The sequence below is a fragment of the Marmota flaviventris genome, chromosome 11 (genome assembly GCF_047511675.1).
Source record: "Marmota flaviventris isolate mMarFla1 chromosome 11, mMarFla1.hap1, whole genome shotgun sequence".
NCBI lineage: Eukaryota > Metazoa > Chordata > Mammalia > Rodentia > Sciuridae > Marmota > Marmota flaviventris.
Genome location: NC_092508.1, coordinates 1,541,196 through 1,610,873, shown reverse-complemented (window position 1 = coordinate 1,610,873; position 69,678 = coordinate 1,541,196). Strand labels below are relative to the sequence as shown.

Here is a 69,678-nt window from a genome sequence, read left to right as displayed (position 1 = left end):
TGCTGTGATTCCTGGATCTTGTTCTGCGACTGCGGAGCGTCTCGGTGACGCTGCGTGTCCACTGCGTAGGTTTTGACCTACTTATCAGAGGTGTAGTTACAGTGTCCTGGTCACTGCTGATCGATTCACTGAAACACCAGGGAGACAGCCAGAATCTGGCTTCTAAGACAAATCTGTTTTCCGTTTTGGTGTGTCACTGCTACGTAGGTGGTCACACGTAGCTCAAAGGCCGACGTACTGGGATTGTGAGTTTAAGGACAGCGTTTTACACATATGGCATGCACATGTGAATTGCTCGACTGTCACATCTGGTTCACAAACACTGTGAGCAGACCCACACCTCTCTGCCCCGTGCTCCAGGGTTGTCTCCCAGGGATCCAGAAACCCTGTTTCCCCTGCTGCCACCCGCCCCCGAGCCTCCCCGTCTGGTCTCGCTGCTGTGTGGAGGTCCAGCTGCTCCACCTAAGCTGGGCCTGCCCTAGAGACGGCGACGAGAGATGCCCAGTGGACAGTCCCCTCCGTGCCTGCTGTACGGGGTGGGGACAGCCAACCCCACGCCACCTGCCGCCTCCTGGGGCCGTTCTGAGTCGTGGTCTGCTAGTGAGGCCTGCAGCAGCACTCAGTGAGTTTGGGGGCTTGTCCGCAGCTGTGGACTGGGGGCTCGCGGTCCTCTGTGGCGCAGGAGGTGGGCTCCTGACGGGATGGCCCCGTGCCGCTCGCTGGAGTTGGGCTTAAAACACACACTCACTCCCATTGGCCCCGTCCCCAGGTCACCTTGGCCGCCAGAAGGAACTTGAACACGCAAAAGTGACCAAGCGACCGCTGCTCAGAGCCCTCCACGCCTCCACATCGCTCCCAGACTCAAGTCTGTCCTGTCTATGACCCTGAGGTTGTCCAGGCCCTGGGCACCCGCTGCCCACACCTCTGTCCAGCTGCGGGACTTCCCGTGTCCCATGGCCTCAACCTCCACCTTCAGGCTGTGCCACCCCTCACACTCGGAATGCGCAGCCACGTGGACACCATGGCCGCCTGGTGGCTGCTGCCTGGTCACTGCCTGCTCTGGCCGGGGGTGCACAGCCCTGCCCTGGCACCACCGCAGTTCCTGCAGGCCTGGCTCTGAGATGCAGGTCTGGACAGAGGCTTCCCTCCTTCTCCACCGACCACCTCTCCCCCGGCACATGGGGACACTCATCAAGGACCTGGGGGAGGGGGGCTCTGCAGGGCTCCGGGGTCTGTGCAGCCCTGGAAACCCACTTGGACCCAGGGCCTCCCTGAGGACCCCAGGTTGTCCCAATTCTGCTCCTTCCTGTGTCTGGGTGCTGAGCTCCCCCACTGTCCAGGGCAGGGGATGCTGAGTGTCCACGTCACTGGGTCATGAAGCAGCTGGAGAGCCCAAGGCTGTGGGAGGAGGGCGTGGTGTCACGGGGCCCAGTGGAGCTCTGGCCATCACACACCATGCTGGGCATGAGCTGCAGGGACCTCGGGGACAAAGGAGAAGACACTGGACCCCGGGCCCCAGGTTGCCCACCAGCGTGCACAGCCCCTCCCAGGTGTCCCTGGCACCTACAGGGCCCACTCACAACAGAGTCCCACCAAAACCCTGCTCCTTCTGCTTGGCTCCGTCTGATCTGCTGCAGCCACGGGCGGGGCGGGCGGTGCATTCAGACAGAGGCGGCCAGGTCCCCGCGCACCAGGACCGAGCAGAGGGGAGGGGCCAGGGACGAGTCCCTCCTCCGTTGCCCACTGTGGACCCTGGGACTTGTACCCTCCTCTGTCAGGTGGGTGGGGCTGCTGGCAGGCCAAATGGAAAGGGCTTCTGCACGGGCAGCCCCAGGGCCACCGTCACCTCTGTCACGCCTCCTGGGTGAATGACCTTGGACCTGGGCCTCTGTCCCAAGCCCACTCAGTTTTCAGTCTCTGAAAAAAAGGTTCCTCCTCTTTTGCCTGGGCTCTACGTGCTGATTGCTACGTCACACGCAGAGGGAAATGGTGACACTGTCACTCAGCAGGGTCCCAGCAGAGGTGTGGGCACGGCCGGGCTGCGTGTGCAGGTCTGAGGCTGGCACCCTTTCCACAGGCAGACCTGGCTCCCCGTGAGGTGCATGGGCAGGACAGCCAGGGACAAGGACACCTGGGCTCCCTGAGCTGACAGGGACTGCTGCCTGCTGTCCCCATGGGAGGTGACTTGCCGGGGGGTGGGGACTGAGGAGCTGAGCTGTGAGAGGGCAGCTGGGCATCGCTGGACGTGAGAGCCACCGGCCATCTCCACTCTCCTAAGAGCCAAGGTCCAGGCAGGCCCAGGCACCGGCCCAAGCCCCCCCCCCCTGCCAGGGAGGGGCTCCTGCTAGAGCCAGAGCTGATTCCACAGCCAAGGGACCCTTTCCTGCCTGGCTCCCGGCCACCGGTGGTGCGCTGGTCAATTTGGACTTACGACCTCTTAGGATCAAAAACTGAGATTCCAGGCACAGTGAGAGGGTTTCAAAACACTCAGCCTGGCATCAACTACCTTTTCCAAAATATGCATCAACTTTTCTCCTCCTGGTGAGATGGGATAACAGGAAGCAGGGTCCCTTCTGTCTGAATCCACAAAGAAATGGACCAAACAGAGGAAAGAGCCTCTGACGTGAGGAAGAAAGGCTCTGTGCTTGAGAAACAGGAAACAAACCCGGTGCAGTGGCCACGTCTATGATCCCAGGGACTCCGGAGGCTGAGGCAGGAGGATTGTGATCAAGGCCAGCCTCAGCAATTTAGCAAGACCCCATCTCAAAATTACAAAAATAGTGGTGGGAGGTGCTCCTGGGATGTGGCTTGGTGATAAAGGTCCCCAGTGTTAATTCCCCAGCACCAAAAACCAGAACAAAAACAAAAATAAAAAATAAACCCAGCCAAGAAACCCATGCTAGAGCTGTCCAGCATGGATGAAGCAAGGGCTGAGGAGGCGTCTCCAGTCTAGGACAGTGGCCGGGTGACAGAATCAGACTGGAGACAACCATAGCATGCCAACTCCAGGCTCCTGGGCACTCCCTTGTCCCCGGGAGCTCAGGACAAGACTGATCAGGGCACGTGTGAGGATCTCGTGGTTATGAGTAGCACCCAACAAAGTCTGCACCCACTGTACTGGGTCCACTTAGAATCTTCCAGGTGCTGAGAAGCAGGAAGTGCCACCCACATGATGAAAGATTCAGATGGAACTGACCACAGCACGATGTGGCCGTGAGGACTGCAGACCAGGAAGTGGCTATAACTCCCTCCGCCTGTCCAAGGAGCCACAGGAGAGACGGCCACGTCACTCAGGGCACTAACGATGCTACCAAGGCCCACAGCAGAATTGGAGGGGTGGCAACCCAAGCCTGATGCGGAGAGCAGCTGGGTGGGTGGGACTCAAGAAGGGCTGACGTCCCAGGCACAGTGACCCTGCAGCTGGACACAGCAGGAGAAGCCACCCAAACAGAGACGGAAGCAAGACTGAAAGGCAAACGCAGAACGGGTCGAGTGCCACCTGACCCCACCGAAGCCAGCAGCCAACACCAGTGGACAGCAGGACTGGAGGGGACGCGTCGTGAACGAGTCAGAACTTGCCAAATTGGAGTATTTTAAACGAGCCCTTCACGGCAGCCTAATGATAGCTCAGGAGAAGTGTTGCAGAGACACAGGACCATGTGCAGACAATGTGTGGCGGCTACTTAGCAAGTGACCGCGGGCGTCTCCAGAGAGATGTACGTCCCTTCTCACGTTGTCCTCCACTGTCTGGGTTTCCAAGTCCGAGAGCATGGCTTTGCATTGCTTTTTAAATACTGTCCCTGGCTGCACATGAACTGCACAGAATGAGCAGGTCAAGGCTCTCTCTATAGGTCAGAGTTCACCACCACTCAGGTGTCCAGGCCAAAGCCAAATGGCCTGGCTGCACTCCAGGGGGATGCTCTGGGGAGCCCTCTGTCCAGCTCACTTGGGTCCTCGGTGTCTGTGACTGACATCCCAGCTCTGGCTGCCTGCAGCTCCTGACCTGGCCCCTGTGTGTCCCTGCGCGGGCCAGCGGAGCACGTGCTGCTGACTTCCTCCGTCTCTGGCCTCTGAGCGTGTGACTTAGGTCAGGCCACTCGAATAATCTCCCTTTTGATTAACTCGAAGTTGGCTGATCAGTGGCCCGATCACATTTGCCGGAATCCTCTCGGCCAGGTCCTGTATTCCCAAATTCCACCTCCACTTCAAGGGAGTGGATCACTCAGGCCTGTGCGGCAGGGGTGGACATCTGGGGACATTTTAAAATTCTGCATACCATAAGTTTGTACAAATATTAAGTTTTCTGCAAGACAAAGAGAAGGTCACCTGGAGCTGCTTACTCATTCAGAGACTGAGGACTGACCGGCACCCGTGAGTCAGAGCCAGTGACGAGGAGCCTGGTGGCGGGCGGCCAGGGGCCTCCTGCCCAGGGGAGGCTGCTTCAGCCTCGCCAGCGCCTGGGCCTCCTAAGCAGAGGAGAGGGCCGTACACTTGCTATTGGTTTGATGAGCAGACAGTAGGTTCTGGAGGGGCCTGGGAGCCTCTGCCCAGTCCCAAAAAAGTCACTTAAAGGGCACCGCAGAGTGCCATTAACTTACCAGCCTGCCCTTAGGCTCCGGGACGGGACCTGCTTGGGGACCCAGAGAGCAGCACCTAGCCCACCTCCAGGGTCCTGGCCTCTCTCCCCTCCTGGGGGCCCTCTGGGACCCCGGGTCCTGGAGGTCAGAGACCCTCTTGACTCCTCTGTATGTGCAGGTCCTGCCTCTGCCTGACTCACCACATCCTCTGGGATCAATGACAAGGCATCGAGCCATTTTTAAAACTCAAGATGATTAAAACATCAACGAATCTAAAGGGCAACAGGACACGTGGCGGGGCCTCTCCTGTCCCCTGGTACCTGCGGTGCTGGCAATTGAGGGGTGGGCTCTGCCACCCCCGGGGCCGGGGGCCTGGGTTCTCTCCGGGGCCTGAGTCTGGGGACGCCTCTGTTCTGGGCCTCGGCAGGGCGGACTTGCTGTCTCTGGCCTCTGAGCGGGTGACTAGGTCCAGCGCCCATTTCTCCCAGGGTCTCAGCTTTCCCCCGAAACCTCCTGGTACCGACACCAGGCCTCGGGTTGGGGGCTGCATCTTCTTCTGCAGACTGAACATTTTCCTTCTTTGTCCAACACTTATCAGGTTCTGGGGACTGTGTCCCCCTCTCGGGGTCAGTGGCCCCGACACACCGTCTGCCTGGTGTAGGTGGCCGTGGAAGCGGGGTGGGGGCTGGAGTCTCTTGGAGGACCCGTCTCCACTAGTCACTAGTGGGTCCCTGGGGACAGCACAGCCAGCACAGCCCTGGCCCAGCCCAGCAGGAATAAGCGCTTCCACCCCGAGCCAGTTCCCAGGGCCGAGGCCAGCACCGGCCCTCCCTCGGCAGCCCCCAGAAGTGAAGGGGGATCCAGGGGCCAGTTTCCAGACCGGGAGGACACACAGGGCTCCCTCAGGGTGATTCCTGAGACCCATGATGGCCAGAGCAAGTGACAGGGACACTGCCCAGCTGAGGAGGTAGATGTCCAGCACCTGCCCTGGAGAGGTCGGTCCAGTGGTCGCCCTGAGAAGGGAGCAGGGTGCTCCACAGGAGTGAGACCAGGGGTGCTGGAGGTCGGAAGGCCCTCTCCTGCCTGGTCATCGGTGGAGGTGTCAGGTGACAGGTGGAGGTGGCCAGTGGTCCAGGGTCCAGTTCCCTTCCATCAGGCACAGAGAGGGAACCCCCTCCCCCTGCAGGCCTGGAGAGAAGCTGCAGCTGGGGGAGGAGGTGGAGGGGCCCTGATCACCACCCGATGTCTCAAACGGCCTTTGGGGGAGAGGGGAGGAGCCAGTGGGGAGGCAGCCTGGGACCCTGCCGTGGCCAATGGCCAGCTTGGTGGGGACAGGTGCCTCTAGCCATGGCTGGACCAGCAGGGAGCTTTGTGTGCTGACTCGTCACCCCGGGGCTAGTGGAGCCTGGGGGGCGTTGAACTGGTGGCTCTGGGGTCAGCAGGCTCCATCTGCACCGTGTGGGGCCTGGGAAGCGTCTTGTCTGCAGGAGCTGCGCTGCGTGTGTGAGAAGTGGGCGGTGAGCAGGACACCCCTGGGCAGAGCAGAGGGACCTAAAGGCCAACGTGACGCAGGTGTCCATGATGGGCGCCAGCAGGCCCAGCTGGGTCACCTGCCCACCCTGAGCCAGTCTGCAGAGACGGGGTAGGAGGGCTGGTGCCAGATGGCCACTGGTGTGGACATGAGTCACGTTCCTCACGACTCAAACACCCAGGGTCACTCCAGGGGATCTGGGCTGCACGGGAAAACCACACAAGAGACAGAGATAGATTTCTCTTTGGATCCTGTGACGGCTCCTCTGACCTGAGGGGTCCGTGGGGGGGCATGTGCTGACCCCTTTTATTGAGGAGAAGCCATTCAAATGAGGCAAGGGGTCAGGTTTCGGGGGACTGAGTCTACTTTCATGATGTCCTCCGTGAGCAGGTTGACTGACACCTGGGAAGGCCACACCCAAGGGCAGAGCAAGAGAAGGGGACCACAAAGGGCGTGTCCATGGAACATTCTGTCCCAAACAGAGCACAGGGGTAGGATTACAAAGGTACAGGTGAGCGTAGCTCCACCCACGGGTGACATGCCTACGTGTCCTCAACCTGTGGTACCCGGGCAGTGTCCAAGTCACTGCGAGATGTAGTGACGGTCAGAACCTCTCACTTCAGGACGGAAGGCGCGAATCACTCAGAGCGGCTGCCCACAGACATGGACATCAGGGTGCACCTTGGTCTGTCTGTGCCAAGGACCCAGGGTTCACGGACCACAGAGGCCTCCCTCCTCAGCTCTGGAGGCTGGACGTCCAGGTCAAGGCCCTGTAGGCTTGGAGTCTGACGAGGGCTGCTGTCTGCTTCCAAGAGGTGCCTCTGGCCGTGCCCCCAGAGGGAGGAGGCTGTGTCCTCCCAGGGGACGTGGGGGAGGGTGGCCTTGCCCTCCAGCTCCTGCACAAGGCTCTGACCCTCGATGAGGTCAGGGTCCTGTGCGCCACACCAGAGCCCTTCCTGCCTCTCCAGAGGAGAGCGCCACACGTGCCCCACCCTGGCTGGCTCTCCCTCGTCCCTCAGCGTCCGAGTCACCACCAGGGCCTGTCCCCGCCTCCTCTCTGTCACTGATGCCACCACCCCTACCCCCTCGCTCTCCTGTGCCTCCTGAGGGGCGGGCAGGCAGGGACTCAGGGTCCCTTCTCGCTCCTTCTGGGCCAAGTCTTCGCCCCTGGGGTGGGCCAGGGACGGCAGGTCAGAGGACCAAGAGGCGCCCGGGGTCCTTGGCTGCTGGTGCCTTCACCAGCCGTGTTCCCTCCCAGCGGGAAGCTGACCGCCCTTACAGGCCAGCGTGGCCCCATCCTCAGCACCCGCTGACCCCGACCAGAGGCAAGGTTCACCTCCTCCTGCCCTCAGGTTCCTGTCCCCTGCAGATCCACATGGCCCCGGGACGCTGCCTGTGGGCCCAGGAGGGAACAGCAGGGGCTGCAACTTGAGCCTCTCTGCTCCTGCTCCACGGGCTTTGAGGAGTCCCAAGGAAGAAGCCCCAGGTTCACGGGAAGAAGCACCAAGTTCACGGGAAAAAGCACCAGGTTCACGGGAAAAAGCACCAAGTTCACGGGGAAAAGCACCAAGTTCACGGGAAGAAGCACCAAGTTCACGGGGAAAAGCACCAGGTTCACGGGAAAAAGCACCAGGTTCACGGGAAAAAGCACCAAGTTCACGGGAAAAAGCTCCAGGTTCACGGGGAAAAGCACCAAGTTCACGGGAAAAAGCCCCAGGTTCACGGGAAGAAGCACCAAGTTCACGGGAAGAAGCACCAAGTTCACGGGAAAAAGCACCAAGTTCACGGGAAGAAGCACCAAGTTCACGGGAAAAAGCACCAAGTTCACGGGAAAAAGCTCCAGGTTCAAGGGAAAAAGCTCCAGGTTCACGGGAAAAAGCTCCAGGTTCACGGGAAAAAGCTCCAGGTTCACGGGAAAAAGCTCCAGGTTCACGGGGAAAAGCACCAAGTTCACGGGGAAAAAGCACCAAGTTCACGGGAAAAAGCTCCAGGTTCATGGTGGAGACGGTGAGTGGCCAAGCAGCACAGAGCCTCCAGAGACCCATGGGCTCACCCCCACGGGGCTCACCCCCACGAGGCTCACCCCCACGGGGCTCACCCCCACGCGGGTGCACACAGCTACACCCCTGAGCTCCTGCGTGAGGACCGGGGCTTAAGGTGGCACAGCTTGAGTTCTGGATGGGGCGGTGGGGGTGTGTGTGTGCACAGGTGCTGGACAGATGGGGCAGGGCCCACCTGTGGCCAGGACACAACACTGACCAGGTCCTCCGTGGAAGCCCCCAAGGGCTCGTGACCTGGCCCCATCTGCTCCCCAGACTGAGCCCTTCCTTCTGTGGGTTCCACACCAAGCTGACCACACGGGATCCCGGGCTCCTGCACGCCCCAGGCCTCTGTCCTGCTGCTCCTGCCCTCTGGCTTGAGGGAGCAGGACCTCCCTGGTCCAGGTGGCATGGACCCTGGAGGAGCCCTGTGACCCCCACCCAGGGACCCCCCATCCAGGCCCTGAAACCTCACATCTGTCCTTACCAAGATTCTCTCAAGTGTCCCCTAAGCCACCTGGCTGGAAGCAGGACAGGTGGACGTCACAAGGCCAAGCTGGCGGGTGGAAGCCCACAGCACCACTGTGTTCCTTCCTAAAAGCCGTGACCCTGAGAACAGCTGGGCCTCCGGTTCCCACGGGGCTGACTCACAGGTGGAGAAGCACTGAGGCAGCGCGGGCTCGGTGGGCAGAAAGCCAGTGGCCGGGGCAGAGGTGGGAGATGGACGCATCCACAGTGACACTGGACAGGTCTGGCACCCAGCTCAAACAACCAACCGTGAGCACGCTGCCCAGGATGGCCCCGGAGACACAACTGGACCTCACTGTGAGGCGGGAGGCGGCTTCCTGACCTGGGCAGTCCTCACAGCCGACAGGCTTGGGTGCCCTGGGTCTAGGCACAAGGCACTGGGGTCCGACACTGTGGGACAAAGGTCCTGGGGACGCCGAGAAGGAGACCTGCAAAGTGTTCACATTTTCATTTTATTTTACTCTTTTTCAGGGCTGACCTTTGAACCCCGGGGTTGCACATGTGCCAGGCAGGTCTTTACCTCTGAGCTGCGTCCACTGTGTCTTGAAGAGTGTCTGCCTTTGAGGCAGATGCTGCAAGATCCTGAGAACTGACCTTCCCAGCCAAGGGGGAAGCCAAGTCCACCTGCCTGCCTGGGCAGCCTCCAGGGCATCATCAGTGCCAGGTGGCACCAGGTGGCACCAGGTGGCTAGACCCACTGTCCGGGCAGGAGTGCAGACCTGTCTCACCAGGGGATGCTCGTCCTGTTGGCAACCATCACCTGGTCAGTCGGGGGAGGAATGTGGGCCACCTGCGGCACTCGGGCCGGCTCAGCCAACGGCCTGGGGTCTCAGGTCAGCCAGCTCACAGCCTGCACCTTGTCACTGTGGACCTTGACAGGGTGGACATCTACTTGAGAGGCAGGAGGGATTCCAAGGCTGCATGCGAGGCCCCTGGCCACTGGTCAGTCAAGTGCACGTGAGCTGTGGCCACCATGTCGTTATTGCAGGACACCTTGGGCTCTGGTCCATTTCCAGGCCAGAGAGGATGGCTGACACTGTCCTCCCAGTTTGTGCAGGAGGCCAGCGAGGCCATGTGGCTGACACCTGTGGTTCTGGAGTGGTCTAGAGGGAGCCCGGACGTCCGGGCCCACGTGCTCCTGCTGCCAGGCTCACGGCCCCCGGGGGGACGAGGGGAGAGGGAGGGGTGTGGCCTGGTGGTCTGGCCTCTGGATGGGGCTGTGGGGGGGTGTGTGTGCACAGGTGCTGGACAGATGGGGCAGGGCCCACCTGGGACACAGAGAGCACTCCCTGGGGTGGGTGCCCGAGCCCAGGGTGCGGACAGGAGCCAGCGCCGAGGATCACTGCTGCACTGGCCCCCGGGCCCCAGGCACGGCCGCCCCACACGTCCCTCACACGGGAGCAGGGCGTGGACCCTGGTCGGCAGGTTGTCACTCCCGGCAGCCTGGCGCCCCACGGGTGGCCACGTGAGTCCTTCGCATGGCTGGCAGCAGGTGTCCCTGTCAGCATGCGTCCCTCGGGGGCCACCCCGTCACCTCATTCTTCAGGGGTGAGTGCTCTGGTTCTAGGTGTGTGGCGTGGGCAGTCTGCTGGCCGGAGTGGTGGCCACACCTGGGCCTCCACTGCACCTGGCAGCAAGTCCGGGGGAGCAGCGTTCCTGTGGCCCCCGGCTGCCGGTCCCCACGCAGGCAGGACTGGACAGGGCCCTCGGGTGGCCTCTGTGAAGTGACTTCCCGCCCTGGCCCTGCTCCCGGGCCTCCTGTGGCCACTCCTGGGGACGGAGCCCCTCGCCCTCCCAGCAGCAGCCTTTGCCCCTTCTCTGCCCTGCACCGCCCTCCTGCTGAGGGGACCCTGCCCAGCCCACGTGACCCCCACCCACGTGGAACCCCCACCCATGTGACACCCCACCCATGTGACACCCCACCCATGTGACCCCCGGCCCACGTGACACCCCGCCCACGTGACACCCCCCACCCACGTGCCCCCACAGCTACCTCCCAGCTCCTCACTGGGGCCCTCCCTCCTCATGGACACCCCCGTGAGCCCTCGGCCTCCCGCCCACTGTGTGCCCCTGGTCCTCAGCGGCTCAGCACGACCCCGAGTGGCTCTGGCGGCAGCAGTGACCACACATCCCATCCCTCCTGCCCTGTGCTCGGCCAGGACCGCGGCCAGCTCTCTCACCAGCCATCTGCTATGTCCATTCTGCGGAGCTCCCTGTGCGTGTCCGAGGCCCTTCCCCTGTGCAGCCCCTGGACGTGGCCCAGCCATGGGCCTCTCTCCTCTCCTGCTGTCCGCAGCGCCCTGCTTCTCTGTGGCCTGTGGCAGGGCCTGGAGGCCGAGGGGCAGTGCCATGGGAGCACCTGGGCCTCTGTCCTCCCTCCTCCTCCTCCTGGCTGCCCAGGTGCTGCCCAGGTGCTGCCCAGGCGTCCACAGCTGCAGGAGAGCCAGGTGGCCCTGATAGGTGGCCCCAGCCGCCCACAGGTCCCCCCACGCAGGCAGGTCCTGAACACCTACCGCACCTCACTGGTCACTCTCTGGGGACTGAGGTGGGGCATGTCCCCACCTCCCGTGGCCTCCCCACACATTGGGGAGACCCCCTTCCATGCACATGGCTGTCCCCATAGGGACTCCGGGTGACTCTGGGAGCCCCAGTGGAGTGCGGGTCTCCAGGGTCCACAGGGGCCTGTGGCGCTCTGAGCTGTGGCCTCCGCGGCCCCTCTGAGCCCCCACTCCCCTGCCACAGGCTGCTGCTGTGGTCGGCCCTGCAGAAGGCAGAGTCCACGCAGCCCTGAGGCTCGGGCGCCACAGCCATGGCGGGGCGGCCAGCAGGCGTGGCCTCTCACAGGCCACCTCTCAAGGTGAGCCCCTGCCCTCCACAAGGGGCCACTGCCCAGAGGGCAGGCCCAGGCCTGTGGGCACCCATGGTGGTCACTCAGCTCCCGGGGGCCACAGGATGTGTCGCCAGTGTGTCCGCGTCCTCAGTGTGCGTAGGTGTCTCCACGGACACGGAGGGGAAGGGGCGCTGCCCGGAGCTCCCAGCAGCCCGTCCCCACGGTCAGCCTCCATCTGCTCCATCCAGCTGTCCACCTTAAATGGGGCTAGTGCTCCCTGCAAGCCAGGCAGCCCCTGCAGGACCGTCCACTGCGGCCTGTGAGCAGGCTGGCTGCCCCTGGAGAGGACAGAGATGCAGGCCTCCTCAGGCGCTGGCACCGTGGCCGGTTCAGACGGCCCGCGGTCAGGGACGGTGTCCCCTCCAGCCACTGCCAACTCTGGGACCAAGTCCCTGCCCCTCAGAAGCCCTACCCTCAGGCTCTGGGCTCCCTCTGTGAGGGACAACCTGGCCCTGGCTGGCTCTCCAGCCCTGCCCACAGAGGCCCTCGCGTCCTGGGCAGACCCTCCCTGCCCTCCGCGGGCACTCTGCCGTCTCGGCGTCCTCGCCTTCCTCTCAGGCCCCCGTGATCCTCCCCCAGCACCTTGGTCATGGCATCCGCGCCTCTGCCATGACCTCCACTCCAGAGCCCGACGCACCAGGAGAGGCTCACCAGGGCCTTCCCTCGGGCTCCGAAGGCCCCGCCAGTGTCTGGCGCAAAGAGGTACTCAATAAGTGCACACTGAGTGAGCGTGACTCGGTCACACGGGAAGGCCAACGTCACGACAGCCAGCCCCTCCATGACACGCCAAGAAGGGGCAACACTGTCCCAGCTCCCTCCCCGCCCAGCCACCGGCCCTGGGCTCCGGGGCCTCCCTGGTCTGCGTCTCTGCTCCTCCTACAGACAAGGCTTCTCCTTGGTGTCCGTCCAGCATCCCTGGGTGTTTGAGCTTCCTCCCTGGGCGAGGCCCTGGGCCTCTCCTTAACGCAGGGCTGCTGTGGCTCCAGCCCTTTCTCCTGCTCAGGGTGCTCAGGAGGGTGTAGGAACAGAGCCTAATGGAGGCAGATGGTCATTTGGTGTCACCAACCCCAAGTCTGTTTACTTGTGACTTGAAAAGGACCTAACAAGCCAAGAACACGCAGGGGGGTTAAGGAAAAAGGTTAATTCAGTAAGCTCCTGAGGACCATCTCCATCCAACACGGGCCTCCCCCACCTCCTCAGGCAAGTGGGGAAGGGGCTTCAGGTGAGGAGATGGCCATCCAAAGCTACAGCCGCTGACCTGTTGGCCTGACACACCCTGGAGTCATCGGCTTTGAAGGGGGGACAGAGACGGGGAAGTTTGGGTGAATCAACGTGGTTCCGCTGGATTCAGATAAAATTCCTTAAATGAGGGGCGGGGGCCAGCGCGCAGGGGGCGCGGGCTTTCCCAGCAGAGGACAGAAGTGGAGGACGTGCACCATGGAGACCGCGGCCAGGCTTCCTGCCCCACACACGACCGCAGCCACAGCCCCTCCGCACAGCTGCTGGACGACCACCAAGGCCCAGAGCCGGTCTCCCTGACCTGCCAGGTCAGGGCTGCAGCAGGCTGCACGTGCAGGTGGTCTGAGCGGAGAGAGGCGCCCTCCTGTGGCAGGGTGGGGTGCGTGCGCAGGTGGGGACGTGTGGGGACTGAGGGCAAAGACCGACATGGCAGGAGTGGGGCCACTGTTCCTCGGCTGGTGGCAGGTACCTGGAGGTTCCCTTGGTGGGGTGGGGACACGGGGGACGGTGGGGACGGGCACCGGGAACTGCACCTCCCATCAGGTGCCCTGAGCCTGAAACTTCTCTGCACGAGTAAAGCCTTCCACACACGGACAGGCTGCTGCCCTGTCCTCGAAGCCCCAGCGGCCCCCAGGCCCATCGTGAGCGAGGGAAGAGGGACCCCGCTCCAGCCCTGGTGGGAGTGGACTCAGGACCACACTGAGGCCCAGCAGGAGGGTCCTGGAGTGACCCACGCTCGGCTCAGCGGACGGCAAGGTGGTGTGTGTGGCCCCGAGCCCTTCGCACCCCCGTCCTGCCAGCCTTCTGGTCAGCAGTCTCTCCCGACCTCCATGGCAACCGCTGACCCAGCCCCTGTCTCCCTGGACCTGCCAAATGGACATTTCAGGTGGAATCCGACACCACGTGGCCTCTGTTCTGGCTCCTCACTGGGCACGGCCATCCCGGCCTGGGCACGTGGGGCCTGCGTTGGCTGTTTCTTTGCAGGGACCACCGAGCTCTGTCGTGTGGATGGTCAGGTGGGCTGTGCCCGGCCTGGGGACGCGCTGTGGCTGCTCCTCCTCCCGGGCTGCTCCGGGCACCTGTGGGCGAGCGCGATCCTCCTGAGTCAAGGAGTGGGATTCCTGGCTGCGGGCGCGGCACTCACAGGCCAGCAGGTTACGGTGAAGACCCCGGAGAGCACGTGGGGACTCGGCTGGCCTAGGGCAGCTGCTGCAGATGCGGAGTGGCCAGGCTGGTGCCCAGGACCTCTGAGGCCACTCTGTGCAGACGCTGGGGAAGCCTGGACGTCACCAAGGGGGCTGCTGGCCCGGACATCGAGATGTGTCCCCAGTCATGCCCTCTGCCTCGGCTGCCAGCTGACCCACAGGTCTGCACCAGTCAGAGGCTGTGAGGTCACCCACACTGGGGGCCACCTGCAGGCCAGCGTCCCTGCCCTGGGCAGCTGTTTCCCCACAGCTGCTTCCCTGCAGGCTGCCCTGGGCCAGCTGCCACCCGGGCCCAGGCCAAGGCCTGTGGGGCCACCCTGAGGAAGCAGGGCGCCGGGAGAGGGTGCGAGGCTGTCCCAGCAGCACAGAGAGGGGCGGCCCCCGCGTCCTGAGCGCAGACTCGGGGCTCTGCAGCCTCTGGACGCCCACACAGAGGGCCGCAGCGTCTCCACCGACCACTCCGCCCCGGTCCCGCCCTTCAGTTGAAGAGATGCTGCTCCGCGTGGACGCGGTGCCCCAGGTGACTGCCTTCAGAGCTCAGGGAGACGCGCGGGGGGACAGCACCTGGGGGCCTGTGGCCAGCTAGGCCCCAGCTGATGGCACTGCCCTCCCTGGGAGGATCGCGGTAAGTCCTGCTGGTGGGGGAGGTGCTGGCTTGGGGTCGAGGGTTCCAGCCCGAGGGCCCTGGGCCGCCCGGCCATCAGGTGTCTTCCCACAACTCGGCAGGGGGTGGTTCATTAGACCCGAGCCTGGCCGGCCACCACTGCGGCATCGGGGGGCGGGAGAAGGCCAGCAGGTCCCTGGAACATGGAGCTGCAATACCAACACGCCCAGGGAGCGCGTGCCAGCGGACAGTCCTGGGTGGCCGTGGCTCGCCCGCTGTCCCCAAGGCTGGGTCGGGCCTTTCTGTTCTCTGTGCTTACCGACTGCTTCTGTATTATTTAAAAAGTGACTTTTTTTGTTTTGTTTTAGCTAAAAGTGACACAAGCTTATCAAGAAGGATTTGGCCACACAGAGATTCAGGAAATGGGGGGAGACGTTCGCAACGCCTGAGTTCCAGGAGGTAAGGGGACTCTCTGCATCATCAGGAAAGGGCAGCTGTCCAGCCCAGAAGGGGCAAAGGATGTGGGCAGGCAACGGAAAGAAAATGGCCAGACGTGTCCAAGCACACTCGAATGGGGGCAGCAGGGGTCCGCTGCCCTTGACGTCAAACTGCAAAGCTCCCTGCAGCCATGGGCCACAGGCCTTCCAGGAGGCGCTGGACAGCGGCCCTGGGCCCAGCAGGCAGCACTGACCATCACCGCAGCCAAGCCTCACAGCCTCCCAGCTCAGGTGGTAGGAACGGGGTCAGCCTCTCACCAGCCGCTCTGCGCTCCGGCTGGGAAGGGGATGGCGCCCTCTGCCGCCCGGCCGCAACACAGCGCTTCCACAGGGCGTGGCTTCCACGCGGGTCCCCAGGGGGACACTCGGATCCAGGTAACTTCAGGAGGAAGTAAACTCGTGACTGTCTTTGAGAGAGAGGAAGAGACACACGCTGAATGTGAGGGGCAGACGGTGTGAGGACCGGCTCCCGGGGATCCAGGGCAGTCACTTTCTAGGTCAGGACCTTTCAATACGCTGACCTGAGGGCATGGCAGGCCTGGCTCTCCTGAGAAGGGTCAGCACTGCGTCAGCCCCCCGGAGTAGTCCCCAGAGGAGGACAGGCTGCAGCCCACTGACCCGACCAGTGTCGTCTGCACAAGAAGAAGGCCCCGGGGCATTGTGTTGGGGAAATAATGCAGGAAATGCGTCTGGAGCCCTCGGCCCTCACGCACGCTGCAGGCGAAGCCAGAACCACCCAGGGTCCGAGGGGCTGAGTGGGGCAGCACGGAGCCAGGACCCCAGCAAGCAGGGGCTCAGCACCAGAGCCCCCCACAGCAGCCACATTCCATGCAGGACGAAGGGGAAGTCCCAGGGCCTCTGCTCCCAGCCACGGCCACAGAGCAGCACCACCCGCACGTCCCCGAGCGGGTCTCCCTGTGGTGCCCCCTCACTTCAGGTGTACTTCAATGGCAGTGCCCGGCTTGCCTTCTAGACGGGAAGCCCTCTGCCCAGGGCAGCCTCCTGGACCTGATCATCCCCGGGAAGAGAGGCGGGTACTGGCTCTGCGGACCACCGGGCCAGACCGTGCGCACACGGGGACGGGTTCCACTCCAGTTGTCGGGTGGCAACTCTCCTGTGTCCATCCTGACAGGTCGAGGACAGCAAGTCCCTCACAAGAAGCCACCGGCTTTGTCCCCACCTCGCTATCATAGGCAGGTGACTCCCACATGCAGAGCCCCTGGCCCCGGGGCCATGCGGGTGGGCCCTGAGCAAGCCCCCCGCTGGCACCCAGAGTTTGACTGCAGCCTGCCCGTCTGGCTCTCGGGCGCTTGCCGCTTACTTACTGGCCTTTGGTGGACTCTGGGGTTGCGGTTGGCCCCTGGGGTGTCTACAAGCCCTTTCTGACATCACGCATGAAGTCCGTGCTCTTACGAACCTCTTCCTGGCAAAGTGTGGAGAGCGCCTCCGCTCTGCTGTCCCGTCCACGCCGTGGCCTCCCTTGCGTGTCTACTCCTGCAGTGGTCCGTGCACGTTGGCAGTGGCCCCCCACGCTGTCCCTCCCTGCCTTCCACGTCTCAGACTGCACAGCCTGACCAGTCCTCACCTCTTTCCACAAACCCGGCACCGGGCTGCTTGCTCCGTGGGGTGATGGAGGCAGGAGGAGGAGGGACAGGGCAGGACGGGCTCAGTGAAGCTAGAGACTGGCCCAGGGCCTGGCCTTGCCCTCGGCCTCCCCTGAGCTGCTCTGGACAGGGGCTGGCTGGACGGCACTGAGGGGAGGCCGGCATAGCTCCAGGTCCCGGCCACGCCCGAGTGGCTTCCCCCAGAGGGGGCTCGTGCTTCTGCAGAGCGGCTTCGTGGCCCAGCTCTGCGTCTGCAGCCCGAGCCAGAGTGCCCAGGCCCGGCCACTGGCCACGAGGCTGGGGTGGAGCAGTGGCTGGGGAGCCGGGCTGGTGGCCCCTCTGCTGCACTGCGGGATCTTCCGCTTGTTTTTCTGGGAATCTTTTTCAGCTTTTCCTTATTTCCCCCTCTGTTCTGTTAGGGGAGGGCAGGACGTCCGGTCACTCTGCTGTCTTTGATGTTGCTTTTGCAAGCCCAGCAGCAGGCTGGACCTTGGGCTCTGAAGAACACATCTGGCTGGGGACAGTCTGAATGTGCCGGGAAGGGGTGGTTAGACCTTCAGAGCCAGGTCGAAAAGGACAGCAGCACAAGCCCCAGCAGTGGGAGGGACGCTCCTCGAGCCGCATCCCTGGGCCTGAAGACAACGAGGCCGGCAGGGAGGGGACTTGGTCCCAAGAGTGGCAAGACCCCGCGACTCCCTTCCTCCGCAGCTAGCAGATGAGCCCTGCCCCCGCGAGTCCTTCAGATGAGGAGTGGGTGTGTGGTGGACAGCTCCCCTGCAGAGGCCCCAGGTCCTAGTGCTGAGCCAGTCACCCCTAGCCTGGCGGTCAGACTGAGGTCCATGGGGAGGCCAAGGCGGGGCATGCCGGCCGCCGATGTTTTTGTCTCACAGTCATAACTATGGGTCATTCAGAAACCAAAGAAGAGAGGTGACCCAGAATTGGGGACATTTGTTCTATGTCCACTGCCCAGCTGTGGGAGACTTCCTTGTTCCTGGGGCTGTAACTGTCCCCAGAGCATTCATAAATGTCCACAAAAGCAGAGTTTGCTGAGACCACTGGTCGGTGCAGGGTCGAGTGCCTGGCTGGACACCTCCCCGTGAGCATCAGCGTCTGGCAGTGGCCACACAGAAAGGCCTCTCAGGATAACCCCAAAGAAAAACAAACCACAGTCCAGCAGGAAGCCCAGGTCTCCAGGAAACAGGATCAACTCAGAGTGCCCAAGGGGAGCCTGCAGCAGGGACTCAGGGACTGCCCCCGAGTGGCCCTGGGGCACTGGGCCCTGCAGCCTCTGCCCCTGCCCCACGTAGAGGTGGCCCTGAAGCTTGGCCTCAGCAGTGGAAGGCCATGCTGACCTCATCCCCAGGGAGTTCCCGCCACCCCGTGAGGGAGGCACCTGTGGCCCCCTGTGCGCCCCCTTTCTGAGTGCTCCACGCAGAGCCAGGGCTGCGGCCTCAGGAGCTGGACCGCCAGAGGGCGTGGCTGGCCGTGCAGACACTGCCCGCCCCTCAGCCGATGCAGGCAGCACCTGTGGCTCTGCAAACCCCGGGCTGCGGGGTCCTGGCAGGAAGGCCAGAGTGGGGGTCACATCAGCCCCGCTGGCCGCTGGGGAGAAGGCGGGAGGAGTGCTGCCGGCTGTGGGGGGTGGCCTCCTTGCAGGGGCCGCTGTGCAGTCACCTGCAGCCTCACGTCAGATGCACAGGTGGGCCTTCCAGGGCCCCTCAGGGCCTCCGGGGCCAGGGGCGGCAAGGCCTTGGGAGGAGCTGCCCTGAGAGGACGCACCCGGGGGAGGCAGTGGAGGCCCCGTGTGGAAGGACCCATCGGGCCAAGCTCCTCGCAGCAGTCATGGCAGCCCACAGGGCCTGAGCCGGGCCGTGGCGCTGAGGCCCTGAAGGATGGACCACGGCCACACTGGCTCGCGCTGTGCATCTGCATGAAGCTCCTGCAGGCAGGGAGGGGACCAAGAGCACAAGCCACGGCTGGGCCACACAGCCCAGGATTGAATCCCAGACAGGGGCTCCCCCGCTGTGTGTCTGGGGTGTCCTGCACAGCTCCTCTGAACCTCAGGCTGTCGGGAGGGAGAGACAGCGAAGACCCCTGGATGGGGGGCTAGCTCCCCTCCCCATGGGGATGGGCTAGCAGGGTGTGGTGTGACTGTCGTGAGGCCCGGGGTGCAGAGGAAATGCCTGTGGAAGCGAGGCTCTGTGCGGGCACCTCCCTGGCTCCTCCTGGCTCCTCCGGGGCCTGGTGAGGGAGGCTGTCTGGGGCTGCCTGCCCACTCACGTCCCCCTGGGGCTGCGGCTGCAGGGACGGGCAGCCTGGAACCAGGCCCAACGTCCTCTGGCACTAGGCGGCAGAGACTGCGTCAGGAGGGTTGGCACCCAGGCCAGCCCTGCACCAGGGACCCTCAGCTCCCTGCCCAGCAAGCTGAGCCCACGCTGGCAATGGCTCTGCAGGCCCTGGGTGCCCAGCCCGCATGTCCTGCTGGGTCCCTGTAGCACCTCCGGGGGCCTGGCTGGAGGGCCTCCTGCAGGAGAGCTACCCGGGCAGCATGGGCTGCCCCCCAGGGCTCCCTGCCTGGTTCAGCAGACCCTCCCAGAGAGTGCTGGTAAGGTGGGAAGGACCACCTGCCTTCACCCCAGAGGAGCCAGGCGAGCTTCGAGGGGCCTGCAGGACGGTAGTAAGGGGACAGGACAGTTCACGTTGGCTGGGCTGCAGGTGCCCAGAGCTCGGCCAGGCACGCATGGGTGTCCAGCAAGGGAGTTGTGGATGGCCTCACCCAGCCTGCCAGGACCTGGAGAGCCCGGGGCGGGGAGGGGAACTGGTCAGCCTGCCTGGACAACTGGGCTGTCACCTGCCCTCACACGGGGACTTGCCTTAGGACTGTGGGGGTCAAGCCCCTCTGGGCCTCCCCGGCCACAGGAGCAGATTCCTTTAACAAATGCGTCTCCTCCGGGTGGTGTCTGGAGACCCTGCTGTAGCAGGACTGCAGGACTCCAGACCCGCTGGTCCAGCCCCTCGAACCTGCCTCGCCGTGTCCCCCAGGGGAGGAAGTCACAGCGTCACCCCCTCCTTGGCTTACCTGTGCCCCGCAGCGGCAAGCTCAGGGCGGGTCCTGACATCAGGGGACAGGGCTTTGGAAGGCTCTGCTTGTCCCCTGGCAGCACAGGGTGCCATTCCAGACACGGCTCCCTCCAGTCCAGCAAAGCAGCCGTCCAAGCAGAGAGCACCTGTCCTCTGCCACATCTCCCTGGGGGTCCGCTGCACAGGGCAGGGGTCCTGGCCAAGCCCCATGTCCCACCACACTGTGCCTCGGGGCATGGCCTGCAGCACTCTGCAGGCCCCCGGCCCCTCAGGGGGTAACCAAGTGCACACACTGGCTAAGCCAGGTGCTCTGCCGCCTCTGTCCTCCCACCCTGCCGCACGCCTGTCTGTCCACGTGTGTTGTCCCCTACTATGTGGGGGGATCCCCACTCCCAGGTCTTCCTCCAGTGGTTGTTTCAGCGTCTTCCTGCTGACCGGCTGGCCGGGGCCTCTGGCACCTTCTCCTCCGCCCATCTCTCCTCCAGGAGGTTACAGCCTCCCCCAAGCAGCCCTGCCGCCCCCAGGAAGGCCCTCTCCAAGCCTGGACTTCCAGGGGGACTCGGCCGCCCCTTCCTGAAAACCCTGACCCTGGAAGTCCCCAGGAAAAGGTCAGCTCTGAAAGGAAGAGCGACTGAGCAAAGGTGGCAGAGGTGCGTGAGGAGGCCAGGTGACCCTGCATGGGCGGCACCCTGCCCAGGGACTGCTGGTCAGGCCCCTTCCAAGGCCTCCCTGGGCCCCTCGGCACCCCGTGAGCTGTGCTGGGCCTTGGGGTGTCCATGTGGGAGATGAGCTGAGCAGGGCTGGGCGCGTGAGCCTGTCTGGAGGGACATCAGGACCCAGGAGATGGAGCCGCCGTGCCGTCTGCACTCTCCGTCCCTCGCCAGCCCCCTGAGTTATGGCAAGCAGGGTGCGTGGTCAGGAAGGGGCGTTCGGACCAGGGCACCAGCACCATGGGCCAGGTCCCACAGCGGGAACCACCTCGCCAGGGGAGAAAGAAAAGGCTGCTCTCCGTTAAGAGGCACGTCTGGGGTCTTTACAGCCACTTCAGACGACCTAGAAATGGACGTTCATATCTGTCCTCGCTGGGAAGAGCTGGCCTGGGCCAGTGCAAGGCTGGCCATGTCTTCACTATGCTGGCTGACCACCAATGTCAGGGACACATCCTGCAAAACAGTCCCATGAAGGACACTCAGCACCTGTCATGGGACCACCAGAGCCCAGTGACACCAGAGCCCAGGACCCTGTCCTCAGCCCGGCCTAGCTGCCAGGGTATCAGAGTGTCTGCAGGACCAGCTGGTCAGCTCCTTCGGGGGCAGAGCCCCACCTGTCTAAGGGGCTCGCGGGAACCAGGTCTCAGGGTGGGGCACACAGAGAAGTCTGAATCACCACCCAGGAGTGGCCACCGCATCTGACCGCGGCTCTGCACGGGCCTGGCTGTGAGGACTGCTGGGCCTTGGGACAAGGGTCCAGTGCAGAAGTCGGGGGCAGGGTGAGGGGAGCTGACAGACTCTGAGCTGGGACGTGGGGAGGGGACGGCCACAGTGGACAAGGCTCTGGGTCTGGACGTCCTGTCTGTGGATGCTGCTCCTGGCGAGGTGACCTGGGCTGAAACCTGAGCCAGCAGAGCACCCGGCGCTGCAGGAAGCACTGCAGCCGGGAGGGCAGAGGAGGGCAGGGCCAGCTGCCAGAAGAGGGACAGGCAGGCCGGCCACCAGAAGGGCCCCATGTACAGCTCGGGTGGGCACCCCTGGAACACGCCAGGCCAACGCAGGAGAGCCGGTCACCGGCTCCCACGGACACTGCCGAAGCCCACTGCCATCGTCACTCACGAGCAGCAGGAAGGCCAGCGGCCTCTGCCACACAGGTGAGGGCATCTACAACAGCACCTGCCGCGTGGCCACGTGTCCCTTGGCTGCCCACGGGCAGGTCCAGGGTACAGCCCCGCACCTGGAGATGTCCTCCTGGCCTCGCCTTCGCCTGCAACAGCAAGACTGAGATGGCTCAGTGTCCACGTCATGACCAAAGGCTGATGCTGAACACTGGTCTTCAGGGCACCGTGGACCCACTGGGGCCAGCGCACTCCTTACAGTCCTCAGAAGGGTGGACACTGGGCACCCATCACTTCCTCCCACTGCAGGACAGGGGTAGAAACGCCACCACCTTCCCCCTGCTTCCCACGAGGATGCGGCTCAGCAGCTAAGAGCAGGAGGAGGCGCCTGGTCTCGTGCACTCCCTGGGGGCCAGGGAAGCAGACCCCAGGCAGAGGACCCCGAGCTATCTGCATGCCGCCCGTGGTCCCCACCTTTCCTTAGTCCTACCCTCTGCAACCTCCTCAACGAGCTCTGAGCCCCTCCATCGACGAGACCTTACAGGTCACTTCCACGGTTAACTCTGGATTCTCCCTGACCACCCAGCAGCAGCTGCACCAGCACACCCACCTGTGTCCATGCTCCCAACCTGGCCATGGCCAGCTCCTCAGCCCTCCCCTGGGGCTCACCGGGCCTCTCCAGCACTCCCCTGGGCTGGTGGGCTCACCTGGCCTTCCCCAGCCGTCCCCTGGGCTGGTGCCCTGGGGCTCACTCAGCCCTCCCCAGCCATCCCCTGGACTGATGCCCCAGGGCTCGTCCGGCCCTCTCCAGCTGTCCCTGTGCTGGTGAGCTCACCTGGCCTTCTCCAGTTGTCCCCTGGGCTGGTGCCCTGGGGCTCACCCGCCCTCCCAGTCCTCCCTGGGTTGGTGCCCTGGAGCCCACCCCCCACCTGGTCCTCTCCAGCTGTCCCTGGGCTGGTACCCTGGGGCTCACCTGTCCCTCCCCAGCTGTCCCCTGGGCTGGTGCCCCGGGGCTCACTGCCCTCCCAGCCCTGACAGGCTGGCTCTGCTGGGTTCACCTGGTCCCATGGCTTTTAAGTCGTACAGGGTCCTGACCCAATGCTGGGCTGGCCTGGGCCTCTCCTAGAATGCAGCGGCTCCTCTTGAGGATGATGATATCTGTGTGCGGAGAGCAGTGCTGGGGATGCCTGAGCTCTGGGGACACACGTCACCGGGTGAGCGTGCCAGAGGAAACCATCTGGCAAGAACTGAAAGGCAGGGTGTGGAAGGGAACCCTCGCCCAGCCTCAGAGGGGACACGTCCACCGAGGACACTCCCCAGCGTGGCCAGCCCTGGATGCAGCCGGAGGTCAGGATTTCCACTTAGAAGACCCTCAGGTGTGAAACGGGAAGTGTTCTATCACAACAAAGTTTAGTTAAGATTTTCAAAACCATTAAGAAAACGGTGCACGCCAAGGAGCACTTTACCCAAGACGGGACGTGACTGTGCCTCCCGGGCCTCTTGGGTGGAGGTGGCCAGGGGTGGGGCAGGTTTGGAGCCGAGGCTCTCCAGCCTATAGGCTTCGGGTGGGACGCCCAGTGCCATGGTGAGGGTGTCACGGGGGAACTGCAGCACCTGGGGAGGGGGCGGGGCCTGCAAACATCATGACCCAGTGTCCTGCTTTCCGATGGGGAGGCCCACTGTCCCAGGCCACAGGTGTCCCTCTCTCAACGGGCTTTCCTTGGTGAAGTCCCACGTGGTGCGGGTGGTGTCTGCTGAGGCGCCTGCTGGCTTCTGGTCTGCATCTGCTGGGAGCGGGCCTTCAGTGCCCGGCTTCCTGTACACCCAGAGGGGACCCCTAAGCCACTCACCTGATTCTGACTGGCCAGGGCTGCTCCCACCGGCCTCCTTCAGCAGGCACAGATGCACAGGAGTGGCCGTGCTCTCCAGCCCTCCGCCAGGCTCCGCCCTGCAGACCTGCCCACGAGCCCGGGGTGTGCTTTCCTACAGCAGAGCAGCTGCCTGCCTGCGCCTCAGCTCCAATACGTCCAGCCAGCTAGAAGCTCAGGGATTCTGAGCCCATTAGCGGCCAGGAGCTTGTACAGAATGGACAGTGCAAGGGCGTCCCCTGTTTGGCTGCGGAGCCCCAAGCTCGGGTGGTGCACCTGGCACCCAAGTCTGCTCCCGCCACAGTGCCTGTCAGGTCCAGGCAGCCATCCCCACAGCTGGACGCTGAGTGGGCAGCACATGGTACCCCGCCCTGGGGCCAGGGCACTGGAGTCCTGCTCTTCGAGGTGGACAAAAGGAACCGTGTGTTACGTCCTCTAAGCAGCTCCATGTTCTTAACCATCTGGTTCCACAACGTAACAGAGACCAGGAAGGGACTCGGGGAGACACAGAGCCACCGTGCCCACACACGCAGCTCCATGCAGGCCGCGGCCCCCGCGCTGGGTGACGCCTGCCTCCTTCCTCGGCTTCAGAGCACGAGATCCCCCAGGGAAGGGAGGCCTGAAACGTGCCCGCCTCAGCCTGGGCTGTGTCTAAGGGCTGTAAGTGTTTTGTGAAAACAGCCCCTGTGCCCTGCCGAAGTGAGGGGTTGGGGCATCCGCGGCCACCTCTTCAGGGCTTCCCAGTGGAGAGGAGACTGGACCGTTTGACGGCCTTCCCCTGCCCGACATGCGCACCAAACTCCAGAAGACGGAGCAGATGGGCTTCCTCAGCACTGCGAGCTGCACACGCCTCGCTGCAGCAGGGGACGGCACAGGTCAACGCACATGCCTGTGCCTCCCGCACGCCAGGTCCACTCTGCTCCTGTGCAGGGCTGACCACACGCAGCCCTCCTGGCTCTGAGGCACTGCCACCCACCACCCAGGCCCAGCGCAAGCACTGGCAACACCAAGAAGGTACAGCCCGTCTCCCTTTCCCTCCTCACCTGAAGGGGCTCTCCAGGTGCTCAGAGCAAGACACTCCAGGCCTGGCCCAATGCCTGGCCACTCTCTCGTCTAATGATCAAAACAGTGGCCACTTAAATCTGGACCCCAGCACAAAAGCCACCAGCAAACTTTTCAACCTTAAGGAGTGCAAGAAGACAGGGGGAGGAGGGAGGAGGGAGGGGGAGGGAGGGGGAGGGAGGAGGGAGGAGGGGGGAGGGAGGGAGGGGGAGGGAGGAGGGGGGAGGGAGGGAGGGGGAGGGAGGAGGGGGGAGGGAGGGAGGGGGAGGGAGGAGGGAGGGAGGGAGGGGGAGGGAGGAGGGAGGAGGGAGGAAGGAGGGGGGAGGGAGGAGGGGGGAGGGAGGAGGGGGGAGGGAGGCAGGGAGGAGGGAGGGAGGGAGGACGGGGGAGGGCAGCATGCGTCCTCAGCGTGCTCTACAGCAGGGAGGCCAACAGGACTTCCTCCATCAGGAAGTGTCCTCTTCTGCCCAGTACTGAAGCACTGCAACTAAGGACTTGCACCTTAAATGGCATTTGACTTTAACCAACTTAAAGGCACAGCACACGGTGACGGCTACTGGCAGGACCCAGCGGAGCTCAGGAGCCAAGCAGCAGAGTCACGCAGGAGTCACCGCTGGACGCCTGACCAGCTAGGCTGGGCGCTTCCGAGTGCCAGCAGAGGGGAGCAACGAGGTGACTCTCACTGCTCTCGTCACGGCCACCGACGCGGGGCGACCCAGCACCCTGTTCTCCGCTCCGGCTAGGCTCAAATCCCCTGCAGGGGAGCTGGGAAGCCAGCAGGAGGGTCTCCTCCTCCCTTTCACTTGCCCTGGCGCAGACTTAAACAAGGAGAACAGACCCTCAGAGACGCTGTCCCACCCCGGGGGACGCGCATGTGCGACAGACAGGCGTGTGCAGACGCGGAGGGGACTCCACAGCAACGGCTTTATTTCTTCAAGTCAGAGGAACAGTGCGCCACCGTGGTGACGGAGCTGGGCGGACACCACGCCTCGGCGAGAGCTGGGCTTGACAGCAAATGCCGCTCCTCCCCAGTGACAATCACGGTGACTTCAGAACACAGCCAGAAGGCCCGAGGCCGGCAAGAGAAGTTGTTTCCCAAACTCCACAGGCCGCACGGGGTGGGCTGCATTTGCTGGGCCCTCCGCGCAGCTCACCACCATCTGCATCCCGCAGCTGCACAGGTCCATGGAGTCCGTGAGAGGGACGGGACAGAGGCGTCCTCGTGCTGTGACAGCCTGGTGGGCGCCGCTCACTTCAGCCAGATCCACTTGTCGCCCACGTCGGCGTTGTACCCGGGGCGGTACCTGCGGCCCGGCAGCTGGGGAGGAAGAAGTGGCCGGTGTCAGAGTGCAGTGTGCGCCCTGGTGCCCGCACTCGCGCCCCTTCACTCGCCCAGCCACTCTGCCTGAGGGAGGAGCTGCGGGAGGCTGCCCCGCCTGCAGGCCTACCACCCTAGGCGGGGACCTGGACAGACAGCACCCCCCACCCCCCGGGTTCCTACAGACACCAGGAGGGTGTCACTGGGGGAAATGCAGGAGGGGGCAGGGCCCGAGAACAGGCTTCCCCATCATGACCCGAACACCCACTGACAGCCAGCAACGGACCGGACCGTGGGCAGGAGGTCACTGCGGCTGGTGCTGCGCAGCCCCAGCCGCCACCCAACCTGTGAAAGGCCTGGTCTAGGTTGCTGCACCGCTGCCCAGATGCGTGACCGGCATGGGTGTCAGCCTCTCCTGAGGAGGCTCGTCAGGCTCCCGGCCTCTCTGCCTCACGTGGGGGCGACAGAAGGAACTCCCAAACCTGCATGGGGCCCCTGGTCTCTGGCGAGGGCCTCCTGCTCACAAGTAGAGCTCCAGGCGGTGGCGTCCATGCCGGAGCCGCTTGCCCAGGACTCGGGTCAGCGTCCCACCACCAGCCTCTCCGTGCGCACAGGGCAGGAAGAGACCCCCAGGCCAATCCTAGTGTGTACACTGTCCCCCGAAGACCAGCTTCCCCAGAAGCCCCCAAAACTGAAACTCCCATCCAAACAGGCTCAACGCTGCCATGCAAGCAGCCCCCACCCACCAGAAACCCCAACGCTTGTCTCAGACCCAGAACGAGACCCCAACCAAGGCGAAAAGCAGGAGTGCCAGGTGATGGACAGGGGACCGGGACATGGAGGTGGCTGCCATGAAGCACTCGCATGCTTGGGTGCTGAGGGGAGGGCGGGCCTACTGAGAGCCCCCCCAGAGGGCGGCCTTTCCCGAGCCCCACGTGCAAACCAGGAGTCGCGCTCTCCCCAGAACAGCCACCTCCACGTAGCCCCTGGGGCTGTGAGCGTCCACTGTGTCATGTGCTCGTCCCCAGGCCCTCCCGCCCCCTCAGCGCCTCCCCGACCCTCCCTGGGCACTTCCCCACATGAAGCCCTTCCACAGTGAAACTCACCCCAGAGGACAGAGGAGAGGTCAGTGGCCCAGAGACAGCCACCTGGGTGTCAGGCACCCAGGACACGGATGGTACAGAACAAGCAGCTGAAAGCAAGCCGCGGCCTGTGGAGAAGGCCAGCCCCGTGCACGTGGACACACATCCGAGAAGGGGAGGGAGGGTACCCCAAGAGCTCTGCCCAGCAGGCCCCCAAAGTTCAGAGACGGCAACCTGCACTTCCAGGAAGCCGAGGGCCCCCACCCAAGGTAAGGACGGCGAGGCAGCGCGAGGCACGTGACCCAACTCTGGAAGCTCTAGGAGCAGCCAGAGGGGAGGGTTCGCGGGTGCCAGGAAGAGGGACCAGTCAGCAGCCAGGCGCCCCGGGCCGTGGGCATCTGCTGTGGGAAGGGGACACACCACCCGGAGGCAGGTCACTGCCAGTGCCGAGTGGAGCAGGAAGGAACGTGGTTATGAACAACAGTTAACAGCAGTTGTCACCGTGCCGTGCCCTGGGAACGCTGCTACAGAGGCCGCCCAGCTCACGGAATATGGTGCCGACCACACCTGGGTCCAGACGAAGGCACGAGGCCCGAGATGGCAGGGACGTGCGGATGGTGCGAGGCTAGGAGTCCCTTCAAGACTCTGCAAAGACAACGAGGATGAGAGCCCCCACTGAGAGGCCCGCGGCAGGCGCGGTGCCCATGGAAGCGGAAAGCAGGAACCGCCACGGCAAGCCAAGGCACAGCCGGAGCCGCCAGGAGAGAAGCCAGCAGGCCCCCGAAACAGCCCAGGGCAGAGCACACGCCGCCGGGAAAGGAGAGGGAGACCTGGGCCTCCTGGCCACCGCGCGAGGAGGAGCGCACTGGGCAGTGGGGGCTGCCCCCAGCCCGCAGGCTGGACCTCGGGGGCAACGGGGCGTTCACCCACAGCCCTGTTCAGAGTCCTCCTGGAGGACACTCAGTGCTGGTGTCACACACAGGGACACAGGGACGGACCCCAGTGGAGCTCCTGTAAACAGGGAGCGCAGAGGAGACAGGACTGAACGTGGCTGCGCGCAGGAAAGGGCTGCGTCAGGGACGGCAGGTCTGCCTCCTCTGGGCCTCTGAGGGACGCGGGGATTCTGGTCAGCTCCTGTTTCCGTCACTATGTGTACACAGATGAGCTCTGCTCCGAATGCTGTCGTTAATTGTAAGAAATAACATCATGGAGACTGCTGACCATTTCCTCAGTGTGCCATTTCCCTAAGACGTCTATGACTGTTCTCCACAAGTCAGGATCACAGTCAATTTCAAGAGAAATATTTCCATTGTCCACGTCAAGTTTCAAAAAGCCACCCTCTGTCTGCCATACAGGCATGGTGTCTGTGTACAGGCAGGCCACCTGTCGCTGGGATGCTCACTGGGACGCACACCACGGCAGCCCAGTCCCCAGTGTTCACCCCTCAACTGGCACCAGCCGTGACCGGCAGAAGGGCTCCCAAGCACCTGCTCACACGCTGGAGACAGCAAGCCCCTCCCAGCGCCCACAGACATCTGTCGTGTGTCCAGAGAGTGACGCTCTGGACCTCCAGGCCATGCCGAGCCCCCCACTCAGGTCAGCACATCTTCACACACGGTCACCAGCAGTGGCGAGCAAACCCACCCTCCTGTGCTGATTTCCTATGTGGGTAACTGAGGTGGCAGACTGATGCCAGGTGCTGGGGTTCTGCAGAGCAGGCACGAAGGCAGGCAGACCCGTCTCCTCCCAGCCCTGCTCTAGCTGAGATCTGGACTCTGACTTCATAACCAGATTCCCAGGGGAGCTCTGGGCTGAACGCCACGAGGACATTCCGACCACCACGGGCGGTGGTCTTCCTCTACAGGTCTGGTAACTCTCCTGGTACCCACTGCTGACTGCAGGTGAGTCCACTACGGTGAAGTCCCTAAGGGCCAGACCGCAGTGACAGCACAACAGGGGTACTAAAGACAACTCTGTGGTAAAGGAGGATTTGAGACCGAGGATGACACAACTTGAGACAGTTAAGAAATAAAAACCAGCAGGTCAGAAAGCAGAAGACTCTGCCGTCCTGGCCACCGCCTCGGCCCTTGGATCCACGGGAGGAGCTCGGCCTCTTAGCAGCCCCTGGCCTCACTGGCGGGAAGGGACCAAGTCAGGGAGACAAAGACCAATCAGTCTGTGGCCCCAGAGCAGCTCTGTGCAGAACTGAAAAGTGGCTGTGAAAAGCAGGCCTGCTGACAGTGCTCAGGCTCTCCATGACCACGAGTAGGCACGGCTCCAAGCACAGAACTGGGAGGTCACGGATGGAAACCTGTTAACAAGTACTGCTGGGGTCCCAGTCCTCCTGCTCTTCTGAGTGCCACCCGGGGTGAAATCCTGGATCCCCAGGCACAGTGGCCAGGCACGGGGCAGTCACCTGGAAGCTGACAGACACTGAGAGCCTCTAGCACTCCAGCCAGACCAGTGGCAGGACTGGTCAAGAACGCCAAGGTCACAGGACCCATGAAGACACAAAACAAAACCACCCCTATGAAAACCTGAGCTGCCTCGTCCTCTGCAGCAGTCTCTGGTTGCTTATCTGTGCCCACGTCAGTCAGCAGAGCAGGAAACGCTCCCTACCCAGGACAACTGCTGCAACGCCAGGCCAGGGGCTGCGCACCGCCCAGGCACCTGCATGCTGACCACGCCTCTGCAAGTGGGAGGGACAGGCACTTCCTTGTGGCCACCACATGGTGCCCAGCACACAGTAGGTGCCCGTGGTCCTCAGCAGCCACTGCTGTGAGTGCCAGCCCCTGCCTCTGCCAGGTCCTGCTTCCCCCGTGACCACCTCAAAACACAGCCCCTTCCAAGACCCCTGCCAGCTCTACAAGCCAGGGCACCAGACTGACCTGTGTACCTGGCCCAGGCACCCACACGGGAGGGAGCTGGAGCCGTCCTGGAAATAAGCCCAGGGTTATGTCTCCTGCCCTTCACGACCAAAGCCACTCCTCCTACTGGGAAAGTCTTGGGCCACCACCCTGTACCTTCACCTGCACTGTCACCTCCGGTAACTTTCCTGAGCCTCACTCTGTTGTCCACCCTCTAGGATTCACTCCCAGGTCTCCCAGAGCCGGCGAGGTGTTCAAAACAGCCCTGGAATCCTCCCTCGCCCCAGTCCACCATCCTGAGCACCTTTCCTAACTCTCCCCCGCACACTGGCCACGCCCTTGCTTGGCAAGGCAGGGACATGTTCTGGCGGTGCTTAGGTAGCCTCTCACACCACCTGCAGCAGCACCAGCACGCCCCGCTGCCCCGCTGCCCTCCCCTTTACACACCACCAGGTGGCCACCAAGCAGCCCCATGCCCTCAGGCCAGCAGTCCTGCCCTCAGCTGCCCTGACCTTCTCCTGCTGGGCCAACTTCACTTCTCCTGTGAGAATCCTGAGGGTCAAGACCCCAGGCCCTGGGACCACACCACACCTCCTCCCTCACACCATGCCATGCCCACGGCTGCCCTGCCTCCTGCCCAGCAGGTCTGCAGGGACGGGCTGTGCCTGCATCTGTGTCCCCATGCAGCGTCCAGGCAACAGGTGAGTGCGCAGAGAGGCAGGGCTCGTGCTGGCAGGCTTGAAGGCCTAGGAGCTGTCCTGCAAGGACAAACGGTGAACGGCCCAGGGCCTGAGGACTGAGCGGATAAGCAGAAAAAGTGAGCTCCTGGGAGAACCACTCCCCCGTGCAGCCAGCCCCAGGGCAGCAGCCCCTTCCAGAGGCCGCCCGATGCAGATCACTGCATCAAACAGAGGGGTCCAAGTTCAAGCAAAGGCAAGACCTGCAGAGCCCAAGCAATGGGTTGGTGGGAACCTTCTGAGACTCGGGCCTCAGGGCCTCGACTCCGCCACCACAGAGCAGTGGGAGGTCTAGGTCCCCACGCTGCGCTCCCTAGGCTCCCACTGAAGGCCAGGAGAGACAGCTGCAGCTTCCGCCTGCCATCAAGGGTGGCCGACTCACCCCAACCACCACGTTCTGCGGGCATTCAGTCCCCCAGCCACGATGCCAGCAGGTGAAGGAACCCGAGGCTCAGAGTCCCATCAACGCCATCTCTGCGTCCTGGTCCTGCACGGCCACACTGCTGGGGTGTGGGCACCAGGCCCTTACCTCCCCAGACAGCCTATCTGAACTGTCCACTTGAGTGTGCAGCGATTGGGAAAAGGCGGCTTCCGCGGCCCAGCGTGGCGGCCTGGTGCCACGGCTCGGCGTGGCCCAAGAGCGCTGAGCCCCGCAGTGGCGCCAGCTGCCTCCAGACACTCTGGCCACCACGTGCTTCCACCACCTTGGAAATGGTGCTGACACAAGTGTGTGAACACTGTAGAAAGCCCAGCAGCTCGACCTGCCCTGCGTGTGCACCAGTGGCTGCCAACAAGGGGACGAGAAACTTCAACCCGGAGCCAGTGAGGTCCTGAGGTGGGGCCACAGGAAGGCTCCCACCAGCCCACGCGCCCTGCACCACCAGGAAGCAGTGAGTCCTTCTCCTGCGCAGCACCCCTGAACCCCTGCACCCCTCTGGAGAGGAGCTTGGTGGTCTTATAAAATGAGCAGTGATTGGCACTGGCATGGCCCCTGCCCTTCTGCTGGGCCCAGAAATGAGGCCCTAGGCCCCATCCCACCCGCTGCCTGGTCTCTCTCTCACACCTCCTGCACACCAACCAGTGGCATCTGCTCTTTCCTTACACACACTCAGGAGGTCTTGGCCTTTAAAAACAATAAAATGAGAAGCTAGTAAAAGGTGGCTAGCAGATCCCTGCGCTCTCCTGAGACCGTCCCCACGGTCTGTGATGACCCAGTTGTCACAGCAGCATCCTGCAAGGGCCTGCTGGCTGCAACCCTCCCGCAGTGCCTGGGACGGGAGCTGCGCTCTGCACACACCTCCACGGGTTGGCCCCTGCCCAGCACTCGGAGAGCTGGTCCTCCCTGGCAGCCTCAGGTTGGCAGGCAGCTCCGGGGCCACCAGACCTGTTAGCTGGGGCAAGCCCTGCCGGACGCTGGTGGCAGCAGCAGTACTGCTCCTCTGGGCAGGCCAGGAGAGGCGTGCCTGCGCAGCGAGGCCTGGGAAGCGAGAGGCTGCAGGAGCAGAAGCGACCCTCCTGTGACCGCTGAGCGAGCGCGGTGTGAAAGGCAGCCTGCTCGGTCAGAACCAGGCCCACACCCTGGAACCTCCTGGCAACGGCAGGTCACTAGGCCAAGGCTGCGCGGGAGTTGGCGAGCCTGTCCCCCACCAGCCAGGACGTTTCCCAACACCTGCAGGCTCTGCTCGGGGCAGTCTAGCTACGCTCCTGCAGCAGGAGTGAGACCGATGGCTTCCTCTTGTGACAAGCTCACTCCCAACCTGCTCAGGCTCGGGTTCCGCTGGCCCGGCCTTCACGGCTCCTGCGCTGGTCACTGGCAGAGCTAAACCAGTCAGTGGGATACCCACGGTGAGCACACCCAGCCCCAGAGAACCCTCGCCCACGTCCACTGTCACCAAGAGCCACCTCCCTTCTCTGAAAGCCAGAGTAGCTGCTCAGTGGACTCCAGTGCTGTCTGTGAGTAAGCCCTGCCCGGGTGAGGAAGCCGCCGCGCCAGGCCTGGGCCGCTCCCCCAGCTTCCCCACCCACCCTGAAGCCCACGGTCTGCGGAGTTTTGAAAACCTGAGGCAAGAACAGACCTGGCTGCGCAAAGAGGGAGGCCTGGGGGGAAGGAGGGCACTGGCCTCGGGCCACGTTCAGGCCTCAGTGTCTCCATCCAGAACTGGGGAGATGCTCCCAACCTTTCCCAACCTCCACCCTGGCCCTGTCACGTCCAACACACACACGGCTGCAAGGGAGGACTTGAGTGGGCCCACAGCCTGAGAGCACCAGTCCTCTCTGCAGCCCGCAGGCCCTCCTGGCCTTGCCTGGATGCCCTCAGCACGCTCCTGGGCAGGAGGCTCTCCCGGGCAGGAGGCTCTCCTGCTCGCAGACTGCCCGCCTGCTCCCTGCCCGAGGTGGGCTGCTCCTCACGGCTCCAGTGCTGCCTCTCGGCAAGGCAGCCCGTGTCTGGCCTGGTCTCAGATGCCTCCTGCGTACTGCTCATCCCTGCTGCCCACGAGGATGCAGGCTCCTGGACAAGGCCTGTTGCACCCCGACATCACCCTATGCTGGAGACCTGTCAGACATCTGCTGAGGGGTGAGAGACTGAGGGGGGAGCTCAAGATGGCAATGCTGGGGGCTGAGCCTGGGGCTTGGCTGAGCACCAGGTGGCTGTCTTCCCAGTCGCTCCACAATCCTGGGCCCAGGAACCCGGGGAAGGGCGGCCAGAGCTAGCTCCAGACGCAGGACGAACAGTGGATGCGGCACTTGGGACACACTCACACCACCAAGGCAAGGCGGTATCTGAGCACCCTGCGTGTGTCGGGCTCCTACATTCTACCGGCCAGTCCTCCTCAGGAGGCGATGCCCAGGGCAGAGGCCCCACAAAGAGGAGCCAAGACTCCAGAGTCCCATAACAGGGGAAAATGAGCCTCCAAGGGTAAGAGCAAGGAAAACCAAGGCAGGACAAAGTGAAGGAGCCTGGGAACCACAGGTGGACACAGACCACGCAGGAACGCAGTTTCAACACTCAGGAGCCCAGCAGCGGAAGCCCGAGCCAGGAGCAGGTCTTGCAAACACTGCCGTAAACAAAGTCAAACCAAGATCTATCTTGTTTGTTCAGCTACAAAACTCCCAAGGACAAAAAAGTCGGAAAGATCTCAAAGAGATAACAACACTACACTAATTAATGAATTTCAGGACGGGCAGCAAAAGATGGTTCCGTCTCCAAGACTCCAAGCAGAGCCAGCGCCAGGCACTGTGAGACCCGACCACGGGAGAGAAGGGGTGCACCAGGACACACTCAGCACCTGCCTCCTCCACGCCCCAAGTTCAAGCTTCTCACAAAACTAGAGCTGTGCTCTTGGCAATTCTTTTGTCTTTCTAATGTTAACTGAGATTATATAAAGGACTCCTGTTGTTGGTGGAGTCTGGTGAAAACCCATGTTTCTACCTTTTTAAAAAAGTTCCTGCTGGGCCTGGTGGTGCACACCTATAATCCTAGTGGCTCAGGAGGCTGAGGCAGGAGGATTGCAAGTTCAAAGCCAGCCTCAGCAACTTAGCAAGGATCTCAGCAATTTAGATCTCATCTCAAAATAAAAAATGGGCTGGGGATGTGGCAGTGGTTGAGCGTCCCTGGGTTCATCCCAGTGCCAAAAAAAGAAAACAAATTCCTAACAAGGGAGCAAGTGCCTCCAAGGTGCTGGTGCCCAGGGCCCCGCTGCCCTCCTCCTGCTCCAGGAAACAGCTGGCCATGGACACCCCTGTGCCATTATCAGGAAGGCCCCTCTTCTGAGAGGTGCCCACGCCGCTGCAGGCTCTGGAAGGGACAACTGCAGGTCTTCTCACCACGGGCACTTGCAGGTGCTGCAGGCCCGGCTCACTTCCGCTTCCTGTGCTCGAGGGCAGGGTGGTTCTCAGGCAGCAAGCTCGAGGTGAAGAGCCAGTCCCCCGGCCTCAGGCCCAGCACTGCCTCTGCCCCTGCCAAGGGGCTGATTCTACTTTCCTAGCCTCTCGACAAAAGGCCCATGAAGCAAATCCCAGCCCTTCTCTAAAAGGCTCTGTTCTGTTCAGATCTTTATCTACTATTTCTCCTAACATGTCATTGTGGAAAACGGCAGTGGATCTGGTTAGCAATTCAACTTCACAGTAACCCTCAGTAACCTCAGAAGCCCAGCCTCTGACCTGACAAGAGCAACCTGACAGCGTGTCCTTCTGCTGGCCTGAGGTGAGGGTCTGCAGGAAGAGCAGCCTCCACTGGGTGTTCTCGGAGCAAGGCCAGCACACTGCCATCTGCATGGTCCCTGCCCCAGGCTTCCAGTCCTGCCTAGGCCTGAGGTCCCAGCGGAGCCACAGGAACAAGGAGGAGCACTGTGACCTGAACAACTAAGGAGGGACGCCTGCAGGACAGCCTGCCTTCGGGCCTCTCCACTCCATGGCCCTGGAACTGCCTCCAGGGAAGGAAGACAGGGCAGAAGAGGTGGATGGCTAAGGGTTTGTTTTTTGTTTTTTCTTTTTTTTTTGTGGTGCTGGGGATTGAATAATGTGTTTTAATGCAGTGGGGTGTGTTGTCCCTAATATGTGGCCTGTCTGAAGGGATGGCCACAGAGAACGAAGCTGCCCTATGACTCTGCCTCTTGAGCGTGGGGACACATGGACCTCCGTAGGGCGCTGGAGGAGGGAGGACAGGTATGTAGGCATCTGCCTGTCTGCCGAGGCCACCAAGAGGCCACCAGCCAGCTGCAGCTCACCAGAGGGACTCTCGTGCAAGATGGAGCACAGCTGGGCAGCTGTCCACCCAGGGAAGCCACGTGTGGAGCCACGGACCCAGACCTTCAGCACTGCTCAGGCACCCCAGAGCCCTCCACTGCTCATCGCCACACCCCACAAGCCACTTCAAGGGGACACTTGGGACAATCCTCACTATGTCCTCAGTGGCCAGAGGGAATGCTATCAATGAAGAGAAGCAGAATCTTTAATATCAACTGAATTTCCTTAAAAAAAAAGCATTCCTCTCAATGGTCCCACAATTCTCCCCAACAGGCACATACAAAGCCACACCGTGCGGCGACTCTCTGGAAAGAGGGAAGAGCCACTCTCCAGGGACCAGGTGGTCAGTGATGCCAAGTGACGGTCACACTGACAGGGCACCTCGACCCCTGCCCAGCCCAGCCGACCTTGAGAAAAGCCCGGCCAGCCATCGGAGGCTGTGCTACAATGGCCGCTGTGCTCCTTCTGGCAGCCGAAGGTGCCCAAGTCAGGGAAGGCCGAGCAGAGGCCACCGCCCAGAGGAGCCCGCAGGCCTGGGACTCCTGCTGGGAGGCCTGGACTGGGGGACACTGGGAGACCCAAGGTTCAGGTTCCAGCGAGGTGTCCGTGAGGCCTCACTAACAACACGTGCTCTGCACCCGACCTGGAGGATGTGGAAAAGCACCGTGGGGAGAGGAGGCCTGTCCACCGTCCACGTCATTGTTCTGTAAATCTAAAACTGCTCAAAAAATGCAGCTTGTTTTTAAAAAACATGTACAAATTTTAAAAAAAGATTTCCCCAATCACTTAAACATTGATTAAAAATTTTCTCATTTCTCAACATTAAATTAAAATCACAAGCCCAATAATATCCTCTTTTATGTTGACAAGTTAAACTGTGCAAAGCACAATAATGATAAGAAAGTGCTCCGCAATCTCCCTGTAGCTGGTTAAGACAGCTGAGAGGCCAGTTTGGGTGACTGGCCTGGTCAACCAGCTCCTGCTCCTGCCCACTCCTACAGACAGGACCTGGCTCACAAGCCCCAGGCAGGAGGGCTCCCGGGTCCCAGGAGAAAGCAACGGGGAGCCTGCGCCTGCCACCCAAGGGCCTGTCCACCTCCACCAGCAGCAGCCTCTGAGATACTGATCAGGGCTTTCCAACCCAGAGAAGCCAAAAAATTCAGGACCCACCAAAAAGAAGGGACCCTCCTGAAGTCGGCCTCTCGGGAAGAGCCAGTGAAACACAGCAGACCCGGAGAACCGGCTCCCCTGCTCAGCTCTTGGACGCACTGGGACCTGCTCTGCCTCCCACGCCTGCCAGAGACGGGGCCACCGTGGAGAACACTGCGAAACAACAAAGGGCAGCCCCAGGCAGGCAGTGACCAGCAACACAGCGCAAGAGACCCGAGGGTTCGCCAACCCCGGAGAAGACGCTGCAGTTAGCAGTTCACTGTGCCTGGGACCAGGACGCCCAAGACACTGACGGCAAAACAGTTACAGCGGAAAACTGAAAATTATGACAGGAAATTCTAGAAACAAAAATTGACAACAATTAAAATTAAACACTAAGATGCAGGAAATGCAGGTCTATCAACAGGTTAGAAAGAGCTCAAAAGATGATCAGGAACTTGGAGACAGTGTAGAGCATGTTTTTTGGGGGGCTTTTTTTGGGTTTTTTTGGGGGAGGGGATGCGCGGTACCAGGCATTGAACTCAGGGGCACCCGACCACTGAGCCCCATCCCAGCCCTATCTTGTATTTTATTTAGAAACAGGGTTTCGCTGAGTTGCGGGAGAAAACCTGGCTTTGAATTTGCGATCCTCCTGGCTCAGCCTCCCAAGCCACTGGGATTATAGGTGTGTACCACCGCGCCCTGCTCCTAGGCTGAGCATGTTGAGAAACAAGGGAGGGGCACAACAGGACACAGGGACAGGGCAGGACAGGCCCCTGAAAGGCGAGCAGGAGGGAACGGAAGGCAGTCATCTGACAGCCGAGAGCAGCCAGAGAGCAGAGTGCTGGGCCACAGCAAGCTGACGCACACCCACCAAGGGCAAGGACAACCTGGACAATGCGCAAAGCCACCCAGACACCTGTTTGACAGAAGAGACCCTGCCAAAGAAGAAAGGCATCTTCAGGGAGAAGAGCAAGCTTCTCAAGAGAAACGCAAAGGACAGAGTTATGAAATACTGAAAGTTTGTAAGTGCTGGGAAAAACAGCACTGTGGGAGTCTACACCCAATGCAAGTATTCTTCAAGAATCAGAGTCTCCTTCCTCCCAAGTTCAGTCCTACAGTGACTGTGCCCAGCTAGGGCTGGGGCAGACGGTGGCAATCTTGGCAGCCAGCATGGCAGCTTGTCACACATAAGGATTGATCCAGCAAGGAAACACCACACCAGGGATGGAACCAGGCTTCCCACTCTGAGACGGCGGCACAGGCACTAGAAGAACCCTGCAGGGTCACACTGGAGCAGAGACGCTGGGCTGGACACACTGTTCCCAGCAGACACAGGTCACTGCAGCTGAGTGGACAGGAGCCTGGGGTGGGGGGCGGTCCATGGTGACACAGACACGTTAAGGAACAAACCAGTGCAGAAGGAGAAACGTTTCCTCAGACTGGACACTACCTAGAGCCACAGGAGGAAAGACAGACCTGGAAAAGCCGAACAGCGCGGCAACCACCTTGTTAACAACCAACGCAATCCAGAATCCAAGGGCTGCTCCAATGGCCGAGCGAAGCCTCAGGGAGAACTCCTGCACAACCTCGAAGCGCCCAGGGTGCACTGGCCACCAAAGGCCACAGGGTGACCTCACAGTGAGGATACCACTCTCAAGAGAGGCGAGGAGTTCGCCAACAGTCCCACAGGGAGAAGGAAAACCACCCTAACCACGGGAAACAGCCAATAAAACCAAACGGAGAGATGTTCAAAATACAGTCCCGGGGTCCTCCTGAGTGTCAAAGCCTTGAACGTTGAGCAAAGCCCCAGGAACTAGTGCAGACCAAGGAGACCAGGAGCCAGGCCTGGCAGGGTCTCTGCTCGAGTCACAGCACTGGCCTGGAGGGCTGACCAGGTCTGTGGCAGGTGGCCCAGCATGCAGCACAGGCATGCGCGTGCTCTACTGGACCAGGACAGCTGCTGGCTGGTGAGGGGACGCGTCCGTGCCTGTGAGGAGGACACATTCAAACAGAGTTCTCCAGCCTCGGTGCCCATCAGAGAGAACGAAGCTCTCGTCCATGGGGTGACTGACCAGGGAGGAGGTGTGATGCAGGGGTGGCACTCTGCCAACTGGGCAGTGTGGTTTGGGAAAAGCTAATTTTCTATTTTTGTTTGATGCTCCAAAATAAAACAAAGAAAATGAAGACCAACTAAAGGCCATTTTAAATAAATGTGAGAATCTGTTATCTGCAAAGGATTCTTCAGGCCGAAGGCCAGCGATCCTGAACAGAAGCAGGTGCCAGGCAGGTGTGAGCCATAGCAAGGCAAAAACACAGGCTGAGCATCACATCAACCCTGACTGCACCAGAGCACGGCTGAGGGCTGGAGGGGCACAGACCGAGGACACAGGGCCGAGCAGCGCTGCAAAGTCAGGAGAACCACAGGCGCCACGGGACTCCAGGCAGCCAGAGAGGAGCGCCCGCCTCTCCAGGTCAGTCACTGCCAGCTGTGAGGAGGACGAGGACCAGCAGGCAACAGAAGGGGCGAGGGCGGGAGGACAGCTTCATCCAGAGAGGGACAAGAGCACTCAACAGGTAAGAAAACCATGAGAGCAAGACAAGCTATTTACAGATTTATCAAGAATGCATTAAATCCGAACAACGTTCAGGCTAACAAAAGATTTAAAAACACCTACAAGCTTTTTATAAGGTACTTACATTAAATATAAACACACAGAGAAGCTGAAATTACAGGGTGTAGAAAAGCTACCCAATAAACATCAATTAAAGAAGCTTGGAAGCCACGTGAACATCAAATGAAAAAAGCTTTAAAGTCGGAGTGGCCGCTAGGTGACCAGGAGCTGCCCAGCGCCCACAGGGCAGCTCGGCCGACACCACGCCCCAGCAACAGCTCCCAGGCCAGCAAGACGGAAGCCGGAGAGCTGAGGGCAGGCGAGGCCTGCAGCGGGCACAGCTTCTCCTTGCGGTGGCAGGCGGAAGGAGCCCGAGGAGAAAGCTGCAGGTCCACACAGCCTGCTTAGGAGGAGCGGCGCAGGCACCCTGCAGGGCGCCAGGACAGCAGGAGCAGCGGCAGGGCCACGGCGTGCAGGCAGGGTCGGCGGGGCTGCAAGTCTACACTGGAAGAAGTCACGTCAGAACAACCCAAAGAATTCACGAAAACAGAAAGTGATGGGCTGGAGATGCACGGATCAGAGTAGAGCACATGGCTGGCACGCATAGGCCCTGGGTTCAAGGGTCCATTCCCCAGAAAAACAGGCACGGAGCCAAGTAACCTCAAGGGAGGTGACGCATACCCTCCGCGCCTCAGGGTACCTGCAGCACCCACCTGAAATCACAGCAGTGCAGAAGCGTCCCTCTCCAAACCCATCACGGGTCCCCTGCTCAGCTCAGAGTGCAGACCCCACGACGATCACGCACACATTGCCAGTAGCCAACGACCAGAGCAGCCCTGGCTCTCCTGCTGGCCCCTGTCCCTCCCTCAGAGTCTGGCTGGGGATGACTCTCCATGCCAACGGGGAGACACAATCCACTGGAAGGCGTGGAAATCACAGACAGGATGAGTGGGATGGGCTGGCCCCCAACTTCCTGCCCACTGTCAGGCCCGGTGCTCCCACTGGTTGGAGGCCCTTGTGTAGAAACGTGAGCCTCATGATTCACAGACGGACGTGAGAGTTGAGGTGACAGCAGAGAGGAGATGGTGGCGGAGGAACAGAGGACGTGTGTGCATCAAGATAGCTGTATGCCAGGCGGCCAGGGCCACCAGAACACGGCTGCTCCTGCCTCCACCTGAGGACCCCAGCAGGACTGCAGAAGGGCAAGGCAGCAAGCCACTCTTCAGCGGAGTGACGTGGTGTCTGCGGCCACCACCACCCCAGCCTGGCTGGCCCTCAGGCTTCCTACTCACCTCTCTGAAGGCTCGAAAGACCCGGTCACTCTGATGAGCCCCAATGGTGATCTCCGGGAGATAGACAGGGATGGTCGTGTAATTCAGCACCTCCAACTTGTCCTGAACCCTGCAAGACAAGACCGACAGGGATCACGCCAAGCCATCAAAAGGAGTGTCACAGAGCACGAGTGTCACACGGCAGGCACTGATGTTTTCAAAGCATCTGCACAGGAGCTTGTGGCCTCAGCCACAGGGGTTCCCCCCACGCAGCCATCCCGGGCACAGCCTCTCTGCCAAGACCTTGGGGCTGTGTCACCCCAAGAACCCAAGGGAGCCTCTAAAAAGCCTCAGGGCTGGCAGACGATGGCCTTTTGGAAACATTTAAAAAGGAGCCCTGGTGTGCTTTGTGCACAGGGCAGCTGGACAGAGCTGCCAGTGGACGGCACCCCAGCACTCTGCTCTGCGTGAATGTGTCCTGGGACAAGACCCGGGAAGAACTGGGCCCTGCAGCTCACCAGCCGGCAGGCGGGGCCGTGTGTGTGCCAACCGCCTGCAGGCAAAGTCCAGGCTGCCTGCAGCTGGGGCGCGCAGGCACCCCGTGGCCTGGCCTGTGAAAGGTCTACTTCTCCCTTCCTGGGCACCAACAAACTCAAGTCACAGGGCACTCTCTTGTTTCACCATGTAATTTTGCTGAACGCTAAAATCTTTATATTTTGTTATATAGGCCTATTTTAAACCAAGTTAAGTCTGAATATTACCACTATATTTGAAGTCCTCCCCTATAGATTTAGAGCAGAGAGCGTAATTATTTTCAACAGCCACTTTTCCATGGGGAGCTATAAAAGCAGTGGAAGAACAGCTCAAGTGGAGACTGAACAAAGCTGACCCTGGCCGGGCCCTGGACAAGTGACCCAGGCCTGCTATGTGAACCCCAGCTGGTTCCCACAGCAGAGACAGACCACTCAGTGGGGACACAGGGCCCCCAGGTGTCACTGCCACAGAGAACCAAAAACTGTAGCTGTAGCAGGCTGAGTACACGTGGTCGGCAGGCAGGGCCTGAGTGTCCTCATACAAACTGTCACTTGTACGTAATCCACAACCCAAAGGCCCAATGCCATTCCCAGTATTGATGCTGACAGCCATGTCTGCTGGTGCCCCTCAATGCTCACGGGGAGTTCCACTTGGCTGGGCAAACGGCTACCATGTACACACTCAAAGGTAAGATCACTTTCTTAATTTCAATGTCAAGTTGATTTTATCTGCCGAAAGACCAAATATTTTTAAAAACTCAGGCAAGTGTATTGGGAAGTCTGCAAGGGCACAAAGTGGCTGTGCTCTGGGCTGCCGGAAACGCAACCTGGCTGCTGCTGAGCCCTCAGAGCACAGGACCCTCCCTCCCAGCTGCGTGGGGCTTCCAGTTGTGCACATGCACCTCAGTGACAGGTAAGCACACAGCTCCTCACTGTTCACAGGTCCGACTCTTCTACACCTGTTACTGCATAACTTTCTAAAGCCATCTCACAATAAAAGATTCAAATAAAATCGAAGTTCACATAAACATTAACAAATACCGTGGTGACTAGAGGCTGATTTGGTTTTCTCCACAGTTGAAAACCCTAAGAAAAAGCTAGAAAATTTGGAAGGACTTACTGACCAGCAAACGTGGGGAGCACACAGAGCAACGGTGCCATCTACGTCTGACTTGGCAGAATTATAATTTGCACACTGCCCTGAGAATCTTCCAGAGAACGTGCTTCTCAGGATGCTGAAGACGAGGGAAGCCACACATGGCCGCTGCCCCGGCTCACGGGAACCAGGCAGCACTGGGTTCCAGGACCTGGGAAGGGCCAGGGTGCAGCCCCACTGAGCCCGAAGCCTGCGCCTCTGCTGGCCTATGGTGCCACCAAGGAGCAAAGACACCAGGAGCCTCTCCAGATGCAGAGGAAAACAGGGAAGGGAAGCACAAGCACGGTGTGTACTTTAAGGACCAACATCTGACAGAATAATCCATCGTCTTAGGCCGAGCGTCCAAATTAAAAAGAAAAGCTGCGTTAGTGTGGTTTGCAGTTATCAAAAGAAAAGAGTGAGACTGGAAGACAGAAAAGAATAAGATGGAAAATAAGATTTTATGGCTCAAACTGTGTCCCAATCACCAGAAAGTCCACTTTCTCCTAGGTCCCAGCCGGCTCACCCCGCCCACAGCGTTCTGCAGGGAGACCGCACCTGCACGGGGGACCCCAAGCCTCTGCAGTGTGGGACGCCGGGCTGCAAAGCTGAAGGGCTCCAAGCTGGGGGCAGCTCAGAGTGGGAGGCCTGGGCTCTGGGAAGCAGGAAGACCAGACAGAGGCCTGCACATGGGGCGCCCCACTGGAACCACGCTCCTCACAGGCCAGGCCCACTGGGCAGGCGCCAGTCGTGGGCCACAGAGGGGATCGCAGGGCCAGCAAGACCAAAGCCAGTCACCACCCCTCAGCATGGGCATGCACAGCGGATCACACACCTACACCGTGGCTCGGGAGGAACCGCGGTGCTCTGGAGTGGCCATTCAGCCAAAACACCTAGGATGATCATCGCAGAAACCGGTCACGATGTCCACTTCAGAAATGGTGATCAAAGGAAAATAAAGACAACACCATTGTAAAATGTCACGAGATGTCCAGGGGAGGACAAGGAATAGGAGAAAAGGAAAGGACCAGACCACAGTGAACTGAACCAGGACGACTCACTGGACGCTGTGGCGTATGAGACGGGCAGTTACAGGGTCCTTCTGTTTGATAAGCAGATGACCAAGTAACTACTAAAATAATGGTCTTAGGACATCAGTTTTAGGCATGGTAGAGAATCAAGATCAACAAACACTTCAGAAGGCGTTTAGAAACTGACAAGGTACCGTCACCAGAGGGGCCAGCCAGACATCCCGAGGCTGTGGCTTCAGGACAGCACCCCTCCTGTGGCCAGCTCACGCTCTGCCTGGCAGAATCAGCACCAGCCAACAGGGGCACACAGGCCCACAGGCAGTCAGGAGAGCCAGGGAGAAAAGAGAAAGCGACTCCACACAGGCTTGAGAGCGCACCAGGACAAGCAGGCCACATCCAGGCAGAGGGGCAGGGCAGGCTCAGTGCAGGCCACGGCTGGGCGGAGGGGCGGGCAGGCTCAGTGCAGGCCACGTCCGGGTGGAGGGGCGGGCAGGCTCAGTGTAGGCGGCCAAGACAGGCAGACACCTCGGGTCCTGGGTCAACTCTAGAAAATGAAATCTGGATCTACAACCGGACGAGGACAAGCCACCGAAAGATTCTGGAAAGAAACAGCAGGTCTTGTGACATTTGTGTTGGACACTAGCCTGGTAGAGGCATGTACTGGACAGGTAGGAGAGCAAGATGCAGATGGGCACAGACCACAAAGGCAGCAGACGCAAGAGAGGCAGACAGGAACCACTCCAACGGGACACAGGACAGGTAGAGGCCAGGTCAGTGCAGGGAGGGCAAGATGGCGTCACCTGCCCAGGGCACCGGTAGCTCCGGCCCCTGCAGCACAAGCAAGAGGCTGACCCACAACTGCCCCTGGGCCCGCAGTCTCCAGACCTGAGCCACAGAGCACATCTCCATGTACCCTGCAACAGAGGGCACATGATGCAACTGCACATTCAGGCCACACAGAACACACTCAGCTCCGTGGCTACACAGCTTCTGTGGCACCCACTTCTCCTCCCTCCTGAGAGCAGCCAAGGCTGGACCTGGCCCGCGGGCAGCGGTGTGCCCCCCACCTTGCCCCTCAGTCAGGGCACGCAGGGGAAGCTATTAGAAAAGTCAGACTGTTGAACGTTCAGAAAAACAGAGAAATGCTCGTGCCGTTATACAAGGTGAGCGTCCAGGAGACGGTGAGGAGCACGCATGCGTCCTGGCCGCTGTGGAGCAGCAGCAGCAGCAGGTGCTGTGTGTGGCTTCAGCCTCTGTGTGGCCCTTCAGAGGAAGGGCTTGTGACCTCGAGATGCTGTCCTTAGCCTCTGTGCCCAGCTCTTGGCCGCGAATGGGTCTGCCTCTCCTGAGCCTGTCCTTGCCCATTCACAGCCTCCTGCTGGGAGCCTGGACCTTGAGGGAGCAAGGCAGTGGTGTCTCGCTCTCCTCCACCCTGTGGGGCCTGGGCACTATGCCCACAAACCTCAACTCCCGAGTGCTCCGTCAGCCCAGGTGACCTTCCTTTAAAGTCTTCCCTTACTCCACAGAAAGCTCACAGCTCACAAACGGTGACGAGCTACAGTGGGAATCAGCCCCCACTCAATTCCAAGCAAGGCTTCAGGACACTGAGGTGATGGAGGCAGCGGGCACAGGGGACAGGACACTGCTCACGGCACAGCCACAGGTGAGCGGGCGGAGACCCATACAGGGCACTCAGCTCAGAAGCAATGGCCCAGGGCATTCAATGGGAGAGTGGCAGCCGACAACCACTGGATCTGGGGCGAGGCCGGAAGACCTGGGAGAAAGGAGTGAGCCACCCTGGGAAGCTCAGCTCCACAGCCGCTGGCCTGGCAAGCGTCCACAAGGCAGTGAGTGGACAGGGCACAGTGAGCCAGGAAAGGGCAGCCTCACAGCCCCTCATACCACATGCCTTTGCTTGGTGCTAAGGGCTGTGCACCTCCACTGTAGAATGTGGTCACCTGCGATGGACACTGGCTCAACCTGGTGCCCAAGACAGGCGCTGTCCAAGTCCTTCAGACCAGCTCTGCGTTACTGGGTTTTGCACTGGGGACTGGACCCCAGAGTGCTCTACCACTGAGCTCCATTCCCAGACCTTCTTAGTTAGACAGAAGCTGTGTTTACTTGGCTTAAGACAGTTTTCGAGGGCAGTGAGTCCATGAAATGGACAACATACAAAACTCATACGGAGAGCGGTCTTGTTTTCTCTTCAGAAAATAGAACTTAGCCTTTTACTTCTGTGCCAAAGTTTACAGATGAAAATACCAGGCACCACAGGTCAAGTTGTTAGGTACTAACTGGTAATGGGCAGTGACGTGTGGCCAGTACCACGGCAGGTCACAGGCTTTTCTGGATTCCTTTGATGAACAATCCAGTACCTGGAACACGGCAGCAGGTGGGCCTGCCCCGGGGGTGAACAGGCGGGAGCAAGGGAGCCAACTAGGAAACCCGCCAAGAGGATCGGCCAAGGCAGCTGGCTCCTGGCGGGGTCTGCCGAGGGCACCCTGAGGTCAGGACCTAGGCCACAGGTTTCTGTGGGAACTTCAGAAGGGACAGTTCGCCCCAGCAGGAGCACTAAGTTAATCTCCCCATCGTTGATGGCAGCACCGTCATTAACCTGGGACTGGCTTGTGGAAGCAGCCCCCTGAGCAGGATGTCCCCGAGCAGGATGTCCTCGTGACAGTGAGGAGAGGACCTGCGAGGCTCAAGACCTCCCGGGGGCCTGGGGAGGAGAGAGCCGTGACTCGGGAGCCTGGACGGTGGGGCCAGTTCTCCCGGCAGATGCCAAACAGCGACAGGCTTGGCCGCAGCAGCGCTGCCCCCTGTGGCCTCCGCAGGAGAAGGGCCCGCCCCAGGCGCTCTGTGCCCGGGTCTCACTTCACCCCCACTGTGGCAAAGCTCTCCTGCCTGGCCTTGGGGTCTGACCCTAGATTTCCCTTTGCTAGGGCACACGGATGGACGTTCGGAGTTTTAGCTCCCCACTCTCCTGTGCAGAGCGACAGTCCCAGGACCACAGCCTGGAGTTGACCTGCCGCATCTGCCTGCCTGTGGCCTCCTCATGCCTGCTACACCAGCACCCGTTCCCTTAACTGGGGGGCAGGTCTCACTGACAGTGACGAACACAGGACCCAGTCTGATCTGGACTCCTAAACACGACTGTGACCTGAACACCACCGAGCACAGTGCTGGGAGCACAGGCACTCGGCAGACTCACTGGTCCTTTCTGCCAGTGACCCTGCACCAGAGACAGAGGGAAGCTCAGCTCAACCACACGCCCAGCTCAGGCCTGCAGGGATCGGGGACCTCTTAGTTACATGTGCCGTGAGCCACCGACCCTCTGGAGCTCTCGAGAGGACTGCTTCACTCACCTCCCGCAGATCCTGCCCACACAATCAAGATCAAGGGCCAATGCCACAGCAGCACCAAGGAGGAGCTGCCACCAGGCACAGGGCCACCTCTGCAGCCACCTGAGGAGCCCAGCCTAATTCCCTCTTAAGACTGGGAGCCATCTTGTCACAAAGTCATGGAAAGTTAGTTTCTGCTTCGCTGTAAATTCCTGCGATTTCTAAATTCTGATTCTATAAATTCTAGCTTGGAATGCCTGCCCGTGCCTTGAACTCCCCACACCTGACCAGATAACAGCCCTCTCTGAAACCTCAGGGGGCCTCACAAACCCTGATGTGGGGATCTGAATCTGCTCCCTTCCTTAACTGTCATGCCACGTCCATCATTAAGCTGCTCTCTGACTCTGTACCGTGACTGTCAGAACCCCATTATCTCTAAGTTCTCAAGACACCCCCGCCTTTGCAACTTTTTGTGCTATAAAGTCATGTTCCTGGAGAGCTGGGGGCTGGTCTGCAGCCCGGGGTTTTCAGGAGAGACAGTCCTGGCCTGCTCCTGTGCACACAAATACAAGCTTGCTTTAATCTGATTTAAAATTGGAGTCAGTGGTCTTTTCTTCATGTCGGGGTTCAACACCACTGTCACGTCCCTCTGAGATCAAGGTGAGAGGACATGTGCCAAGGCCATCCCTGCCCCAGACAGGCCCAGGAAAGCCAAGGGGAGTGAGGCTGCCGTGCTGAAGGGCAGGGGCCCTGAGAAGGTGTTCTTGGGAGATGGCCAGAGATGACCCAGAAAGGCCCAGGTGGCAGCCAGGACTTCAAATGACAAGCAGGCCCCAAACACCACGCACCCAGCTCAGCCCTGCTGCTATGAGCTAACTATTCACACTTACAAGTCATCACGACCAACAGCACTTTCTTTGCCAATTCCTGAGCTTTGCAGGAATTGTGGTCCTAAAAGCGATGAAGACAGCTCGCCGCAGATCTCCCTCCCAAGTGCGCTTCTGTGTGACTCCTGTACCAAGGCCCTCGGGGCAACAGACAGGCCTCCTGCCACCTGGAGTCCACCCATGGAGGCCAGAGCACGGCTGCGACGAGGCCATGAAGATGGCTGTGAGCCAGCAAGACGCTCAGTGCCCTGAGAGCCCATCCAAGGCTGCGGGAGCAGACCCTGGGGGCAGGAATGGCGTGGCCCACACAGGAGAAAGCGGGAGTCCCACGTGTGCTGACCACCGCAGGAGGCCAGCGGGGAAGGCAAGAGGTCGCAGGACCAGGACCCAGACTCTGGGCACCCCGGGCTCGCTCCTGCCTCAGAGCCTCTCCACCTGCTGCCCCTGCTCTGGCCGATGCGTGGGGCCCAGTCCTGGCTCTGCTGAGGCCTCTGCAGGAGGGTTCTGCACAGTGACAGTGCCGGGGGCTGCCCAGCCCACACAGCACCACCCCTCCTCAGAGCCTCCAGGACCCAGCACAGCTGTTTCTGTGTCCCCACAGGAGACATCTCTGCGTTGATGCCACGTGCCCTGAACCTGGAACAGTGCCCAGCGCAGAGCGGAGCAGAATCTCTGCTGAATTAATGTCGGCAGCCAAATAAGTAGCGACCCAACCAGGCACCCAAGAGCTGCCTGGAAGGAAAGAGGAAATCAATACACGTGGTGCTGGCTGGCGCCACTAACGCCTCACTTGAACCCCGAACCCTGGTTGCGGACCAGACCCAGGACTGCACTTGGAGGCAGCGCTGCCCCTGCTCCCCGCCCACAGGGGCACTCACAGCAGCCGCAGGTTGTGGAAGGTGCGGTCGTCCTGGCTGAGCCACGGCCCCTTGTCGTACTTGAGGTATTCGATGTCCTCCACCACCTGGGAGAGGAAGAGCCCAATTTAAAGGGAGAGCCCACTGCGGAAGCCTACACGCAACCACACTGTAACCTCCAAGTGCCTGTCAGAAGGATCACCCTGAGGTGAAGAGGGGCACAGGGGACGCCCTTCAGGAGGCCTGAGCACTGCCTCCCAGGAGGGCCCACCAGCGCTCCAGGCGGGGTGTGCAGGCCACCTCACAGGCGGGGAGGGAGGGGCACCCCGAGGAGGACAAGGCCACGGAGCAGCCCGCCTCGTGACAGACCCCCTTCCCCCACAGGCTCCTTCTGGAAGGCAGGGCCAACTCACAAAGTGACAGGAGAACCCACGTCAACACACTCCCAGGACGTGGCTGGCACCTCCTGCCCTAGACACCTCCCTGACGGGCACCTCCACAGCAACCCTTGCACGCCATTATCTCCCAAACACGCCCGACTCAGCACCACCTTCGAGTTTCAAGAGTTTGGGCTGGCGTGCCATGGACTGGCGGCCATAACTGCTGGTGGTGCCTGTAATTCCAGCCACACAGGAGGGCGGAGCAGGAGGATCACAAGTTCAAAATCAGCTTCGCAATTTAGGGAGACCCTGGGTACCCATGGGGCTACCCCGCCAGCCCCAGAAAGGGGAAAAAAACAAACTCTGTGCATTCAACAATGGCCTTCGACAACGACGCAGTCTTGGAGACAGAGTTGTCATTCTCCTAAGATGCGTGCCACTGAAATACTCTAACACAGGTATAAAAATAACCTGAAAACACACAATCAGCACCACAAAAACAGCTCGGGAAAGCACGACTCCCACTACCCCAGCAGCAGAGCTGCTAGGACAGAGGCTCCGTCTCTCTGGGGACACTGCTCCTGGGGAGAGCCGCCCAGCCCCTTCCCTCCCCTTCCCTCCCGCACAGGGAGGAGCCCAGCAGGGCTGCTACTCAGTGTCCACTCTGCCAGCTCCTCTGCCAGGACAGCAGTCTGCAGCCTGCATGTGGTCCCACAATTCCTATGCCCGCCTTGCTGGTCTCCTGGTGATGTAGGTGTGACACAGGACACAGAATGGACGCTCAAATGCTTCAACACCATTCAAAAACTAACCCGTTTCCTCCACTTCATTTTTTGTTACCCTTCAGGATGTGGCTTTGCCAAACTGTGACCCCCACACGGCCTGTTTCCGGCCTCGCCCACCGTGGCCGCACGACGGCACATGCACACGCTTCTACATCTGGAAGGGCAAGCGTCCTGAATGATTCTGCTTCACAAGTTTTTGGTTATCCCCATGAAGTTCCTGAAAACCACTGAGACTGGCAGGGAGCTCACAGACACAGACCCGGGAAAGCAGCTTCTAGGAGTGACCAACTGCCCCCGATGAGGCCGGCTTTCAGCCTCACCAGGATTTAACACAGACACCGAGGCTGGCAACCAAGGTTCTGCATCTTCACTGCCCACCATTTTAAGGTCATAAAGCTGTTTTTTTAAAAAGTCAAAATGTCACAGCCACGGGAGGTGATGGGCTGGCTGGATGCTGCTTCTGGACCACGAAACACTGATGGTCGCAAAGACAGTGGAATGGAACTGGGTAGATGAGCCTCGAGAACGGCACCCGGGAACCACAGGGAGGGGCACTCACCATGCTACGCGTCTGCTCACCTTTTCCGCATCCTCAGCCTCCCGCGCACTGTAGACCAAGACCTCACACTTCTCACTGCAGGGAAAAGCAGAAATTCCACATGAGCCTTCCCGCGCCGCAGTGCACACGTGCGCCAACACAGGCCACACACATCTCCCGCTCCCCTAACACTCTGTGGCCCTGACCAGGCACCGGGCTGGGGCTGTCCTGCCGCGCAGCAGGGCAGTAGCAACGTGCCATGGCCTGGTGGCCGTAACTGCTGGTCTTTGCCCTGGCTCCACTCCCTGGACTGTGATGCCCAAGGCGTGGTGCATGGGCCACCACCTGCCACACCCACACTGGCCACAGCTCTGGTTACAGGAGAGGACAATGTGGCCAGGCCTCACCAAACACGGCACCAAGGGCAATAGGCAGGGGTTGTGGGGTGCAGAATGTCTGAACTGCTGGAATTCAAACCCCAGGGACACAGTAAACTCCCAGGAGAACCAGACCAAACCAAACCACACAGATGGTAGCAGCTCCCCAGGCCCCTGGTCCTCAGTCCTTCATCTGGACACTGGATAATCAACCGCTCAACTCTGTCTCAAAAAGAAGGGGCAGAGTTCACTGCTGCCGGCAACGCCTGCCCCCACAGATCTCACTGACCATCTAGTGGCCTTGGCTGTCCTGCCTTGGATGCTTGAAAACCCACAAGCTGACATGACACAGGTGGGCCTCACCCTGCAAAGGAGCTGCCTCTGTCCACCTCCAGAGCAGCTGTGTGGACTGGCAGGCCATTTGGTAAGCCAGACCAGGAGGCCCACTACAGTGCCCTCACCGCCCAGCATGGCAGATGCTGGACACTCTTCAGCCAGAAAACCCCCAACTACCACTGCTGCAAAGCACCCTCAGATTCTAAAGCACAAATGACATAGAAACCTTAGGCTGTGACCTATTTGTCCTGAAATTTTAATTGAAATAGTCAAATTCCATAGCAAATTTCTGAGAGAAGACTGTTAGGTCCCAATCCTTCCCAGAGCTGCAGCATGACACTGGTCTACACTTCGTGCTTAAAGTAACGAACACTGCACAGAGGACTTCAGGACCTTATCCTCCTAATCTTGACAAATGACACATAAGCTATGTGGCTGTCTAGGAAGAATTCACCATAACAATGAACAGAGACTGCATCTGTCCAAACGCTCGCAGCTTACTGAATCTGTGGAGCAGGAGAGGTCGTAACCAGAATGTTTGAACAATGCATGGTATGACACAGTCACGCAGAAAACCCCACAAACCAACGACACACGAAACCTCATACGTGTGCCTACACTGTCTACGCACAGTGCCCCCGAGCACAGGGCTCCACCCAGCCCTGCAGTAGGCGGGCGGCAAGCACAGCAGGCCAGCAAGGCCAGCAGGCCCTGGAGAGGGTGCCTGCTCACCTGACCACAGAGCAGTCTTTACAGTCCTGTCCTGGTTTGCCCGATACCCCGGGAGCGAGGATTCGCAAAGCAACCGTTCAGCGTGGGCTTGGACAGCACCAGAGGGAGGCGGGATCGCACAGAATGAAGAGGGGGGCAAGTGAGCATCCTTGCTGCCCGTCAGAAGCAGCTCCATGCAGCACGGGTGCCACCAGCTCTGCCAACAGAACCAGCCATCCTCAGGGCGTCTCTGATGCCTACTTGTCCCTTGTAAACAGAGAGACCACACAACAGACCTGGGAATTTAATAAGGTTACACTACAGAAAAAGAGGCCTAAGGACCCCAGGAAGGCGGCTCGCTGTACCCCTAGATCTTCAGACTCCAGTGCCCCCCGGGCAGTCAGGGAAGCTGCCCCCCCAGGGAGAGGTATAGCCCAGCACAGCCAGGGAGTAGCAGTGGCCTTGAAGGTCCACATGGAAAGGCTCAATCAGAGAACAGCGCCCCTCAAGGCACTCACACAGCACTGCCCCTGCCACAGTGGTGGGGACACTGGCACCCAGTGGTCTGCAGAGCTGCAGGAGGCCAGCTCTGGTCACCACGGTTTCTGGTGAAAGGACGGCTGTGTGTGAAAGACAAGAGGACAGGACGCTGCAGAAAAAGACGGGGTCCGCCCCAGGCTGACATCCAGCTCCATAGGTAGGGTGGGCAGGCTGCGGCCTGGGCAGCAGCAGTGTCCCAGCAAGGCTGGCTTGCAGGGCTCCGAGACACACGTCCTCAGAAGCTACCCAGACTGCACAACCCAGAAACGGCTCCTGGGGCTCTACCCAGCAAGCCATGGCCAGACCTGAGGTGACCTGAGGTGAATGTCAGGCTCTGAGCTTCTGCTCCACATGGCAGGTCCCCATCACCATGGGGACACCATATGGAGGAGGCGGCAGCAGAGTTCCAGCACCTCGGAATGTGGGACCTCAGGAGCGACCCTCCTGTGCAGCCCAAGCCCACAGCGCACCAGGGCAGGGCGCTCAGAACCACTGCTCATGTCTCTGCCCACCAGCAGCCTGCAGGACCCACCCCTAGACAACACCAGACCCCTGGAGCTCCCTGCCATGGAGGGAGGAGACTCTGGACAGAAATTCTGGGGTCACGGTCTCTGCTCATGCGGCTCACGCAGCTCTGCATACGCCCCTGGGCACAGATGGGCAAACAGCCTTTTTTTTTTTTTGGGGGGGGGGCACCTCTGGTCTTGAAAACAGAACAGGCTGAGGAAGAACAGCTCTGTGACCTCAGCACCACCTCACAGCGAGACACTCTCAGTTCAAACACGAAGCTTCTTTTCAAAATTACTACACTTTGTTTAATTCACAATTTTTGATTACTTTGAAATTTTAAACATGAGCGTTAAGTTTTTAGGTATCAAAAGAGGGTTAAGTTTTGAAGAAGTATGAAACTTAGAAGTACATTATCCTACTGAAAACCTTTAGTAAAAGCCTTATTCAGACAACCCAGCTGTAACTGGACCTGAGTGACAGCAGTAACATGGACACCCAAGGACCCCAGGACGACAAGCTAGAGTGTGGACAGAAAGATGCCTCTCCCAGCTTTCCAACGGGAAGAGGAAGGAGGTCAGGCTCCCCATCGGTGCCAGCCCTCTGGAGATGGGAGTGGGAAGCACCCAGAGACTTGCCCCACCTCACTTCTTGTGGCCACACCCAACAGGGAGGCCAAGTGCTTCGAGCAGCCCTTCTAGGTGGACAGGAATGTTCAGTTGTCACCTGAAGTGAAAACACATGAGCCCTCCAGTGCTAAACCCTGACACAGACTGGGTGTTTCTTTGTGCCCCCCAAAATTTAAAGGATGAAACAAATCATCTCACAAAGATCAACTGCAATGTCTCCTACAATGTTTGCTCAAAAACACTGGACGCCCAGACAACCCCCAGCACGGCCCTGAGCCAGAGCCCACTCCCAGGGCTGCGGGGTGAGGACCGATTCGTGAAGGAGCAGCGCTGCTCCTGCGGTCGGCGCGAGCTGGGCTCACCTCATCTCGGGGAGGAAGGTTTTCTTATAGGCATTCTCGATGTCCTGGAGGTAGGCAGAGGTGATCTTCATTTCATGTGGCTAAACAAAACAGAAAATTCACACAGGGACATTCTGACGTTGTTCTTTTACCTGTGCATGTGTACAGTGCAAACCACTGAGTGGTGGGGAGCCCTGCAGGGTCCCAGGGGAGGCCCAGCAGGACCTTCCTGCACAGGCTCTGGAAGCCCCTTAGAGGCTGCGCTGTTGCACTTGGGCCCAAGTACAGGCAACAAAAGGTCACAGTCACCATGGAGGCCGCTCGCCTCGCCCCAGCTTGCCCTCAGCACCGGCTCTTTGTCGCAGACCCTCTCTGCATCTCTCCACACCTCCCTTCTTACCATCCCCACGCTCCCTATCTCTCGCCTCCATTATCATCTGAAGTCAATTTCTTTAATATTTTTTTTAGTTATAGGTGGACACAGTATCTTTATTTTGTATTTATGTGGTGCTGAGGTTCGAACCCAGTGCCCACGCAGGCTAGGCGAGGGCTCTACCTCTGAGCCCCAGCCCCGTATTAATCCTTGAATACAATCACATCACGAGGGGCCGGGCTGGAACCCAAGATGCCCTGCCTTTGGCAACCCCAGGGGCTAAGCTGCGCTCTCTTTCTGCACTTCTCTCCTACTTGTGCCTCTGCTTCTGTCTGACGCACTGTGCGCATTCCCGTCCTGTTACCAAGGGCCTGCCAGGAGAGCGCGTGCCCACTGAGTGAGGAACTCGCCCGCACTGCCCACACACAGCTGTCCGCTGCCGGGGCGCTGGTGAATACTTGTCGGGGGAGGGGGAGAAAGCATTAAGCCTACTGTTTTGACTTCACAAAATGATAAAAATATCCTAGAACTGGCTGATGGTGTAGTTGCCATGATTTGGTGACTTTGCTAAAAATCATTGAGTTATACCTTAAATTGGGTGAATTTTAAGAAGTATAGATTATACCTCAGTAAAGCTGTTAAAAAAAGAAAAAGAAAAAAACATTAAAATCACTCTGGAGCATCTCTGGAGTGCTCGCAGCCCAGCACCAGCCAGGCCTGGGACCACACGACCAGCTGCACCCTCATGGCTCTGTCCACAAAGGGGCCACTCCCTCAGGAAAGCTGCTGTCACCGGGCGTGTGTCAGCAAGGACCCGGCACAGGGCAGGTGAGCTCCCAGAGCCAGCCTGCAGGAGGCACCCAGCACTAGAGGAGTGCGGGGGAGCCCACACTGGCTACGGCCCAGAGTGAAAGAAGATCACCCCTAATGTGACCAAAACCCCAGCCCCATAAACACCACAGAAATGTGAACCACAAACGCCAGCCAGCATCCGGTGACCAGGACCAGCTGTCCTGGAGCAGGGAAGGGGCTATTTCCAAAGGCCCAAGGTACAGGCACAGCCTGCACCGAGAGACAGGACACAGGCCTCTGCTACCATCTCTCTGGCCCGAGGTCTCCGAGTGTCTCGCTCAGTGCTCGTTTCAGCTGATGACATCATTCATCTGACACTTTACTTGGGAAAAAAACTGATATCTCTAATTTTGACTTCAGAATTATTTCCAAAATGTTGTTGTCTAAGATAACAAAATAGTTACCTTGAGAATTTGGAATACATGCCCTAGATTTTCTCAATGAATGTTAGCAGGGGAAGTGTCACCTTATTCCACTGGCAAATGATCAAACATTATTAACTTGCAGGTCCCTCCTTTTGCCGCCTGAGGGCATGTCCCCAGTCTAAGTCACTGATCATACCAGGAGCAGCCTCTCAGGCAGCTTGAGGCACAGAGAGGATGAGCAGGGACACTGCAAGTCTCACACGTGCTTGACCTGAGATGAGGAGTCAGTCTCCCAGGCCACCAGGGACAGCAAAGGACAACAGGAGGCTGCCATTCAGAAGGGACCGCTGAACCCCACACAGTGGACGGCCCTGGAACACAAGCTGCCGTCACCTGCATCCTCCTCACACACCAAAGAGATCACATGTCCCTACTGCAGCACTGGCCAGAAAGGCCCCAGGACAGCAGTGCCCACCCAGCACCCTCCACCTTGCCTGCAGGGCTCCTGGGAGCCACCTGAGACCCAGCCCAAAGGGCAGAGAGCAACCTTCTACTCTCCTAGAAACAGGAAGGAGGTAAAAGAGGGAGGGGCTCGATTCAAGAGCAATAGGAAGGAGGCACTCAGCAGGCCCCCCCACCCACGGGGACAGCCAGGGTGGCCCAGAAACAACAGGGGCCTGGGCAGCACTGGGGAAGGCAGCTCCCACCGGAGATGGCGCCCGGCTGGGCCCAGCCCCCCCACCCACATGGGCACCTTCTTCAGCTGTGACCTGATTGGTGTCAGTCACCCCAGTGAGGACCGCCAGAATCCCACGTGGCCTTGAGAGAGCAACATGGGCTCCACAGGCCGACCTACATCTCCCTTCTTCTGGATCCGACTCTGAACCTCCGGCACAGGCACATCCACGTAGATCACCAGGTGGGGAGGCAGGTACTCGCAGGCCGTGATCTTCTTTACCTCGTTGTAGTGGTCCACACCTGGCACAAGAGAGGCCACTGTCACTGGCCCTCGACAGGCCTCTGCACACACCCCTCCTTGAGTAAAGGGCAGAGCTCACGTCATCCTCAGGCCTTGTGCCAACCGTACACTCCTAAGTCAGCTGAAGCCATTGAGCACGCCCGCAAGGGCAGATGGCCACAGGGCCACGGGCAGATGGCCACAGGGCCACGGGCACTGCACCCAGCAGCACTGCACTCAGAGTAGCCACCGAGCCTGTGTCCCTTCCACCCGGTGTCCACACGCTGGAACCATCAGGTGTCCTCAGCTCAGACGAGGTCCAGCATGGATTCACACTGCGACCTAATGGCACCCAGGGACAGAGCCAGCATGCACCCACTACCTCGCCTGCCGGGCAGGAGGAAGGCACACGTGTGGATAGGAGGTGTGACAGGTGCCTGCTGTGTGTGCGGGGCTCCAGAGCAATGCACTAAGGCCTGGCCTTCTCCACAGCCAGCAACGCAGCTGAGGCGGGACGATCCCACCAAGGCATCACTGAGAGTGTCCACTGGCCAGCCCCACAAGACAGCCACGGTGCTGCGGAGAGCTGGTGCTGTTCTGAGCACTCTGCCCAGGGGACACCACACACCGGCCACACCAATCACCACTCGGTGTGTGGAGTGAAGCCACCACCTTCACCCACAGTGTCAAGGAACCCTCGCCTCTGCAGGCGCTGCCATGGAGGAACCTTCCAGAAGTCACAGCAGGTGATCAGGTAAGGACCACTGAGAGACAATTACTTCACTTTAAAGAAAACACTCCTCCTGGAAACTCACTCTGGATGCACTCTGGGGATGGGCCCTGGCCCAAGGCCAGCGAGGACACGGCTGGAGGAAGGGCAAGGACCCTGGAGGAGGAGAAGTGGCTCTCCACTGTTGGTGACATTCCCCTGCCCTGCCCACTCTGCCCAGTCCCACTCCCTCCTGACTCGTCAGCATCCCATTTCTCAGGTGACTCACGTGGCGTGGACCCTTTAACAGGGCTCCACCTCCCTGGCAAGGGCACCAGGTCTGGGCTCAGCTGTCCCCACTGCACAGCTGCTCCCAAGACAACGTGCCCTCCGCGCGGCCCAGAACTGCCTCCAGCCCAGCCGGGCCCTCGGTCTGCAGCACAGGCTTCCGCTGCCTTAAGGCCTCGCCCAGGGACCCTCCCCGAGACGCCCTGACAGGGACCCTCCCCACCGCGCTGTGCCCTGCATCCTCCTCTCACAGACCCACCGTCACTCTCCCACTTTGCTCCACAATGCCACCACCAGCCTGCCAGTGTCCTGCCTCCTGTCTCAGCCCAGCCTCCTCCAATCTGGGCACCGGTCCACTCCCCTCGCCACATGCACCGTCCACCCTAACGCCTGCCACCTCTCCACACTCACATCCAATGGCTCTGCAGCCGTCACCAGCCCCCTAACCCTAACCAGGTGCCAGCCCTGCTGTCCAGTACCCCTCCACAGCAGTCCCCCCACAGGCCTGCTGCCCACTGAGTGGCTCCCGTCTGTGGGGACCCCTGGAGGCCCCCTGTGGAGGAAATTCCCTGTCTCCCCGCAGGCCAGACACCTCTGGTGTGCTTCGCGGCACAGCAGCCTGGGGACACTGGACTGCAGCCCCCCCGACTGTGCTGCTCTAAGCCCCACCCACCCCCAGGATTGTGAGTCCTGCGTGGTGCCCCTTCATGTCCCAGACACCAAGACAGAGCTGGGCACACAGCGGCACTCCAGAAGGCCCGTTCATCAACAGCCACGCTTAAGCTGACCTCCACACTCCAGCGCCCTGCTGCGCCAGCCACCCCAGCACAGGGTGGGGAGTGGGCAGACTGACCACATGGTCTGGTCAAAGAACTGCCCAACACACTGCCAGCCACAGAGGTTCCGACCCCACCCTGACTCAAGTCAGTCTTCCCTCACAGAGGTCATTACCCCTCATCTGCTACTGTCAATGCCCCACACGATGCCACTGCCCCTGAAAACATGGAGCAGCAACACACCAGAGAGGGGAAAGGACTGTGGTGACCACCAGGACGCTGCAGGGGCAGGCTGAGGAAACGGCCCCTGCCAACGCCTCAGGAAGCACATGGGGACTGGTGTGCTCAGCACAGGTAAGCCTGCAGGCCCAGGGCTGGGGTGCTTTGGAGGAGGGTCAGCAGCCATGGGTCAGCTGTGTGCTCTCAAGTGCCCGGGACTCCACAGGAGGAAGGGGGTGGGCAGCTCAGTCGCTCCCGTCTGTGAGGCGCATTCCACAGCGGCATCAGGCTAGGCCACGGCCTTTCCCCGAAGGCGCTGCGGGCCCAGGGCAGCCATGGCAGAGCCCGCGCATGCCAGGGAGGGGGGCTGGGACTCACACTGCTTGCGGATGAAGCCCTGGTTGTACATGGCCTCCAGGAAGACAAAGTCGCTGAAGATGGAGCGCTCCAGGACCACGCCTTGTCCTGTGGAGAACAGGGCAGCGGGACTCAGATGGCAGGCCGGCAGGAAGTCCTACCCACCGTCAGGTCATTTTAGAAATGGGGAAAAAAACACTCACAATTCCATTTCCAAGCCAATGTAGTCAAAGGACCAAAGTCAAATTCATAAGAAAAAAAACATTTTCAAAAACTCCTCCGTTCCGTTCCAGTGACCTTCCATCTCCACGGACACTCCATCAGCCATCCCACGAACACGGGGAGTCTGTTTCTAACCAAGCCCCTGCACCTCGCTGTGCCCAGCAATCTGCTGCTGTCCCAAGTCCCTCCCTCACACCCACACCCCACTCATCCCAGGCGTCTCAGCATTCTCCAAACACCACCAAACACAATCACTGTGCACCGCCTCTGCTGGCACTTCCTGATCCTGCCTCACCCCGTCCCCGACAGCAGAGGGACACTTCCATCTGCCACATGGATCACTCCTGCACCAACCCTCCCACTGGCCTCCTCTCTCCCTCAGGAAAACCTGGTCTCTGCCGTGGCCCTCAAGACCCGGCCATCTCAGCTAGGCTACTTCTTTGACGCCCCCTCTCCTGACTCTCAGCCTCACTGCTGCCACACTGTCACAATGGTCCCAAGGGTCACTCACACTGCTCAAGACACAAGGCCCTTGCAATCAGCCCTGCTGGGACTGGGCAGAGCCCTCCCTCCCCTTCCCCTCTAGAAGAGCAGAGCCCCAGCGCCCTGGCCCTTCTGTGGAGCCTCTGCCCTCCACGCCCTCATTCCCTGGCACCCTGCCTCCGCCTCTGGTCACCACCCACCTGCTCATTCAGAAGCTCCTCCCTGTGGAACCCAGGCTCCTGGACGGGCCTTGCATTCGTGTTCAACGTAAAGATGAACACAGCACACAAGGAAACAGGCCGGTTTCCACTCAACAAGTAAAAGATTTTAATTTTAAGAAATGGGTAGTCAGAAAATAGGGTGAAGTGTGCTTCAAAATGAAAGTGGAGTGGCCCAAACACCAGTGTCACATCCAAGCTACTGCCCAGCAGTGAGACTTGGGCACCATCCTGGTAGAGATGTCTAAAAGGTAGGCTGCACAACACACACGCTCGTAGGAGCAACACGCACCTGGGCTCTGCCTGCCTGACTGTACAGCCCCCACCTGTGTGTTCTGCCTGCCCCCCAGTTCTAACTTCCCCCGGGCTCTGTGTGGATCAGCCAGCTCCAGCCCTGCAGAACCACCCGGTGCTGGCCGCTGTGCCTCTGCTTCCCTCAAGCCCCCTCTTCCCAACTGTGACTCCACTTCCTCCCAGCGGCCTCCGTGTCCCCACTGCCCTCCACCACTGTGGCGTGAAGCTCACTGCAGTGCACAGGGAAGTGCGTCCACCTCACCCTGGAGCATCAGAAACGGGACCTCAAGACATTCCTACTCTTACTGGAAAGACAGGACTTGCCCCAGCACCTGTACAGAAAAGCACTAGTGATGGGATTTCAAGGGCTGGACCCCAAAGAGGACTGAGAAGGGCGGCCCACCTGTACTCAACAGGTGCTCCAGGGCGTCTGCGTACTGCAGGAGGCGGCTGGCGTACAGCCAGGACTGCAGGCGGTAGCTGTTGCCATCGTTGCTTTTCGGGTCGTCATAGAACTTCTCCAAGCTACAGTTGCCACTGAACTCCACGTCCAGGGGCCGCCCGTCCCCTGTGGTGCTGTCTGCGTAGTGGATCCCTGCTTCAGGAAAGTGCTTCATGCCTGAGGGAGAAGTACTGGTGAAGCGCGACTGACCCCCACTCCCGCGGGGGGATCGTGGGGACTGCAGGACACACAACCCGGTCTGAAGCCACCTGAGGAGCCAACCAGCCCCAGTTCCGCTGTGCATCCTGGGGGACAGAGACGCTGGTGACAACACGCCCAGAGCGCATCAGGGCTGAACAGCCATACTGTGCCCATAGGCAGAGCCCTCCTGAGAGAATGACCTCCCCTAACAGGAGTCCTCTGTGCACACAGGCAGCTGCCACTGGATGCCAGTGAAGGCACCGTGGAAAACTGGACACGGGTTCTAATGACCGGCTGTGTGACACTGGCTTACCTCCCAATCCACCCAGTGTGAGTCCGAGTGACAACCACAGCTCTGCAGCAGAGGCCATCACAGAGCCCACAGGACAGCTCACAGTACACGTGTTGCCTGCACTGCCCAGGCAAGTCCAGCTCCAGCTGGTAACCGGCACGGACAGGAGACACTATGATTCTCCAAACATACCAAATGTAAATGTAAAAGACCTCCCTTGGACCAGGGCCACCCCTGGATAGTACAGTGAGGTCAGCAGGAGACCACAGCTGTGTCTGGGAATCCCGCTGCGCATGGCAGTGGCTCGTACCTAGTTTCTCTGCTATTGCCTTGGCCAGTGTGCCTTTTCCAGAACAGATGTTGCCATCCACAGTGATCACTCTGCTGGACTCCGTCAGCTTCTTGGTTGTCCTTTCACCAAGCAGGAATGCCAAAGCCCCATACCGCAGCTCGCACCGTGCACTGGTGTGAAGCAGTCCCTGGAAGACACACCGTCCCACAGCATGTGACCCTTCAGCACTGCAGGCATCAGTAACCTAACAGCACCAAAAACCCATCAACGGCAAAAATGCCAGCACCGGCACCCTCCTCATCCCAGAGTACACAGGGCCTGCCTACACCCTCCTCACATCAGGGCGCACAGGCCCTGCCTGCACCCACCCTCCTCACCCCAGGGCACACAGGGCCTGCCTTCACCCTCCTCACATCAGGGCACACAGGGCCTGCCTGCACCCTCCTCACCCCAGGGCACACAGGGCCTGCCTTCACCCTCCTCACCCCAGGGCACACAGGGCCTGCCTGCACCCACCCTCCTCACCCCAGGGCACACAGGGCCTGCCTTCACCCTCCTCACCCCAGGGCGCACAGGGCCTGCCTGCACCCTCCTCACCCCAGGGCGCACAGGGCCTGCCTGCACCCTCCTCACCCCAGGGCGCACAGGGCCTGCCTGCACCCTCCTCACCCCAGGGCGCACAGGGCCTGCCTTCACCCTCCTCACCCCAGGGCGCACAGGGCCTGCCTCCACCCACCCTCCTCACCCCAGGGCACACAGGGCCTGCCTGCACCCACCCTCCTCACCCCAGGGCACACAGGGCCTGCCTGCACCCACCCTCCTCACCCCAGGGCGCACAGGGCCTGCCTGCACCCTCCTCACCCCAGGGCGCACAGGGCCTGCCTGCACCCTCCTCACCCCAGGGCGCACAGGGCCTGCCTTCACCCTCCTCACCCCAGGGCGCACAGGCCCAGAATGGAGCCTGCAGTATGCTTGCCATGTTCCATGAAAATGGAAGGCAGAAGGCTGGCAGGCGGGAGGGAGAAAGGCAGGAGGAAAGCGGCTGGGGAGACAAAGAGGGCATCTCCTCTTTCCAGGAAAGCATCTCTGGGCTCATCCCAAGCTGCAGCTGGTCCCCTACACCTGTGAAAGCAGCTCCTAAAGGCCCCTGTGAGCTAACAGTCCCAAACCAAAGCACAACTTCCAACCCCAATCCATAAATCTGCTCTCACTCACAACAGGCCGCGTCCCCTACCTAACAGCTCCCCTCCTCCTTCCTCCAGCCCCACCACCACTCCCACTCCTGACCCTCCACCTCTGGCCAAAGTGTCACTTTGCTCCCCTGCTGCCCTGATTCTGCAGACATCCTCATGGCTCTCATGCACAGGGTGAGACGCCTCACCTGCCGTCTCCAGCGTCTTCCATCTGCCCTCCACACTGAAGCCAAAATAATCTCCCGCCAAATAAAAATACCAAGCAGCATGTGCCTTGGTACAAGGACATTCTACACATCAGTAAGACATATGAAGGGTGACCTCGCAGCTTGCTCCTTTTGGCACTAGAGATTCGGCCCAGGGATCGCTTTACTACTGAGCTGCACCCCCAGCCCTTCTTATTTTTTATTTTGAGACAGGTCTCACTAAGTTGCCCAGGCTGGCCTTGTACTTGTGATCCTCCTGCCTCAGCCTTGAGTCAGCGAGACTACAGATATGTCCACCATGCCCAGCTACACAGCTCATTTTTAAAGTGTTAGGTATGCAGATAACCACACATTCAAATGTCTGGAAGAGACAACAACAAAGGAGAAAACACTTTTTCATGCATCAAAACAGGAAATACTTGATTTTTTAGGACAAGACAATGAGTTCCCTCATAAACAGCTAATGGTGCTTAAATCTAGGCTACTGAGCCTAGCACCAGAAACCTGTCCTAAGGGGACACTCATCTGTGCAAAGAATCCCCTATAAGGATGCTTGATGAAATATTGTTCATAATGGCAAATGTAATTATCCAACAACAGAGGAGGAGCTTAAAATTTTAAGGTATACCCTTACCACAAAATATTAACCACTTACTTAATTAAATAATAAAATACTTTATTATAAAAAAGAATACAGGAGAATTTAAAATATTAAGAATAGCTGGGTGTGCCACTGCTACTCAGGAGGCTGAGGCAGGAGGATTACAAATTTGAGGCCAACTTAGTGAGACCCTGTCTCAATAAGGAAAGGGCTGGAAATGTAGCTCAGTGAGAACATGCCCCCCAAGTCCAATCCCCAGTACCACAAACACACAAAAAAATTTACATAAAACAGATGTTTTTCACACTTGATTTACTTGAATACTGAAGGATGCGGGGGGACACAGGTTGCAAAAGAAGGCACAGCAACAACCCAGAGGCTGTGAAGGCATTCCTGCCTTGCGCCAGTCCTGCCAGCTGCTCCGGTTCAGCCACTTGGCTTTTTACCACTCTATTAAATGTATGCTTTTGTCTCCTTTGTCCTTTCACTTGTGATTCCCAGATGACAGATGCCTTGGCCATCTTTTCTTGTGCTTACCTGCCATCTACACATCTTTTGATATGCAAAAAGGTAGTGTCAAAAAGTCAGGCAGTATTCATACAACCCGTAAGTCACAGGAACAAGAAACCAATAGGGACACAGCCAGGACAACGTGGGCAACACATGCAGCAGTGACTACCCATGATTCCTCACACACCCAGGGAGGAGAGGTCCAAATTGCCAACCTTGACACTCTACAGGGGAAGGAGCACAACCCTGCTCCATAAGCATGGCACAAAGGGGCTCCCTCCTAAGAACACAGGGTGCAGGGGAAGAACAGCCTCACAGTGGAGAATCAGCCTCAGCACAGCAGTCAGTTGACCTACCTCAACATCAACCAACAGTCATATTCCTAGTGTGCTGGTGAGACGTCAGTAGCCCTTCACCTCTGCAGTCCTCTTCCCAGCCAAGTTCAACCATGACAAACCCTCCAGGTTTCTGAGAATCAAACACCTGCTTAGTACTTCTCAGAACCATCAAGGTTACCAGAAACAAGAGTCTGAGAAATCCACACAACCAAGGACACAGTAGATGTTACAGGACACACTGGATGGGATCTTGGGACAGAAAATGGACACTGGGGAAAAACTAATGAAGTCTGAATAAAGCCTAGCTTTAGTTAATTAAAAGAAAGAATGCACTATTTTGTAAGTTACACATAGACACACATTCACAGCAGCAAAATGGGAAGAGGGCTATATACATCAAAGACGTTCACTGGAGTAATGCCTCTAAAGCAAAGACCTGGCCACCTACGGTCCACGCACAGGAGACTAGGTTGACAAGCATCCTTGACTCCATTCTCCTGCTGCCCAGAATAACACAAATAACCGACTTTTCATGAACCGTTTTCGATTCCTTTAATTGTCCCTCCAGTCCAACACAGACCTCCTTTTCCCCTTGCACGCGTCCTCCTGACCACTGAGGATACCCTACACCGTGTTCAATCTGAAGCGCCCCAGAGAACGCGCCGCCACAGCTGGGCACCGGGCCCAGGTTACAGTGAGGGTCCGGGCTCTCTGGGCGTCTGGCTCCCCCTCACAGGCCCACAACAGCAGGACAGCCAGCGCCTCTCTCCTCCAGATCAGACCGGCACCCTCTCTGTTCACGCTCAATCCCTCAGCTCGCGGCCAAGCCCCTTTAAAGCCATGGCCCAGAGCCTCCGGCACCCAAAGTCCACCAAAGGTTTCCTGCGTCTGCAGCCACGGTTCCTTTGCCCCTGTCCTCTCCACGTGCGAGGTCACCTCCCTGACCCCCACCGTGGGAAGTTTCCCTCGTGCTTCCGAATCTCACCCAGCTGTCCTCTTCGTGACGGCCCCGGGCCCAGCGCCCCGCCCAGGGCCTGACCCTTCCCAAGGCCCCCGGCAAAGCTGCTGGTGAGCTCAGGACTCGGCGAGCCGCCGCCTCCGGGCCGTGCGTCTGCCGCGGCGCTGCGCCGGCGGCTGCGACCAGGCTGGCCGCGCTGGGGACCGCCACGGAGGACGCCGCGGGCAGCAGGACCCCGCCGGAGAGCGGTCCCGGAGCCGCCGCGCAGAGACCCGACCCGGCCCGCCGGCCCGCCCACTGTCCCGCCGGGCTACCCACTGCCCCGTCGCCTCACCACGCGCGGGGCGCCCCCCGCCAGGCCGCGCGCGGACGCGGACGCCGGGACTAGTCTCAGCAGCCTCAAGGCCATCGCTGCGCGCTGGACTCAGGCTCAAGGACCAGGCTCAAGGACCGAAGGGACGCGGTCGCATACGGGTCCTCTCCTGAGGCCGGCGCGCCGCCGTGACGACGTCACAACAGGGGTGCCCGCGGCGCCTGTCAGAACTTCTACATAAGGCGGAAGGGGCGGGTCCAGGCGGAAGGGGCGGGGCCTGGGCGAAAGGTGTGCTGGGAAGTTTGGCGGGCTCTTTGCAGAGGTCGGGGCTCGCTGCCGGTTTCGGGATGGGGTAGAGCTGTGGAGGAGTGTGACGCCGCGCTGCCCGGGTTCTACCTGAGCACTAGGGAGAAGGGCCATGCCCTGCGACCCTGGACCGGGTGCGCAGAGTCCTGCCAGATCTACACTCAAGTCCAAAGGGGGGAAAAAGACGTGAAATGCACACATATTGGAAAATAAGCAAAAAAACTGTCTTCGTTTGTAGAGGACACGATTGTTTACACAGAAAACCCAAAGGAATCTATAAAAGACCTCCCAGAGCTAATAGGTGAGTTCAGCAAGGGTGTAAGATAAAAGATAAACACAAAATCACACAGCACGCATAGCATTCTGTAAGCCACGGAAATGAAAGTTGGAATACTATTTACAATTTCTCCAAATAAAATGCAATGCACGGGCCTGCTTGCTGAGAAGTATAAAACACTGGTGAAAGACTCAGAGAAAAACCTCAGACTGCACTTCTCTTCATGGTCACAAGCCCACAGGCATTGTCCGTGCTTTCCACATCTATGTGTAGGTTATATGGGATTACCATCCTGACATCGGCAAGGTTTTCTATAGGCATAGACAAACTTACAAAATTTATGTGGACATATAAAGGCCTTGCCACAATAATTTGGGGGAAAAGGTGAAGTCAGTAATCGGCGGCCTAGTGTTAAGGTTTACCATACAACCACATCCATCAAGAACATGTATTGATAGAGGCGGCCTGCTCATAGACACATGGATCAATGAAAGAGCACAGCAACTAGAAATAAATAACATGTATTCTCAACCAACATTTGACAACAAATGAAGTTCAATGAAAGGTGGCCACGGGGAAATGTACCTGGATGTGAACTTCACTCCTAAAACCAACAAAAGCCAACTACCAGACTTCTGGGGAAAGAGAGGGTAGTGGTTTGGGACTAGGGAAAGATTTCCTAGATTTGACATCAAAAATGTGATTTGTAAAAGGAAACATTGGACCTCATCAAAATCAAAAATTCCTGCTGAGAGATCCTCTTTGGAGGATGAGAAGACAAGCTACAGACAGGAAGAAAGCGCTGCAGACACACCTGACCAAGGACCTGGATCTGGAGTGCGTAAAGAGCGCCCCAAGCAACGTGAAGAAATGAGCAATCCAGTTAGAACACCTGGAAGGACGTGAACAGGCACTGCACTGTAGAGGATATTCGGACGGCAGATAAGCACAGGAAGACGTCCTCAGCCTCAGTGGTCATGGGAGAAATGTAAGCTAAATCCACAAGGAGATATTAGTACAAATGTAGCACATGCCAAAATAAAAACAAAGCATCAGGTGCTGGGAAGATGCAGAGAAGATGATTCATCCCCACAGGCCTCATGACACTGGGAAATGGGGTAGCCGCTCTGGTGAAGAATATGCAAGTTTCCTTTAATCTGAACAGATTTACCACACAAGTCAGCATTTACCCCAGAGAAATGAGAATGTAGGTTCTCTGAGAGATGTGCAGCTGTGTTCCCAGCACTTCCCCCTAGCAGTGGAAAACCAGAGCCACTCCCTTGTCCTTCAGCTGTGAGGGTCAGCACCCTGTGGCAGGCCACACTATGGGATGCTGCTCGGCAGAAAAAACAGATGACGGATTCACAGAGCAGCGCATGCAGCTGAATGGGTGAAGTGACAACAGGCCAGTCTCAAAGGGCTGGGGGCGTGGTTCCTTCTGCATCACATCCTTGAAATAACAACATGTGGAGGAGAACAAATCATGGTGGCCAGAGGCTAGAAGGGGGCCGTCTACAGAGCCATAGTGTGAGACAGATGCTGGTGATGGAGACGCTGCATCTCGGTTACAATGATGTCCATGAAGTGACCTGTGCAGGTGGTAAAATTGCACAGTGCTACACATGCACTCACACTTGTGCACACACGAGTGCGTTTGTAACTGGTGGCACCTGGACAACCCGGCAGGCTGTACCATGGTCGGTGTCCTGGGACTGGCAGCACTTGTACCACATCCTGCAAGACAATGCCGTTTGGGGAGATCTGGTAGTGGGCAGGGCGCACCCGGTGTGGTTCTTTGCAACTTCCTGTAAATATATCATTATGTCCAAAAGAAAGCTTTAAAACATATATTATATGTCCCAGCATAAAATAATATAAATTTTTTAAATTTAAAAGGTACTATTTGTGTTAAAATATTCAAATACCAGGATGACCTGAAAGAGCCCTATACTGAAAAACTACAAAGTAACATTGAGAAACTGAAGAAGCTGTGCACGAAAAGAGGGATGTGCCTTTGTAGGTGGAAGGTCTTGATACTGTTAACAATGACGCTCATCTCTAGACTGATCTTTAGATTCAACATAATCCCAGTAAAATTCCAAAAAGTTTTTCTTTTGTTGACAGTGATGAGCAGATTCTAAAATATATATCCACCTCTTGGGAGGAGCTAAGAATGACCAAGGCAATCTTGAACAAAAGAACGTGGGTGAAGAGCATGCTGAGGGACACGAAAGTCAATGGCAGAACTACAGTAATGGCCACAGTGTGGCACAGGTGCTGCAGCGGACCTGACTTATGGGGAAAGAGAGGTCCAGGAGAGAGGCCAAGCACCATGATCCATAGACATGCACTCTGGGTTTACTGACAGGGTACAGTGCAGAGGGAAAGGAGTGTGGGAGCAGGTCAGTGTCACTCCACAGAGCAACGAGTGGGTCATCTCAGCCCATAAAGGAAAATCATATTCAAACATGAAAAACAAGACAAAAAGCCTTCTAGAATGAAGCAGGAGAATATCTTCATGTCGGAGGGGGAGGGCAAACGTGTCCTAAGTGGAAAATAACTGCAAAGGGGGATCCAAACACTGGACATGGAATAACAGAACCTCTCTTCATTAGAGGCACCGTTGGAGGACACAAATGCAAGCCCACCACCTGAGGGATTTCTGCATAAACGCAGCCACCAGAGGCCTGGAACCAGAGCATGTGACCCCTGTGTGTGGAAGAAACCCATGTGAAAGTAGGTAGAAGACATGAAGAGGCATAGACAGTATTATGGGTACTGCCTAGGTTGTATCCAAACGGACTGTAAGCCACTAGGTGCTACAAAGATGCTCAATGGCACTTGTCACTGGGGAAAAGCAAGTTCAAGTCGAAGTGAGATACCATCACCACCCCAAAAGAATAGCTAAATTGAAAAATACACGTAATACTAAGTGTTGGCAGGGATATGGAGCTACTAGAATTCTCCGGCACCCCTAGTAGACGCCACTTTGGTATACCACTTTGGAAAACAGTTTTGCAGTTTCTGCTAAACCTGACCATATGTATACTTCACGTTGCAGCAATCATAGATACAGTCTGTATGACTAGGTCTCTCCTAGGTAGTTTGTGTAGTTTGAAAAACTGCATGGACATAAACCAGAATGCTCACAGTAGCACTCTCCATAATAGGCAGTACCCATAACACTGCCCATCAACAGTAAAATGCAGGCATGCCTTGTGACACCCTCGTGATGATTAGACAGCAGTGTGGTGCATGGATTCTCACTAAGGGCAGGAACATCAAGGACTCACACAGGCGTCATGATGAACCAAGAAGCTGGATGTAAAGTGTGAATGCTTTGTGGTCCCACTCATAAAAACCTCAAAACACCCAAACTAGCATCTGGCTCTAGAAGTCAGGGCAGTGCTGAGAGCCATAGCTAAGTAGGAATGACACCTTAGCTATGGCTCTCAGCAGGGCAGTGGTTCTCTTGGGGCAGGGACAATGACTACAGGGCAGGAAGCATCTAATTGTTGGTCCCTTGGGGAGCTGGTTGCAAGAGTGTGGCCCTGTTGTGAATACACACCAAGACGAAGGCTCTTTATTGTGAATAGGTGAGTAGTTTGTTAAATTTCATTGATAATTTAAAGAGCATTAGTTGCCATATGAAACATCACTTTGTCATCACAGATCAGGTTCTAGGCAACATGACTATCCTGCTGTAGACCCCGACCCCGGCCCAGGGCCTTCCACAGGGCCTCCTTAAACTCTTTGTTCCTCAGGCAGTAGATCAAGGGGTTTATCATGGGCGTGAGGACTGTGTACACAGCAGAGATGAGCTTGTTGGAGCTCCGGGAGTCGATGGCCTGGGGACGGACATACATGAAGATCATGGCCATGTAGAAGATGGTGACAACAGTGAGGTGGGAGGCACAGGTGGAGAAGGCCCTCCAACGGCCCGTGGCCGAGGGGATGCGCAGGACGGCCAGCGTGATGTGCCCGTAGGAGAGGATGGTGGCCAGGAGTGGGAACACCAGGATGAGGAAGGCCAGGACGAAGTCCACCAGCTCTGCAGTGGAGAAGTCTGTGCAGGCCAGCTTGAGGATGGGCGAGATGTCACAGAAGAAGTGGTTCAGGACGTTGGAGCCACAGAAGGTGGCGCTGGAGATGAAGTAGACCTTGATCACAGAGATGGTGAAGCCACTGGCAAAGGAGAAGGCCACCAGCTGGACACACAGCCCCGTGGTCATGATGACTTGGTAGCGCAGTGGGTGGCAGATGGCCACGTAGCGGTCGTAGGCCATGGAGGCCAGGAGCACACACTCGGTGCACACCAGGGAGCTGAAGAAGTAGAGCTGAGTCATGCACCCCACGAAGGAGATGTGCT

The 69,678-nt window shown here is 59.4% G+C and overlaps 2 protein-coding genes across 3 annotated transcripts in view; both read right to left on the bottom strand.

Moving 5' to 3' along the window:
* Positions 1–25,458: 25,458 nt before the first annotated feature.
* Ndufa10 (NADH:ubiquinone oxidoreductase subunit A10) lies at positions 25,459–64,902 on the bottom strand. Of its 2 annotated transcripts, none has more exons than XM_027951674.2 (10): positions 64,748–64,898; positions 60,626–60,794; positions 59,784–59,999; positions 58,185–58,271; positions 55,713–55,834; positions 53,288–53,367; positions 49,867–49,921; positions 48,144–48,229; positions 40,360–40,468; positions 25,459–25,871 (listed from the first exon to the last, which is right to left on the bottom strand). In XM_027951674.2, the coding sequence occupies exons 1-10, from the start codon at positions 64,820–64,822 to the stop codon at positions 25,803–25,805; spliced, it is 1,068 nt and encodes a 355-aa protein (XP_027807475.1). In that variant the 5' UTR covers positions 64,823–64,898; the 3' UTR covers positions 25,459–25,802. The 2 variants fall into 2 exon arrangements, with proteins under 2 accessions (XP_027807475.1, XP_071475594.1); XM_071619493.1 differs by lacking the exon at positions 25,459–25,871 and adding an exon at positions 27,374–27,598 and having other exon boundaries at positions 64,748–64,902.
* Positions 64,903–68,989: 4,087 nt separating this feature from the next.
* Positions 68,990–69,678, bottom strand: part of LOC114105290 (olfactory receptor 6B2) — a 957-nt gene continuing 268 nt past the window's right edge. The window contains exon 1 of the mRNA XM_027951705.2: positions 68,990–69,678. This exon is cut by the window's right edge and continues 268 nt beyond it. Coding sequence (XP_027807506.2) covers positions 68,990–69,678 — 689 coding nt within the window.

What these genes read in the sequence shown, in the direction of transcription:
- Ndufa10 (XM_071619493.1), bottom strand. Translation starts at nt 64,822, where the DNA reads ATGGCCTTGAGGCTGCTGAGACTAGTCCCGGCGTCCGCGTCCGCGCGC. An exon ending in CGGGGGGCGCCCCGCGCGTG is followed by an intron (nt 60,795 to 64,747) that starts GTGAGGCGACGG and finishes TGTGTCTTCCAG; the next exon opens with GGACTGCTTCACACCAGTGC. An exon ending in TTCCACAACCTGCGGCTGCT is followed by an intron (nt 40,469 to 48,143) that starts GTGAGTGCCCCT and finishes CTTGTCTTGCAG; the next exon opens with GGTTCAGGACAAGTTGGAGG.